At 34.5% G+C, this 65,045-nt stretch overlaps 3 protein-coding genes and 1 long non-coding RNA gene across 16 annotated transcripts; 1 reads left to right on the top strand and 3 right to left on the bottom strand.

Moving 5' to 3' along the window:
- Positions 1-6,827: 6,827 nt before the first annotated feature.
- On the bottom strand, positions 6,828-15,304 carry LOC114164107 (transcription factor MYB3R-5-like). Of its 11 annotated transcripts, none has more exons than XR_003599489.1 (10): positions 14,845-15,302; positions 12,490-12,564; positions 11,944-12,113; positions 11,476-11,710; positions 10,961-11,123; positions 10,336-10,414; positions 9,835-9,929; positions 9,647-9,750; positions 9,141-9,269; positions 7,778-8,006 (listed from the first exon to the last, which is right to left on the bottom strand). XR_003599489.1 is itself a non-coding variant. In XM_028048633.1 (9 exons), exons 4-8 carry the CDS (start codon positions 11,039-11,041, stop codon positions 9,227-9,229), a joined length of 402 nt encoding a protein of 133 aa, XP_027904434.1. In that variant the 5' UTR covers positions 11,042-11,123; positions 11,476-11,710; positions 11,944-12,123; positions 14,845-15,297; the 3' UTR covers positions 7,778-8,006; positions 9,141-9,226. The 11 variants fall into 11 exon arrangements, 2 of the variants coding, with proteins under 2 accessions (XP_027904434.1, XP_027904433.1); XR_003599485.1 differs by having other exon boundaries at positions 11,944-12,123; XR_003599486.1 differs by lacking the exon at positions 7,778-8,006 and adding an exon at positions 6,828-7,254 and having other exon boundaries at positions 11,944-12,123; positions 12,490-15,301.
- Positions 15,305-15,321: 17 nt separating this feature from the next.
- Positions 15,322-17,868, top strand: LOC114164108. The gene is made up of 4 exons (XR_003599492.1): positions 15,322-15,696; positions 15,858-16,005; positions 16,641-16,748; positions 17,763-17,868. It is a non-coding gene; the product is annotated as an uncharacterized LOC114164108 (long non-coding RNA).
- A 1,272-nt stretch (positions 17,869-19,140) lies between these two features.
- LOC114196279 (serine carboxypeptidase-like 12) lies at positions 19,141-31,317 on the bottom strand. 3 transcript variants are annotated; one of them, XM_028086873.1, is made up of 13 exons: positions 31,041-31,310; positions 30,817-30,962; positions 30,166-30,248; positions 29,954-30,056; positions 29,759-29,796; positions 28,006-28,104; positions 27,815-27,901; positions 25,463-25,612; positions 25,294-25,365; positions 25,088-25,206; positions 24,881-24,994; positions 24,646-24,691; positions 19,141-19,352 (listed from the first exon to the last, which is right to left on the bottom strand). In XM_028086873.1, the coding sequence occupies exons 1-13, from the start codon at positions 31,205-31,207 to the stop codon at positions 19,269-19,271; spliced, it is 1,308 nt and encodes a 435-aa protein (XP_027942674.1). In that variant the 5' UTR covers positions 31,208-31,310; the 3' UTR covers positions 19,141-19,268. The 3 variants fall into 3 exon arrangements, with proteins under 3 accessions (XP_027942674.1, XP_027942676.1, XP_027942675.1); XM_028086875.1 differs by having other exon boundaries at positions 30,817-30,939; positions 31,041-31,160; XM_028086874.1 differs by lacking the exon at positions 24,881-24,994 and having other exon boundaries at positions 31,041-31,317.
- Positions 31,318-39,493: 8,176 nt separating this feature from the next.
- On the bottom strand, positions 39,494-40,447 carry LOC114163447. Its single transcript, XM_028047757.1, has 3 exons — positions 40,199-40,447; positions 39,997-40,111; positions 39,494-39,831 (listed from the first exon to the last, which is right to left on the bottom strand). Exons 1-3 carry the CDS (start codon positions 40,445-40,447, stop codon positions 39,494-39,496), a joined length of 702 nt encoding a protein of 233 aa, XP_027903558.1.
- Between the last annotated feature and the right edge of the window lie 24,598 nt (positions 40,448-65,045).

The following is a 65,045-nucleotide window of genomic DNA, read 5'->3' on the forward strand; positions in this document are numbered from 1 at the left end:
AGAGAAGTGTTTTTGTGACATGAAATTGTTTCAATTGTTTTTACCGGCATATAATCAACAATCAAGAGTCTCAACTTAGAATACCATACAACATTCAAAAGGTTTGAAGATGGAAAAATGCATACCTATTTTGCAACTCTGTTTTTGATTCCAAATATTGTTGGTTTACCGATTGGTTCTCCTTTGTTGCAATTCCGAATTCAATGATTTCAATAAAACAGTTGCATAGCCATGGTGCCAAAAAAAATGCAGAGGATATTTGATGATGAATTAACGTGTGTATGTGGTAACCTCCTGGTGTTTGTGTTAACTTAATTAGCAGATGGGGTAGGCAGCAGTTGGAAGAAGTTGGGATAGAGGAAAAAAATCGTTCCCTCCAATCCACAGTTTTTATTTTCAATTTTAATTTTTAATTTTTAATTTATGAATTTATTAATTAATAAAAAACGAAAATATATTTTTTAATTATACATATATAAAAAAATTATTTTACTTAACGCTTAAAAAATTAAAAACTTTTATTATTTAATTTTATTTATTATTTTTTTAACAATTTATTATTTTTATCTTTTTTATGTAACACTTGTTTTTGAATATATATATATATATATTATTTTATTTTACTTTATTATTTTATTTTATTTTTATTATTATTACTGTTATTTTATTTTATACATTTTTTTATTTTTTATTTTTTATATTTTTATATTTTTTATTTTTAAAACAACATTATTTGCCCGGACGAAATTGGGTGTTGACATCTACCATCTCCACTACCAACAACTACTTCTGATGAAGCTCAACATGAACAATTTGTGCCTCCAAACCAGGGACCAACTTCTGATGAAGGGCAAAATATGTCCAGTCAACAATTTGTGCCTCCAAACCAGGGACCAATTTCTGATGAAGGGCAAAATCTGTCCAGTCAACAATTTGTGCCTCCATCCCAGCCATCTACTTCTGCTCAATATGTGCCTCCAACCCAGCCATCTTCTTCTGCTCAATCTATCCTTGGAACCCAAACATCCATTTCTGATGTAGGTGCAAATGTGCCACCAACCATGATTTGTACATAAGGTTCAACTTCAACTGAACCAACTCCAACACATCCCACTACAACACCAATTCCACCAATTCCACCAATTCCACCATCACGTGGCAGACCTAATATAAGGCCAAAGCTTCAGCATAGGAGAGGTCGTGTTTGGAAACCATGAAAATTTGATGTTATTTGTATTTTGTATTTTGTTAGTGGACAAGAGATAATATGAATATGATGTATTTAGTTTCTTATGGTTGTATTTTGGAGAAACAACACTTGATGTATTTTGGAGCACAATTGTGGTATTTTGGAGAAACTCTGATGTTCTATTTTGGAGAAACTTATTGTGGTTGATATAAATATATATCACAAGTTTCCTTGTTTAATTCAAATCCTTTTCTATGTGATTCATTTGCACTATGTAATAGCCAACAAAAACATATAAATGAACATGTTTATATATAAAAGGCAAATACACAAAGTTCACTAATTTTGGAACTTTATATATCATATGAAAATCAAATACAACTTTGGTGTAGTATACAAAATCACACCATACCAGAACAAAACATACTACAAACAACCCCTTCACAACAATTTAGGGGCTTTTGATCACTACTGAAACTAAGAATACATTGACTACAACAAGAACACAAACAATTCCTATTAACCTCTTTATCCATTTCTCATACAACTTATTACTTTTCTCTAAACTAACAATCTTCCTCCTCTGTCTGATGATAACACCATCTCTGTCATCAACATCATCTTCTCCACACCACTTAAATCTTCACTTCCTCTCTGTGTGCTTTAAAATATGCTTTTGTTGTTGAAGTACAAAACAATATTCCCTTTAGCTTTTGTGAAAAATACCCGAGCAAGTGCAGCTTCTACAGAGGTGGGTTTACTTTTCTTTTATTTAGTTTTTAGCTCAAGAAATTTGACTTCAGTTTCATTTCATTCATGTGGTGCTCCAAGATTTAGTTAGGTTATATCTAGTTTGGAAGTTTTCCCTCCTTAGTTTCCTTTTCATGGATCAATCCATCTCCCTCCCACAGGTTTGACAACCATTAAACAAGTGTGATTCCAATTTTTACCTTAAATTGTCTTGTTACTAAACAAAGTTACTAATACATCAGAAGTGTTGGTGATGGTTGTATGATGATTCTACAAGCAAGTGATCTACCGTATATCTCTATATCAAGATCTGGTTATATAGATGTCTGGAGATTATCAGAACTTAAGGTAAGTTGTCCTATGTCCCTTGTTTTCATTGTCTATGGTATAAATTCGTGATTTATGTAACCAATACGCTTTTTTCTAATAACACTTATTCTTATTCTAATAACACCTAGGATTCGGTAACATATTTTACATTGCTTTTGATCAAATTGGCGAATAAGTTTTGTTTTTTACTTAATTTGAGTTGGATGATCTATATGTTACATGTTTAAATGCTAATTAATCTTGAAAACTAGTTTCTCTTATGATTGTAGCATAGTGTTCCGCACGTGTGTTAGATTTCGTTGCTTTTAATTTTATTTACCTGCAAAGTTTCCCATTAATGAAAACAGGAAGGGCATGACCAAGGGACTCAATATGAAGCACAGTTTCTGAACCAATCTCATCTTCAAGATCAAGATAGTGATATAGTTGGAGGAAGAGACGAGATAGGTGGAGGAACATGGTTGGCTTGTTCAAGAGATGGAAGAGTGGCTTTTCTCACCAATGTTTTGGAACTTCGTTCCCTCCCTGAGGCTAAAACCAGAGGAGATCTACCTGCATCATTTGCACACCTTCCAAATTCGTGGTCTCTGCTAACATAAATTCTACGAAAGTAAACCTTACCAAAGTAGGTGTGTGATAATTGATAATAACTACTCCATACTTAATGAAATATAACACCTTTATTGCGTATATGAAACATATTAAACAACAACAAACTACATGTGGCATAATTCATCCACAACTCCAACATGATATTTTTGTTATCTTTAATCAAATTATATGATGACTCAAGAACAATTAAGTAGTGACCTGGTCCAAAAAATTGGACATAATAACTTTTAGATTTTTAAATGTAGATCAATCATATATTAAGTGTTGACTTGTGAACAACATCTTGCACATAATTACTGATTTGTCATCTGTGTGGTAACCAATATTACTAAATTTTGGACCACATATGTATTCGCTGTTCACCTGTTATAAAATTTAGTTGCACTCAATCAAAATTAAGATGAACAACATCCAACTATCACTTAACATAAACCACTCAGAATTCCATAAATGAATGACTAAACCAAACAAGGAAATTGTCATCAATCACGTCAACAATGTCTAAACATAAAAACCAAATTTAGCAATACAAATCCAAATTACAACAAACATAAAATCTCTAAATCAACTACTTATGGCGCTTCCTCCGACTAAATGTTGCAAAAAGAGTTCTTATTGCCATACTCCTAACACGCAATCGAGTACCATCCCTTCGTCGCATATACATGTTGCTTTGTTCAGATTCTTGTGCTTCCTGATTTGGAAAATGAACTTCTTCCACATTACCCCTGTCACCAGAATTGCCAAATTCAATGCTGCCAGTGGGGTGGTTCGAATTAGGTGTTTGCGAATGAACAACACTTGCTTCACCAAACTCAGAAAACTTCATTTTGCCCTGCTGATGCTGGCGCTGGTTCTTCCTCTCAATCATCATTGCATTCAAGTCTTCAAGTTCTTTTTGCAATTCCCCTAGCACACTTTCTTGTTGTTCAACAGCTTTAATTAAGTCAACTATTTTAGTACCCTTAGTTTGACGTCCATATACTTCAAAACCTTCTTTAACGAAGGGATTGGTCAGCTCTTCTGCAGAGGCAACAACATCTACAACAACCTGAAACAATTCACAACAAACTTCAATCAATATAGATGACAGATTTAGGAAAAAAATCAAACAGATCATCACTTGTGACCAAATAGGTCATCACTTATACATCACACAAGTGTAATCAAGTTGGCAATGAAACCATATCAATTCAGTCATACCACACGCTTCCAAGAAATTCAACACAGATCATCACTTGTGACCAAACAAGTCATCACTCATACATCACACAAGTGTAATCAAGTTGGCAATGAAACCACATCAAAGAGATAATTTCAAATGAAATCACACTATCCATACTAAATCACCCCATAATCAACTATTGAGTGCTATCACATGAAAGATCAAAAAGATTGAGTCAAACCACATGATTGCAAAAAATGCAGCACAGCTCATCACTTGGATGCACACAAGTCATCATCAATAAATCATACAACTTTAATCCACTTGGGTTTGAAACCACATCAAAGAAATAACTACAAATGAACGCATATTACCCATACTACATCACCTGCATATTACCCATACATAATCACCCCATAATCAACTATTGAGTGCTATCACATGAAAGATCACAAAAATTCAGTCATACCACACGCTTCCATAAAATTCAACACAGATCATCACTTGTGACCAAACAGGTCATCACTCATACATCACACAAGTGTAATCAAGTTGGCAATGAAACAACATCTTAGGAATAATTACAAATTAACTCACATTATCCAAACAGAATCACCCAATAATCAATTATGGAATAAAGTAGTATGGAAGATCAAAAAGATTGAGTCAAACCACATGATTGCAAAAAATGCAGCACAACTCATCACTTGGATGCATACAAGTCATCATCAATAAATCATACAAGTTTAACCCACTTGGGTATGAAATCACATCAAAGAAATAACTACAAATGAACGCATATTACCCATACTTAATCACCCCATAATCAACTATTGATTGGTATGAATTCACAAAATTGAGTCAAACCACATTATTGCACAAAATGCAGCACAGGTCATCACTTGTGAGCAAACAGGTCATCACAATAAAATAAGACAGATTTCATCAACCTAGTTAGAAAACTAGTATTCATGCACCTATCAAAGCACCAAAATCACAGAAAAGGAAAAATAACACAAACTTACCAACCACCGCCTGAATTGAACAACTGAAAGCACCAAAAACCCTAACTTCTCAAGCTTCGTCTTCGATTACAGTGTTGTGGTCATTCACTTGTACAAGATAGATGTTAAATTTGTCTTTAAACAATAACTAACTCGACTATGCCGGCGAAAACCAAAAAAAAAAAATCTCAGTTCCTTAACCAAAAAACCCACAACGACGACTTCGGAAAAAAATACCACAAACCTGTTGTCGTGGTGGAGAAATGCACAAAAATAAAACATACCTACGAACCACGAAGCTGAATCCAACAATGGAGATGAACAAAAACCCTAACTCTAGGAGGAACGTCTTCTCCCTTCGTCTTCTCTCTTCGTATGGAGTCACGTATTCTCCTTTCTTCCTTTCTCCCTTCGAGTGGGTTTTTCCTTTCTTTCTTTCTTTTCCCTTTTTTCGTTTTTGTTGTCTCTGCGCAACCCAATCTCCACACGAAAACCTAATTTTCAACCCTTTCAATTTTGACGCCCAAACCCACTCCCCAAAACGTGCTTCTGACCCGCTCAATATTCACACCCAAACCCACTCTCCAAAACCTGCCATGTCTCAAGTAAAATGCTTCAAAAAAATTATTTTTAATTTCAAAAATAAATTCCACCTCTGCATGTCACGTCAGGGAGTGAAGTGTGGAGTCAAAATAAGGGGTCAGTATATCATTTTCCTTACTAAGATCGCACTTGCCAAGAAATATGCTCTTTAAGGTATACCAATTTCTTATAGCCTTTGTGTAATAATGGTACTCTAGCAATCTGATTAATTTTCATTTCCTTGAACGTATAGTTTATTTGAAATTAAAGTAGCCTTGGAAAATTTACAAAAGGATTGTGAATGGTTTGAAATCAACTAGACTGAATCAGAAACTAGAAGAAAAACATGAAATCAACTATACCTTTTTCACCATGTTTGCTTTCCCATTATGGACTATTATATATATATATATATATATATATATATATATATATATATATATATATATATATTTGCACATATTTTCATTCATAACATTCAACATTCGCACAAAAGAAAGATTAATCAAGAAAAGTGAGTTTTCCATAGCAACTTAAATAAGCACAAGCTTATTATAATTGTACATCTACACTTATGCTAAATATACTCAGGACCACTTTTCTTATGCAAAAGTTTAACTCTTGTTTAAAAGTTAGAAGAATAAAGATTTCCAACTCAAAATTTACTTCAGGAAAATTATATTAACGTACAATTTACTTCGTGGCATGTGAAACGAACTTTGTGAGGCTGTAGCAACTAAAGTCATTTCGATAAAATGTTTTTCTCGGTTTAAGCTTTGTTTCTTCTCTTAAAACCTTGCTGAGGCAAACAACTTATTGCTGATAAAGGAAGTGGTGTTACTGAGTCAACACTACAAAAAAAGTGAACATTTGTGACAATCAAAATTACAAGTTTTAGCGGTTAAAAACCGTCACAAATGAAATATCTGACGGTTTAAAAAACCGTCAAAATTACGCATGTCAAAAACAGTTTGTGACAAGAAATATTTAATCGCTGGTATTGTTGTCAAAAATGAAAAAGAAATTACTAGCGGTCAAAAACCGCTACAAAATTTGCTTCTATTTTTTGATATTTTATCATATTTTAACGGTTAAAAACCGTCACAAAATATATTAAATTTTGACGGTTAAAAACTGTCACAAAATATATATATCACATTTTTTACCGTTAAAAATCGTCCAAATATATTACATTTTGATGGTTAAAAACCGCCACAAATCAGATACATTTAAGGTCATCTATGCATTCCTTTTTTAGAACTTTATTAATCTCTTTTCACTATGTTACTATTTTCTTCCGATAAGTCCATGCATAAAAGGATAACCAACCACATGACCATTTGAGATTCTCATTTTATAACATTGTTGATGCTATCAAATTTGGACAGATCTTTCACACATGAATCAAAATTTCCTTATATAAAACTAACTAAAAAATAAAGATAATCACACAAAGGATCGTTTTGATATATATCGTATATAATGTGTACTTTACAACTGTTCCTACAGAGAACAATTAAGATAAGTTAGGCACAAGTGTTACCTTACCCATGTAGTCTGCTATCTCCTCAGTAGGTCTCTTCTCGACTGGCATATGTATGCTTGGACCCGTGAGGGGTTACCTGCAGAAGGGACTCCGAAGCTCAAGTCAGTAAAGGCTCTTAGAAAGTCAAAACAGGTGATTAAGGAAGTAATGAATGTGTACCTTTAATTCGTGGGGTCCATGCATATTTATAGATCATTAATTATGTTTGGCCACGTCATAGGCTGGGCCCTTGCTTGGGCTATAGGTGGGCCAGGGCCTTGGGCCCAAGCCCTTAGTTCGATTGTTGAAGATTGGTGACTTGTATAAGGGTGTTCTATTTTTCACTAAGTCCTCGATTGTTTTGTATAGAGTTGTCGGCCTGATCCAGTTACCTCTTGACAGCTTAGGCCGCTATAGTTTATTTTCGGTTTGTTAGATCAACGTCGCTTCTTAGTGGTTTTAGTCCGGGTGCCTTAGTATGTACATGGTGCTTACTATTATTCGGCTTAGGCCGACCAGGTGCGGTACAACAACTATTGTAGGATAATCATGTTATCTAACCTATACAAGAGGATAAGTATAAAGTGTGATTAAAGAACTTGATATAAGCTAACGAAATGAAATGATAACTTTCTTTCCTATATATGTCTATAAACAATAGATAGTGTTTAATCAACATAAAAAGAAGGCCAAATGCATTTAAATCTGAAGTGTTTTCCTATTTACATAGTGTTGGTTCATCGATTTCGCATCTCTACAAAAGCACATCTACTATGATATTCATGAATTTCTCTGTAAAGGTACTCATTAGTGGCCTCAAGCCAAGCAATCCTTTCCTTAAGACATCATCTGCATAAATAAATTGCTTTTAGTTTTCGTTACAAATATATTATCATGCAGAGCTAACACGTATGGTATGAATACTATATGATATATAGTATAACCAATAGATATATAGTATATCGGTGACAAAACTTACACTTCAATCAATAGTCCTAAAATCTTCATCTAAGTGAAATAATTCCAAATAAAACCTCTTTGGCTCGGTAAATTACCATGCAACTTTCACTTTTCAGTAAAAATGAAACAGTCAATTACTTTGTTTTTCCATCCTATTTTTTCTTAATCTTTTCTAAGCTTGACGAGATTTTATAAATTATGGATACAGGAAAATTAACCATCACCAATTAGAATGCTCATTCAATATTAAATTATCTATTAAATAATAAATTATCATCTGTCTCATGTTCCAACGTTGCTTCCATGGGAAGCCACCAACTTTTAAATCTTACATACAAATTCTCATTCCCCCTTGTTTATAGTAAAATTGGAAAGTGCCACAACTTAAACCCAAGCTTTCTACCTATTTCTCTGCCCCATCAAACTTCACAAATAACAGAAGAACTTAATCTTTTGTATGACTTACATGTTGTTCAGTTCTTGTTAATATGGTTAAATTTGGATTATGTTCTCTAAATACTATTTGTAGGCTTGAGCCTCGTAGAGTTTAAGATTTTTGAAATGGTTTGAATCACCACTTAGTGGTGAAATAGCATACATCTTGGCATATCATTGCCACATCATCAGTAAGCATGGTGATACAGACCTTACAGAAATACTTCAAACTTACAAGAAGAAAAAGTTAAAAGGCTAAGACCAAATTTAATCATATTTATGGGGACTAAAATCATATATATAACTCTTTATATTTATTATATTCAATGGATAAAGTAGCTCCTGCCTACTATAGCATTTTTCTTCAGGACATTATTTTTTGTCCTTTGTATTGTAGGTGGGTGGGTTGAACTAAATTTCATTAAAAGGGAGTGTATGACAACAAAGAGAGAAAGAATACCCCAAAAAATCAGAACTCCACAACTAGCATAATAATAAAATAAAAACAACACTCGATGAAATTTGTTACATGTTAATTATGACTCTAATTTCCTTTATGACAGCTAAAGAATTAATTGGAAAATATACCTTCCACATAGAACCTTGGCTATTTCAGCCCATTTGTTGCCATGTATACAATGAGCTTTAATAAGAGCTAATTCCTCCTCCAAAGTCTAGGGATCCTTCTTTATGTCTGGACTAAGATGATTGCACCATCTGTAAATGTTTGAAATTAATTTCATGATAATGAACATATATATATACCAAAGCCAATGCGTATGTATTTGGTGTTCATGAAGGATTTAGTAAGCAACAGAGTATATAATAATACCAGGAAAAATGAAAAGCAAAAATAACAAAGCTAGTACAACTTAATTGTTTAGTAGCCCATATACAAAGCTATGAGTTGCCAAATCTTATAATATTCTAAAAAGAGTTATTCTTTAAGCTTAGGTATAGTTTGATGAAAGGTTTTAGATTTAAAGGCTAAACATTCTAATAAGTCATATACAATGAAGCTTAGCATTTATCAATACAAAAGAATTAATTAAAAAAAGATAGAAGAATTTCTCACAAAGTTCAGTTAACCTTACTGTTCTCTGCATTGTTTTCCTATTCGACCAGGCAAAGACTGGGATATCAAAGACCATTTTGTAGATCCATGTATAGACACCAGTTCAATTATTTTATCATCCTCCTGCATGTCAACTAAGAGAAGTTAATTATGAATAGAATTGTTAGAAAGTAACAAAAATTGAAAAGGAAAGAACTATGTTTTAACCTCCTTTGTCCAATGTCCTTTAACAAGTTCAGGATTAAGAACTTTTTTCCATCTGTGAAGACATTGAACTTCTGATTTATCCGGAAAAAACTCAGCTGCATTCCACATTTGATAAATCAGTTTCATGAAATGAGCATAATGCTTTCAGAAAGAACTCGATACAAAAGATCTTGAATATATGATGATTATGGTCACATCACACAAAATAATTCCATTGGTTCACCAATATATCAATTATCCTTCACAAAAAATAATGCATTCAAACATTAAGGAAAGATGGAAATAGAGATTTAAGGACTTTAGTTTCCCTGGTTTAGTTCTGACTTAAGCTAATAAGTTCATCCTCAACCCTTTTTAAGGTATATTCTAGCTTTTTTATGCTTCGATGAGTATGCTATGCAAATGGAAAACTGTAGAAAGGTGCTCTGCAAAACTACATTTATTGGGTCATTGTGCAATTTATTACATTGAAAATGCATGAACATAATGGGATATACTCACGAGTCATCATTCTAGCTTCAGCAACACATCCCTGATTAGTTGTAGAAAACCTTCTCATCGCAGAAACACAGCAAACCACCTAGGAAATTGAAGAAGTTGAATCTAAGTACATATATGCACTATATGGTATGAAGACGTCTAGGACTCAAAAGCACATGATCTAGCTTTCTCTCATTTCTAGAGCCCGATAATCTCAAGTGTGAGAAATGTAAGATATATATCTAAATATTTATACAAATTCATAGACAATGATAAATATATAATGTTCTTACCACATCTGCAAAAATCAACATGTTGTTAGAACAGGACAATATTGAGTCCAACCAAACAAAAATAAACATTTTTAAAATTATCACTCTCCAAACAAATGTTACTTCTTTCCCAAAAAAAAAAAAATAATTGAATTAAAGTAATGGATCAACAAGATGTAATGCAATATGAGCCTGAAAAGCAAATTATAAGAAAAGAGATTTGCAAACAATATCAGTTGTTGTCATTATTGATGAGTTACATACTCACCAACCTTGATTTCCTGCAAAATGATTTAGTCCATAAAACTAATCATGCATTTTCACTTTCATATTTACATTTAAGCTTAATGAAAACACTGGTTCAAAACCATTACCTTCTTCATGTACTTTTCTACAAGCCAAGGCACTTGTGATTGACTCTTGAAGGCCACCAAAAGTTGTTCCCTTCCATACATGCCCAGTCACCAGCTGGAAAAGCCAAGTACATACTTCCTAACCTGATGTTGCAACCTCCATAATAACTTATGTCCCCCAACCCTGTAATTTTTAAACAACCCTTGAACTTAGATCCTTAAACTTAACTTTTTTAATACTTTTTGCTATCAGTGTTCAACTAACTTTGTTAATTTTAGATGTTTTAATACTGTCACTAATTTCAGTTTGATAATCAGCACTAAAATTGTTTCACCAAGCCCAAAACATGTGTCAGAAACATCTTCACTTTTTTAATTTCGGTTAACAACTCTAAAACCAACTTTGATTGTTAGGCAACTATTAGAAGAAGTTATAATCAACAATTTTCTTGTAGTGGAAATGGGCATGCTATAAAATCTTAAAGAACTTTCAATAGAAGGGCAAATGAACAAGAAACGAGATGCTAGGGACCAACCATCCATGATACGAAACAAGAACTGAGGAATGCCAGATGTGTCCCACCCGGTTGTTCAACAAAGAGCTGTTTTTGACACAATATAGGCACCTAGATACCTAGGCCACCCTTTACTCTCTAATGAACCTTCTTTGAAATCACTTAGAAACTTCTTCACTATTTCATCCACTTTCTCTTCTGTTAGGTTATGAGCATCACTCAACACTCCTCTTGCCCATGATTCCTTAGGGAAACTCTGAATTTGACATGATTAAACAACAAGACCTTAAGAAAATTAAAGGAAAGGAGATGCAATAATAAACTAATATATGTTATAGGAAAGTTTTGAATAAACTCAAGGTTAGATTGCATAACATATGGATTGGCTATTAATTAAGTATTCAGAAGAGAGGAAGTTATTGGCACAATTAGAGAGTTTATCCAAAAAAATAGGAAAAGAATTTATTGGCACAAGAAATTGGTGCCTACCTCTGCTAACTGCCCAAGAAAGGACGATACATTCATAATTGTTGGTGAATCAGATAATTGGAGGAGGGGCATGAGCGATTCTACAGTTATTTTAGTGCCATAGTAATTTATTTGCAAGCATTCTTTAGCTAACTCGTATGTTTGAGTCACTGTCTTTGTTCCTTGCTCATCTGGTACCAGCTAAAAACATGGTAATTCAGTTTCTGTTTACAAATCTTCTAATAACACATAACTACTCAAGTTCTTCATACATCCAAAAGATCTATTGAACGTTTTGATAATAACAAGAAAAATAGCCCACTCAATAACATTCCAAAAGAAGAGCCAATTCCAAAAAACTTAACTATTGTGAAAATGCTTTCATAATTCCTTAACTGTGTTGGGCTTAACAACAAATGCAAGTTCATGATATGAGAATTTCGCAAGCCTTTATAAGCTCTGCTTTTACTATTTCAATATTTCATGAAAAGTTGCAAAACTTTAGGCCCCTTTTAGACAACCTTCCATATCTATTAATTAGATTTCACAAAACGAGTAGAGTGTTACCCCACGATTCAGGATTACTTTACTGATTAAATCACTGTCTTTAATTACAACTCCACCAATTCCCGCATTGTTAACCTGCATGGAACAACATTTCATACTAAAATATGCTAATACAAAATTTACTAGATGTGAAAAACTGATTCCCTTCAAACCATCAAAAGAAATTATCCTAACTATGAGTAGATGTAAAAGGAATCTGTCAAATTGATTCAATGGCAACGGAAGCTTACTTAATACCAAATATTAACAAAAATAGAAAGAGCATAATCATCCCTTTGCCAAATGAAGAAAAGTAAAATAAAGGAGATATATAAAATGCTCAATCTCTTTTTAACCCCAGGTGGTTGGTTCCAGTATCCTAAAACTATAGTGGATGGAGATGACACCAAAATATGCAGAATTTGGCAAAGTGTCAGTTAAAACATATGTGTATTCCTTTGGGGTGGTTCTACTACAGCTAATAACAGGAATGAGACCTATAGATAAAAGACTTGGAGAAAGAACTCTTGTGGGATGGGTAACAATCTAAAGCCTATGAAATTTCAACTTAAGTATATTAATTCTTTAGTACAACCTCAACTCATCAAGGCATTTACATGATTCAAATAAATTAGTTACTCTGTGCCCACTCAAATATTGTTTCTTCCCTGTCATTATAGTTATTCACCAAACTCAAATATAGCAGGCATGCATTTAGCAGAAGAACTAATGTTAACCATCATAAAACTATAATCACTAATGCAGAATCGTGTTTTTACATTGCCTTATAGGCCTTGGTTATTGCGGAACCGAAGCCTATAAGGACGCGGTGACATTTTTGAAATTTTTCGAACTCTTTTGCCTCGGGTCCCAATCCAACTGAAGCCTATAAGGGCTTTTATGCTTCGGTTATCACTCAACTGAGGCCTATAACATGTCAGAGTTCTCCAAATTTTCAAAATTGCCATCGACGGCAGAGGCTTTGGCCTCGGGTAGGACCGAGGCCTATTCCACTTTATGCCTCGGTTATTAATTGAACCGATGCCATATCCCTTATTTAGGGTTCCAAATTCGCGAATCCAGCACTGCTCATCTTCATCCCAAACTCGAAGCTGTTGTCCCTCTCTACGCGAACTCCACCACACTCCATCGCACCATTGCGCCACCGTCCGCCACAAACACCACTGTTCTCCGACGAAGGTTGTCACTACTCTGTGCCACTTTGTTGCGACGTTGTGGCTATACGTCAACGGTGCAGGAAGGTGGGTTCGTTCCAGCAAGTTCGTGTTCGTGGCGGAGAAGAATGAGGTCCTACGCAGTTCAGGGGTTGTTGCCGCAATGGTCTGATGCGGTTGCTCCGATGAAGGTTCGAAGGTGCTGCTGTGGAGGAACTCTGGTTCGTTCCAGCGCCTCACTCGTGCTTTGGGGTTTCATGTTGGTGGCAGATGACTCGCGTTCTTCTGTTAGGCGCGATCTGGATTGCTTTTCTGTTGAAGATGGAGGCAGCGTAGTGATCTCTCACGATTAGGGTTTCAAACGATGGTGAGGTTTGTTGCAGTGGAGTTCGTGGCGAAATGGTGGTGAGGTTCGTTTGCGGCAAACGGTAGTGAGGTTCGCTACGGTGAATCTCTAAAAATTTAGAGACTCTATGGCCTCGGTTTCTAGGATAACCGAAGCATAAACGTGGATCTATGGCTTCAGGTCACACTCGAGGCCAAAAACCTTCACCTTTTGGCCTTGTCCCAATATGTTTCGGTTCGAGAACCGGTGCAGAACATAAAAAACAACTACTACCAAAAGCCCTTCCTGCACTGGTGAATGCATGATAAACATTAAGAAAAAAATAAGTTATACAGTGTCATCGATCTAATCACAAACCACAATATGCACCAACTTTGTTCACTTTTACAATATTTGTGTTAGATATTAATTCAATGATGATCTGTGATGGAATGGTAGTGTATAATAGACTATATAACATTATAATTAAACAACTATTAAATTTAAGCAAAGCCATATTTACTCTAATTGAATATTACATTCTCTATAGAAAATAATACATTAAGACTGCAAAATGGATTAAGATAATGATATTAAAATTCTCATTTGAATATAATTGATTAAGATAATGGAACTTTACAAGCTTTCTAATCAATCTCTTAGTTCTTTGTTGTCTTCCTTCCTTCGTCAAGGCTCAAAACCATCTTCTTACACAATTTTATAATCGAGCACTAATCAAGAAGTACTATATACGTACATAATCATCAAGTTAAACAAACAAAATCGATGAAAAAGCATTCCTATGTATCCAGATTTCAGATGAAAATGTATGAGCTCGTAAAGAAGAGAAAAAAAGAATTGGATTCTTATTGTTACTTCGATGGACCCGAAGTTCATCAGAGAGTCGCTGGTGATGGTAGACCTTGACTAGATGCCTTAGAGTGGGTCCCGCCACTACCGCTCTCACTTAGACAAGTTGTTTTTCCTTGTCGTGAACTTCGACGACTTGCTCCTCTTCGACGCATTCGACCTCGACATCTCCATGATTCCCTTGTCGCTCCCTCTGCCTTCGTCGGTGAACTCCAACGCGGTGCCAATAGCAGTAGATTTTTAGGTTTCGAATCTCGACGAAAATGGTCTTCACTCTGATTGGAGATTTAGGTTTCAGGAACAGAGAAAATTTCACTTAAATTATGAAAAAATTACCTGGAGAAAAACAATGAAAGCAAATAATCGCTTATCGTAAGCAAATTTGAGTTGTTGCGATGAACATGTGATGGAGAAAGAAGATTAAAAAGCTTTAGGAAATGAAAAACATAATTTGTGAACAAAACAAAAACATATGAAATAATTTAGAGTTAAAATAATAAAAATTTTGTAGCGGTGAAGAAAGATCGTCAAAAATGAAAATATTTGTAACGGTTAATTATAACCGCTAATAAATAATGGCTAATAACAAGCGAAATTTTTGTAGTGTAATTTGCAAGTATGTGAATAAAATGGGTGTTTAATTGGAATAGAAATTATGGCTAATTAATGCAGCATTTTGGTTTTGGCAAGGCCTGATATCTGGCTGAATCTTATGTTTGAATTAAAGTGTAAAGATGTATATGCATGCAGCAGAGAGAGCTATAAAAAACAGGGATTTGCGACACCAATTATTTAGGAAGCACCATAGAAGGCACAACAGAAGCAGAAGTCCATGAAAAGCAAGTTGTCCAATGGTTGGTAAGTTATAGATTTCAGCTCATTTCTTTGCTTTTAGCTCATTAAGTTATAGATTTTAACATATGTACAATTCACCGTAAATAATACTTTAATTGAATATTTGAATGCCTCTACTTTGTTTTTAATAACCTTTTCCTACTATTTGTTTATTTACGTTTTAGGTTACCAGGCTTTATAAAGACAAAGACCATGTTGAATTCGAATTCACTATAAATTGCCTGTAAAGATTGTTTTTCCAAGAAATTTCTTGGGCGGTGTTGTTCCTGGAGAGAATGCGACAGACTTATGATGCTTGGTTTAGGTGACATGGTATGACATTCTTACCCTCGATCTCTAACGATATGTGGATTTGTACGTAACTGTTTCTGAGTTTTAGACTCTCTTTTCAATTGTTTACTGTCATATGAAGTACTACTGTGTTGTTTTGGATTTACTGCGCTTAATATTGAACTATAGAAAGCTTCATGTTGTTTGATTTAAATCGGTTGTGCAAATTTTATATGTCGTGCACTTCTTTGTCTTATTTTCTTCATGCATCCTACCTTGCTAGGTTTTATGTATGTTATGTGGATTAACATGTATTATCATTATGATTTTGAACCCCTTTTCAGGGAAATATTATGTCATATCATATGCAAGAGCAATAAAATTGAAAAAAAAAGATATGGCTATTGTTCACTTTGTTGTATTGTACATGTTGTTGTAACCTCCTTCCCCTGAACCAATTTATATTGGACTAAAATTTGAAAGGGTGTTTAACTTCTCATGCTACAAGGTGGTTTGATTTCATTGACATTTATGTTGTAAGATTGCATTGAATGTGATATGTTAAATGCTTATGCTTTCTTTGTGCTCTAGTGCTTGTATTGTTAAACTATCAATTATTTGTTTACAATATCACCGTAGGCTGACCATGTTTTATAAATTTTTGTCTACTTTTATAGGCTATCCTATGAATGCTCCTGGCTTTAGTCCTCTACTTTGATTATCGCAAGAGCAGGGACATTGTAAATCTCTGAGTTACATTCCTCAAAGGGGCACAAGTACATATGGTATGCACTACCTGGGTATGCCATTGGTTTAGTAACTGCTTTGGCTACTGGTGTCTTGACTCACTCATCTCAACCTGCACTTCTTTATCATGTACTTCTGTTTTTCTTTTTATTCTTGTCATATACTGGTTTCATAGATACCTTTACTTTTTTTACATCATTTATTCTAGAACTTATGTTCTTGTCATATTTATTATGTTTGTGTGCTCATGAGTAGGGAAGACATTAAATACATCTTATTAAACACTTTAAGTTACTCAAGATCGTTTGGTTCAACTCACGCATGTTTTTCTTTATTATCAATCAGTTTGGCACTAGTTCTCTGCTCTAGCGTGTTCTATTCTTGATTTAGTTTTTTTGTTTGCTTTGGATTAGCTTGTTCCTGAGTAGATTATTGTATTTTAGTGCATTTCACTCTTCTTCCCTATTTGAATTGGTTTTATTTTTTCTTTTGCCTATTGTAGTTCTTCTGCAAGCCAATATATGATAGATTCTCTCATTTTCTGGACACTTTACTGTAATCTTTCAAGTTCCACATGTTATTATTGTTGATTCATTTTTTGAATCACCCTTCAATTACCATGTTGGCGTGAATGAATGGGTGAGAAAGTTAATGCTAGGTTGTTGCTTGAAAGCATATAGGAAACTAAGAAATCACCAATGAGACTCATTACTGTTGGTGGAGTAAGACTCATTGTTTCAACAAATTTCATCTAATAGTGAATAATATGTTTCAAAGAGTATTAGAAAGTATATTACTAATGTTTCAGTAAATTATTTTTATATTGACTTTCTTATCTCCCTAATGAAAGAAGCACTTTTAATTTATAAACAAACAAGGACAATTTATATGATTTTGTTGTTTGGAATTCGTCAAGTTTAGCTTAGTGCAAAGATGTTATGGCAATGATATACCTGCATGAACTATGAGTCATGGCATTGTCGTCTATATCTGGCTTCCTACTTGTACTTTTACATTCTGACAAGAACTGAATTATCTTAAATTGATGACAGATGACAAATTCATCAATGGAGTTTGATCCACAATATGATGCAGACAAGGGTCATCATGTTGTTTAGTGATGAATTTTGATAAACCTATGATGGTAAAAGAATGACATTTGGTATGTCTATTTTGGGTTGTAATACATTATAACATATGTTTACATTCTTTTTCTTGAAATCTTGTTGATGTAAGTGTAATGATACTTCTCTTTTTTTGCCTTAATTATATATTTGACTTTTTCTTGAAATCTTGTTGATGTAAGTGTAATGATACTTCTCTTTTTTTGCCTTAATTATATATTTGATTGAATTTCATTTGAAATAAGATTTAGAATTTTGGTTACAAAATTTTGGAAATTACAAAGACTTAGTAATCTTGGAAATTAATCAAATAATGAAAAAGATTGAGAAATTTAATGAAAATAGAGACCTACTACCTTTTTGACAGTTTTAATTGACAAAATCTATATTTTGTGGCGATTTTTAACCGTTAAAATATAATATATTTTGTAGTGATTTTTAACTGTTAAAATACGATATTTTTTGTAGCGGTTTTTAATTGTCAAAAAATGATATATTTTGTGTTGATTTTTAACCGTTAAAATATGATATATTTTGTGGCAGTTTTCAACCGTCAAAATATTATAAAATATAAAAAAATAAAGATAAATTTTGTAGCGATTTTTAACTACTAGTAATGTTTATTCTTTTTTGATAGTAATATCAGCGGTTAGATTTTTTTGTCACAAACCGTTTTTGAAATATGTAATTTTAATGATTTTTTAAACCGTCAGAAATTTTATTTGTAACGGTTTTTAACCGCTACAACTTGTAATTTTAACCGTCACAAATGTTTATTTTTTTTGTAGTATATCAACACCTTCCAAATGGTGTTAATGTCAAATTAACAGAAGGAATTACATTGAATTCTTTTAAATAAAATCAAGACCGAATTGAAGAGAAAAAAAAATTAAAAAATCACATTGAATAAATTTTGAAAAAATGTTAAAACCAAAATACAAATTAAATTTAAATTATAATACATTATTGAGTTGTATTTATATTGAGATGTAAAAATATCGAGATGTAAAAAATAAGAAGTAGCAAACTTAGTATTCACATGATTATTCATTAAATATATATTATAATTAATCTTAATTCAAACAAAGTTTTTTAATTAGATCATGAAATAAAAGTTAATATATTTAATGAATAATAACTTTTATTTAATGACATACATTTATTAGGTTATTTACCAATAAAAATTGCCTATCAACTCATCTCGATTTTACATAAATACTTATTTATAATTAACTCGTAACTAAATAGAATAATAGAAAGAAATATGATATTATTTCATGTGATTATTCAAAATAAAAACATTACATAAAAGAACTATTGAATCCCTCCTTTTATATTAGAAGGTATAAAATTATTTTTGGATTCATAAACACATTTATTAGGAAAAGGGTAAATTTGATACTTGGCATGATAACAAATGGCCTTAATGTTTTCCTATAACGCCTTCTTAGATATCCATCTACTGAGCATGTCAAAACATTCTTCGGGTTTGTACAATGGAGCTGTGTGGCCTGCAGCCTGAAATTATCAAAGCAAAAAATAATAGAACATTAAACTAGAAAAAATTTACACACAAAAATTTACATCATTCTCAAGTGCATGTTGTTGGATAAACTTTATGCTAGTAGTTGCATTTAATGGTGTTGGTAGAAGTGTCCTAAAAAGTGCAACGGTCAGGAGTGTATCTTGTAATGATTGTCACATGAACTATAGTTCATTAATTATGGTTTAAGTAGAGGTTATTGAATGCATGTAGTTGAAGGGCTATGTCTAGAGGCTTATAAGTAGACCATGTACTGCTCATTGTAAAACACAACAAGTTATAATATACAAAAGTGTTTTTCCATAAACTTGTTTGTCAACAAATTGGCATCAAAGCTTGAGAGCCTGAGTGCCTTAGTGAGTTAGAGAGAGTCTTTGAGAGTTAGAGTCTTTGATCGTGATGGCCAACTTAGCTAACAACATCTCCTTACTAAACTTATCGAAAGGCGTCAGTTATGATAACTGAAGTCTACAGATGAAGGCTCTCTTTGGTTCCTAGGAAGTATGGGATGTGTTCGAAAATGGGCACCAAGAACCAGAGGATATTGAAGAACAGATGATTTCCTAGCTTGCTACATTGAGAGCAGTGCTGGTAAAAGATAAAACAAATTTGTATGTGTTGTACCGAGCTAGAGGTCGTGAAGGTAGATGCCACGGAAGTCAGTCAAGCAACTCAGGATTTGAATGCTTCAAATGTCGAAAGTACAGTCATTTTGCTAAGGATTGCAACTCATGAATCAAATATTATAATTGTGGGAAGGTCAAACATTTCATAAAGGACTTTCGATCTAAGAGCAAGAAGGGAACAAACTTCCTCTCTAAGGACACTAAGGAAGAGGGGGCATTGATGATGTTGAGGAGTTCGGGTTTCGAGCCAAGTCCGAGTTGTTTTGAAAACATGCTTTGGTACTTTGATACAAGAGTAAGTAGTCACATGTTTAGGGATGAAAATATTTTTAAGGAGCTCACTAAAGTTGAGGCTAGACACGTAACGTTTGAGATGCATCCAAGGTAACGATAAAAGCCTAAGGTACAATCTAGTACCTACAGAAGAATAGCCTAATTGGAGAAATTAGATATGTGTTCTATGTACCCGATCTCAAGAGCAACATATTGAGCATGAGCCAACTTATTGAGAAAGGCTACTCAGTTATGATGAAAGACCGAGTACTATACTTGAAGGACAAGTCGAATCGTTTGATTGCCCAAGTTGAAATGAAGAAGAACAAGATGTACAAGCTGGACTTGAAGATAGTTGAAGAGCTGTGCTTGAAACTTGACATGGGGAAGAAGCTATGATGTGGCATTTTCAGTTTGGCCATTTGCATTTTGGTGGGCTAACCGAGTTGGTTAAGAAAGGGATGGTGTGGGTACTCCCAAGTATGAAGTTTATAAAAAATGTTTTATGAGGAATGCGTGCTCGGGAAACATCTGAGGACCTCATACCAGGGACTGTCGAGTACCACACAAAGGAACAACTTGGATTGGTTCAAAAAAATCTTTGTGGACCGATTACTGTTGAGTCTTTCAGTGGGAAAAGGTATTTTATTTCCTTCATAAATGATTTTTTAAGAAAAGCCTGAGTGCATTTTTTCAAGGAGAAATCTTAGTTGTTCGAAGTGTTTAAATGTTCAAAGCAATGATTTAGAAAGAGATGGACATGCGTATCAAATTCTTTAGGTCTGACCGAGGAGGCAAATTCATTTCATCTAAGCTTATGAAGTATTCTGAGGAACGATGGATAAAGAGATTTCTAACAGCACCATACTAGTCCCAACAAAATGGAGTTATTGAAAGGAAGAATCAAACCATCCTTGATATGGTTCGAACAATGTTGAGAAGAGAGAACATGCTTAAGGAGTTAGGGGCAGAAGCAACGTAATGTGTAAGACCCGAGAAAATTAATTAATTAAATAATTAATTAATTAATTAATACATGCGGGTAGTGGGAGCCTTTATGGCAATTAATGCTAGCTTATATGACATTGAATAGTGCTAGCTCAAATGTTTGAGAGTACTTGATTGTGTTGAGAGGACTTGGGTTTGAGTCTTGTGTATGCAAATTTTTTTGTTATTTTAATTGTTTTATTTTGATAAAATGTTGAATCATGATGAGTGATAATATAATCCTAGATTTATAGGAATCATCACAAAACATAAATTGGTGGAATTGGTTGTGCACTTACTTTGGAAATTGAATGGTTGTGTCATCGAACCTTGGCCTACGCAAAATAACTTTCCTTTTTGCCAAATTTCATTTTGGCATGAATGTGAAGGAATAGAGAAACCCTGCCCGTCTTAGAGGATAGATAAGAGGGTTGAGAAACCATTGATTAATGGTTATTGAATAGCCATTAATCATTTTTGTTAATCAATTTCGATTTTGTGGAGTAGAAGGTAATTAAGGGGTAGTAATGGTGAGAAAGAAGGGAATTGGAGGAGAGTAAAACACTGCATTTTTGGGTGGGTCTTGGGCAGAAGATTTCTAGAGCACTAGAGTTGCATTGCAGAAGGGATTGAGAGCTATTGATTGGAGAGGCAAGGGGAGGCTATTGGAGATCACAAAAGAACTCTTGAATTGTCAATTTTAAGCAAGGAATCCAAGTTCGGGGAGCTCGAACTCATTGATTTTTATGTTTTGGATATTGTATTTGAGTTTTATAAAGTATGGATTTGAGTTATTTTACGATGAAATAAATGTTTAATTTTCCTGCGTTTTGGGAAAGGACAATATAATAAATGAGGATTATTTATTATTTCTGTTTTATTTTATTAAAATTCGTAACATCCGCCGAGATGTTACACAATGTGTCATCTATGTGCAAATTAGGTGCCAACATGGTAAGTTAAACAACAAGACACCACAATAAGTCTTGAGTAGGAGGAAGTCAGATGTGTCTTATCTTAAAGTGTTTAGGAGCATTGCTTATGTCCGTGTTCCAACTTAACAAAGGACCAACCTTGAACATAAGAGCAAGAAGTATGTGTTTATTGGGTATAATGAAAAAACTAAAGCGTACAGGTTGTTCAACCCAATAACAAAGAAGTTCATGATGAACCGAGATGTTCAAACTGATTAAGAGAGTGAGTGAAACTAGAACATCTCGGAGGAGGAGTCTACTAGAAGTAGAAGCTCGAAAGTTGATACACCACCTACCGTGAGATATCATGAAATTTTTGATGAAAAGGATGAACCTCAAACACCTATAGCAAGAAGTTTGCAAGACATATACAACTCCACTAACGGAGTGCACATTGTATGTTTCTTAGCATATTCATAAGACATGAGCTTTGAGAAGGTCGTGCAAGACAAGAAGTGGCAAAAGGCAATGGATGAGGATATTGGGGCAATTGAACGCAACAACACATGGGAGCTAACCAATTTTCCTAAAGGAGCTTAGTCTATTGGCATAAAGTGGGTGTACAAGAAGAAGACGAATGTGGAAGGAGAAGTTGAGTGATATAAAGCTCGATTCTTAGTGAAGGGATACGAATAGAAGGAAGGGATAGACTATGACGAAGTATTCGCCCTAGTGACAAGGACGAAAACAATTAGACTGCTGATTTTCTTAATATCTTAACATAGATGGACGATCTTGCAAATGGATGTGAAGTCAGCATTTCTAGATGGAGTCTTGGAGGAGGAAGTATATACATAGAGCAACCATTCAGATACATGCGAAGAGGCAAAGAGAAGAAAATGTTGAGATTGAATAAGCCACTTTATTGTTTGAAGCAAGCTCTACGAGCATGGAATGAAAGAATTGACACTTACAAAAAGAATGGGTATAAGTAGAGTCCTTATGAACATGCTCTAGCTAATTGAAGGTTTTAAAAAAGTGATGAAGAAGGAGTTAAAGATGAATGGCTGGGGACTTATGAAGTATTTTCTTGGTTTGAAACTTGTTCAAGGAGAGGCAGGCATCTTTATGTCCCAGGAAAGGTATGATGTGGAGGTCTTTAAGAAGTTTAAGATGATAAGTTGTAACCCGGTTTCCACCCCTATGGAATTTGGTACAAAACTTTCTAAGTATGCAAATAGAGACCTAGTTGATGTGAGCAAATACTGAAGTCTGATTTGAAGTCTCATGTATCTTACAAATACTAGACCATATTTAATGCTAAGTGTTAGAATAACAAGTCGATATATGAAGGAATCGAGGTATAGTCATTGGAAGGCACTAAAGCGAATTTTAAGGTATGTGAGAGGAATAATGTCTTTTGGCCTAATGTATACTAGGACAGATAATTACTAACTAGTTAGTTACTTGGACAATGATTGGTATGGAGATGTTGATGATCGGAAAAGCACCTCTGGATATATATTCTTCATGGGAAACAAAGTGTTCACCTGCCTTTCGAAGAAATAAACCATTTTAACATTGTCAACTTATGAAGTCGAGCACGTTGCAACATCCTAGAGAGTTTGCCATACAATTTACCTTAGAACCTTCTAAGCAAACTAGAGATGAAGTAAGAAAAGGGGATTGTCATTCAAGTTGATAACAAGTAGGCCATTGAATTGGTGAAAAACCCGGTCAATCATGAGAGAAGCAAGCATATTGATGTTCGATTTCACTTCATCGGAGAACAAGTAAAAGAAGGAAATGTGGAATTAGAGATATCGCAAGCCGAGAACAAGTTGTAAATATGTCCATGAAGCCACTACTAACCATTCTGTTCGAGAATAACAAGAGGATGCTTGGAATGAAGGATAAGAAAAACATTTAAGTTTATGGGGGTTTATTGTGTAAACTTAAATGTTAGTAGTTGCATTTAATGGTTTTAGTAGAAGTGTCTTAGAAAGTGCAGAGGTCAAGAGTGCATCTAGTAATGATTGTGGAATGCACTGGGAGTTCATTGATTATAGTTTAGGTAGTGGTTGTATTGAATGCATGTAGTTGAAGGACCTGTCTAAAGGCGTATAAATTGACCATGTACTGCTCATTGTAAAACACAACAAGTTATAGTATACAAAAGTCTTTTTCTAGACACTTGTTTGTCAACACATGTAATAATGAATTAGAACTTCGTACTGAAATTGGGGTAAGATGTTTGTATCAATGACTATCAATGACAAGTGGACTTAACCATTCAAAATTACCTAGCTCAAATAAGATATAATAAATTTAAGATCAAATTCAACTATATTATATTATTTATATGAGTGTACCATTGAAAGTTACCTAGATCAAATAAGATATGATAAATTTAATATTAAAACTAAGTTATACTACATTATTTGTGTGAAAGAGAATGAGATACTTGCCTTCACAGTTGTAAATGTCATGCGATTAGAGTAAGTCCTTGTGTATCTACATGTAGGAAACACAAACATTAAGTGTATAACTCAATTTTTTTTAATATAAATTAAGCATGGTTACGTATAACTACATTAGTGGAATATCGCCCACATTCTTGGTCTATAGGATATTGTTGGAAGACAACAACCTAATAGACAAGGTTCAAATTATTGTAAGAAAAAGATAAAGTTAGCAAACTACCCTGCAACTTGGCCATTTGAATTCCATGGCCTCCAATCGTCAACAATAGAGTAGTTTAAAGATCTTATCCATTCTTGAGTTCCCAAGAAAGGAGATGCCATGTCATGATCGCCACTATTATTTATCATAAGAAATTTGAGTTATAGTTAATTTATTGTATAGTCTTACCTTATGCAATACATAAGAGCGTAGAGAAGGAACATTGACCTGTATATTAGTGAACGATAGCCATTTCTACTAAGATTTGCGTGATATTCAACACTACTTAAGATATCGTACTTGAAACGTGAATCACGATGACAACGAATCCATGTTCCTATACTTCCCTGCAACATATGCATTTGTAATTTTTTTATAATGTAGCATTGTTAGGTGCTAACAAAGTGTGTAAAGGAAAACCACTATGAAATCACCTTGTGAATATGAAGTGCAGTTTGAACATTATCATCATTTGCCCAATAAGCAGATAAGAATTCCGTATAAGTCTAATGGTGGAAAGGAAGCAAACATCAGTGTGTAAATACATAGAAAAGAAACAATAATTAGAGAACATTTATCATTCAATGAAGGCATGGACACTACCAGACATGTTACGGCTGGCAATTTGAGATCAGTTTTCAAGAAATGCTTTCTAGGAAATTTCTCAATTAAGGATCTTCTCAAAGGAGATACGATATGATCACTCTCACACCATGGCTCCAAAATATTGTAGATAGAAATTCTTGATACAAGCTGTGGCAGTGGAATTGTTAAATTGGATACAATTTTCTAAGATTTACAAGAAAACAAAAATTTAGAAACATAGATTCTACTCAAACCATAAGTAAAAGATAAATTTAGAAATTGCAACTATATGTCTAGATAGTTTTGAAAGTTAAGAAAACCTAACATAATCTTGAAAAATGTAAAAGTGACTCATCCATCATACATAAAATAGTAAAAGATGTGAAAAGTAATATAAATTTCTCCATACTTCAATATTTGAAGTTGCTACCTATATCCTACATTTAGTAAATTGTTACTGAAACAATCACTTAAATTATCATAACAAAACAATTTGCCTTTTCTATTTCCTCGAAAATTCTAAGTATGGTACCAAAGTTCCATTTGGTCACTAATAGGATATAGGTATCTTGCCCAACTACCTCAAAATTCCTAATGTTTCATAGTATTTTCAAAATGTTTCCTTAACCATGATCAATACAAATTTTCCTTCATCGATACCTGTTGATATTTTTACTCAAAAATTATATTTATTAAAACATTAAATGGAGACATTTTTTGTTCTCAAACTTATGGGAGATTATTGAACATGGTTTCATTACTAATACAAATATTTTTACACTAATAACTACTTAGAGGAACGAGTTGAAGAAAAATAACCATAAATACTTAAAAATCTTTTATTTTTACAAAAAAGAAGTGATTGATGGAGAAATAATCTCTTGAGCATTATCCAATGATGGAGAAATCGTACACTTTTCGCTTTAATGAAGATACATGTGTAAGATATGATAATAGAAGATGAGGGATAGGTGAAGTTAAAATGGAGAAAAGAAACATAAGCTTTTGTTGATATTTTCATGAAAGTCAAAGTTGATGATTCATAATTTGTCATCAACATTTGGTCATGTCTAACACCTAAATTTTGAAGTTATTAGACATGAAGAGAGGTTTACCATACAAATTTCCTGATCTAGTACAAACCTCAAGATGAACTTTAAGGATAGATGGAAGATATTGTTACACCTCCTTTACCAACACAACTAGATTCTTCACCTAGTTCTAAATGAATATGATCCCTTAGTGAATACATATAAAAAAATATGGCATTGCTTGAGCCAAAATGTTATCAAGAAGCAACAAAGCAAGAAAAGTGGATCAAGGAAATGATGAAAAAATGATGAAAACATTTAAGATGATCGACCTTGGCTAGTTGAATTACTTCCTCGACATAGAGAGGTAAGACAATAAAAAGAAGAAATCTTTACCTCTCAAAAGAAATATATTAAGACTTCCCTAAAGTAGTTTAAGATGTATGGTGAAAAATTGTTGTTACTCCACTAGTGACAAATGAAAAGATGCAAAACGATGATGGAGCACAAGAAGTTGATGCATCATGATAATGGTTACACTAATAGTAATTGGTTAACATGAATATTAGTTCAAGTTATAGCTTCTCACTTGGATTGGGATTTTTTTTCATAGGGATAAAAAAATATCAACAACTGAAGTAGATACATGACAACTGTAAAAACTACAAGTGAAGCAACAAGACGTAGAAGAATATACTTGATGAAATGGAAGAACAACCAGATGAATTTACTATAATATATTGTGATAAGAGGCCAACTATGACAATGAAAAATAATTCATTCCATCATGAAGAAATAAATCACATACTTATTAAATATCACTTCATCAAAGAGGTATAACCAAACATGCAAATTCAACTTGAGTACTACACGATAAAAGATCAAGTTGAAAACATATTCACCAAGACCCAATGTCAATTTAAACAACTAAGATATATACTTGAAATTATGCTGGAAACACAAGTAATATATAAAATCAAAAATTGTAACAATAAGATAATTATAAAAGTTAAGGAAATCTAGAATCATCTAGAAAATTGTAGAATTAGTGGTTGAAGCATATAAATAGGAAAAACCACTTAGTGTAACATACATGAAAGATCAATATATACACCTCCACATTATTCATTATTTCCAAAATTACCCTCTATAACTTATATCTCCTAAATTACTACTCACTCAACTAAAGATGTCTAACATAACAACTACCTTTTTTGTTTCTCTTAAAATTCTAACAAAAATAACAATTGACCTTATGGTTTCTTATTATTTCACTAGAAATTCTAGTCACCAAAATTTCATAAGAAAATAAGGAGAAGAAAAAATAGGGAATGCATACCTTATTGAATGATTCCATATCTCTGTAGCATAATATATTTTCGGAGTCCACATCGATGAAGTTTCCTTTACAATTCTTTTGTAATGACTATTCATAAATTAAGAGACTTCCTTAGTCTTTGATTTTTTTTTTGTTTATTAAATAAAATCCTTAAAAATAGAAATTCATGAATTAAAATAAAATAAAATCACCTCATATAATTCATCAGAAATAAGTGCCATTCCATGAGCAAAGGGGATTGCATAATTTGGCTCCGTTCTCGTTGTTATTGGATTCCCCAAAATGTATCCCTAAAGAAAAAACACTTCATTATTAGTAAAAGAGTTGTTATATAAAAATTCATTTGATGTCAACTTTTATTATTACAATCTAAACAAAAAGGTTTTTCATTTGTTATGCTATTATATTTCTAGCTTTTGCTAAGAATCTTATTTCGAGCTTCTTCATGTTGCATTTTATTATATTACCACAAAGAATACCATATTAAATAGGTCGTGCATAGAATTTTGTTATTATAAAAAATAAGTTAATAAGAATATATATATATAAACAAACAAAAATGTTCAAAATTTGTACTTTCTTAAAAATATTGACATTGATAAGATTTGGAGATTCTTCGTTACATTTAGTTGATTTGACATATTATATAAAAATGGAGTAATATTAATTTCTTTTTACCGATATTTTCTCTTTATGGATAACATTATACTTGAGTTAACCCATGCTTTTTGTCATTCATTTTTTTATAACATTTGTTGTCCTAATATTATTGATTCTATGAATTGTTTATTTTAATCTCAAACTTGTTTCATTTAAGTAAATTGTCATATTCCAGTAATCTCAGAGTGAGAAAAAAAGTTGTTTTAATTTATTTCTCCACTTTTGTAACTACCAGATATAGTATATTTTTCTTTTGAAATGATGTGTCTCTTCCAAGCAAACTTTGACTTATTGAATTTGGTTTATTTTTGTGATCACTAAAGTTAAAATTAAAACTTTCTCGTAATATGTGACTATTCAAAATATTCTACCATTAATCATGGTAATTTTAATATAGATATTTAATTGTAATAAAGATATTTTACATTGTGTATTTTAATATTTTAAGTTCTTTGTCTTATAGTATTTTAAAAAAATATTATACTAAAATTAATGTTAAATTATGATAGACACTTAAATTCAAATATCAGTATATTAAATAATATTTAAATAGATATTCTTGTTAAAGAATGATTGAATTTATCATTTGAAAACATCGTTTATTACATAAGGAAAAAACATACTACCGCTTTTATAATGAAAGTGTTTTCTTTCTAAAGTCATTCTTTTTAATATTTTTTATATCTTTATTGTTGATTATGAAGATATTGTAAATTTAAGTTTGAATCTTTATCATTTGAATCTTCATTTAAGTTTAAATTTTCCTAGTTAATTGTAATTGAGATAAGTTCTTAACTTTCTCATGACACTAAAAAAATTATCAAATAGAAATCCATTTTAGATACAAAACATAATTAATCACTGTATTAACTAACATAAATACCATTTTATAAATTAAACTATTAATATCTAAAATAGTTTCTATAAATAAAAAATTATAATTGGTTTGTGAATTAAAAATTTAAATTAATTCTAATTACTTATCCAAGTTTTAATTACTAAGAAATTAGTGTTTAAATTAATCTGTAATTTTAAATTATAGATAATTTAAAATCAATAATAGTGAATAGCTAAAATATTGGTAACTAGTATTAGATATCAATTTAAACTCTGAACTTAGTTAATGTAGTAACTAATTATTTTGATTTCTAAAATAATCATTATTTAATTATTCAACAACTCCATACAAAATACATACATTTTCTTTTCATTAATTATGAACGCACTTACATTAAAACTTTAATTTAAAACATATAGCATAAAACAATACTTTAAAATGCTAACCTGGAGATTTATACTTGGTTGAAACCCCTTTTCATTTCCTGAAAGTAATGAAATTTGCTAATAGATATACTTTCAACGAAACTATAGGAATTAAGGTGATGATATGATTTACATTCCAGCCCTCACCAACTGTAACGGTCTAATGATTGTTAATATGTGGTTCTATTTTTTTTTAATCATTTCGAAACTTTTTACCTTGTGCAATTTCTTGAACAATTGCTGGAAGTGGAATGCCAGCATATGAGTCACCAGCAATGTAAACTTCATTTGACAAAAAATTTGGATGATCAATTAACCACTACAAAAAATAAGCATGTCATTGACTAACAAATGTAGATGCAAACACAGCTAAAAACAAAAGAAAAATAAAGTATTTTGAAATAAAGAAATAAAATTTAGATGAATACCTTTCTTAAAAATTGATGGCCTTGACTAGCTAACAACGTGTCACTACTTTGAGCAGCAAGTTCCGTTCGGGCATAAGTAAAGCCTGTGAAAACAGGCAAGTCTACATATGTAATGCTACTAACCTACCAAGAAGACCAAAAAGTATATTAAAAACTGTATTTTAAAGCAGTATATATATATATATATATATATATATATATATATATATATATATATATATATATAATATATATATATATATATATATATATATATATATATATATATATATATATATATATATATATATATATATATATATATTGGGAATAGTCTAAGTGTGAGTCAAATATATATAGTCTAAGTGTGAGTCAAAGTCCCACATTGGATAGAAAAGACAAAGTTGAACACTATATAAGAATAAAGACCCATAATAGCATTGCCTTAAGGTTTTGGTGTAAAAGTGGTGTCTAAAGTTTTATATGTTTAAGACTAATGTCATATAACCATATAGCCAACCATGACTATAACTCATATGTATGAAAGAATATATAACCAACAGTGGTATCAGAGTCGATGGTTCGGAGTGATTGACCTGCATCACCCAAACTGATTAAACCTAGCTTTGCCTCTTTCTAAGTCAAAACTGAAAACAAATGAAATGCTGTTACCCATTTCAAGAAAAAGCCCAGTCAGAGCTGAGCAACCAGGACCACCGTTAAGCCAAAGCATGAGAGGATCTTCCTTGGGGTTGTTTTCTGATTGAATGAAGTAGTAAAATGTCTGCACATCCTCTGATTCTCCCACTCCCACGTACCTTTCATATCAATTGCTTTCAATCTCATAATTAAAACCATATTGGGTTGGTAGATAGCAAAAAGAGTTTAAAACTTACCCAGTTTCAAGAACAAAAGGAAGAGGTCCCTCGAATCCTGGAAGGAACTTCACTCTGGAGGCAGAAGATGCAGGTTGAAAGGAATAGTGCGATAAAAGAAGTAGGGAAAGTAGAAGTCCATAGTGAACCAGATCTGAAGAAATGAAACGTAAATTCAACTTTCCCATTTTGATGCTCTTATCTCAGCCTTTTCTCTTCACTTTTATAACTGGAACTAGCTTCTTCTATTTTCCTGGTGACCCGTACGTGGATTGAATTAGGCAGACAATAAATTAGGTGTCCATTAATTTCCATCGGTATCTTCTTCTATCATTGCAGGTGCATAAGCAGGTCCACGTGATAAATCTAATTAATTCCTAAAAGTTGGATTCTTCAAAATGTTAGTCCACAAGATTTTTTTATTTAGGGTTAAATATGTTTTTGGTCCCTTAACTTTCAGTGAATTTTGGAATTAGTCCATTTTGAAACTTTGGACCAATTTAGTCCTCCATCTTTTGAAATGCGTGAATTTAGTCCTTTTAATCAAATTTTGTTAAGTTTATTTGACATTTCAAGCGCGTTTCATAATAGTATTTGACTTAACATTAAAGCAAAAATGTGTCAAACAGTATAAACAACTCAAATACAATTCTGAAATGCGTACAAAACATCCAATAAACCTACCAAAATTTGATTAAAAGGACTAAATCCACGTATTTCGAAAGATCAAGGACTAAATTGGTCCAAAGTTTCAAAATGGACTAATTCCAAAATTTACTAAAAGTTAAGGGACCAAAAACATATTTAACCCTTTTATTTATCCAGTTTTCAGGTTTTTGATTTGATTTGATGTGTAGTTATTGAATTCGAAGACTTTAATAATTTTGACTTTGGTCCCTTCTATAAAAGGAGGTGGCACGTTTGGTAGTGGCACGTTTGGTAATTGTGGACAAAATCAGTCACTTCAGATATTAATTGAACATTTATATCGACTTCTATTACAAGATTTATTATTCGATATTTTGATTCAGCTGTGGATTTATTTTTAATTCATTATTTCAATAAATTTTTAATTATTTATTTTAATTTTTTATAATGATATAATATGATGATGGAAATAGTAAAATAAAAAAGTGTATCATGTAATGTGAAATTCTATTTAAATAGAATAATCTACTAAATAAAACATTGCATAATTATAGGAGCAAAAGAGTCATCAGATGAACAGTACCTAAAAGGATTTACCATTACAGTAATTCAGAAGTACTTAAAAGAAATTGAATCAAAAGGGGTTCAGCAGTTATACAAAAGTAAAACTCTTAGAGCAAGGAATGACAAAAGGCATTAAGGCCATAAAACTGCTCCTAAATGCCAAAGATAACAGGACCCACTACACCGCACCACTGCTACCATCAGGTCCACCTATAACATTTTTCCCATCTGCTCCCACCAACAAGGTGATCATCGCAAAAGAGAAAACAAGACAAGCACAACACGAAATAAAAGGGTAAGCTAGTGTAAAATATCTTTAACATATTATAGAGCATGTACAAGACAAGGCAAGTTATTAACAATTAAATAGTAAACACTCAGATCATGTGAGAGCAAACAAATGCAAGTTACTACGACTCGATATCCGGATCATACACTTGATATAGAATTCTAAAGGAAGTATGCACCTGTGTTGGTTTCTAAACTCTGCAAAGTCTAGACGCAAGGGGTTATCACCCAACCACACACAGGGTTAATCCTCTATTGTCTTGGGCCCAATATGTCCCAAGACTAGGACTTCCTACCACTCTCACCACATTAATCATTTTGCTCTATGTGAGCGTGAACAATTGTTAGAGTTCAGGATACCCTCCTTTATCTAGACATCTCTTATATCAAGGTATACACTAGGCATATATATATATATATATATATATATATATATATATATATATATATATATATATATATATATATATATATATATATATATATATATATATATATATCACCAAGAGTTTCCCATGAAACTCCCTTGCCAACACATTCCACATTCCAACAAATATATCATGTTTCTCATTTCATGCTCTCCACATGCACACAAATATTCAATCCAACAAAATCATAACTTATTTCATAATAATACTTCCATTCTAGTCTCATTCAAACATACATGTCAAGCATAGCCACATACTATGAGCAAGGAAGAGGATTAACACAAGCATGGAGCCACATCAACCAACACAACAACCTTTGTCAAGGATTCTCGCTTAAGCTAAAGGTCCTCGCCCAGGCAAAAGGGTTCCTTTCGCTCAAGCAACCCCTTCTCACCTAGGTGAGAGCTCAACAGTGGCCACTGTAAGGTTCCAGCGGGTTCTCGCTCAAGCAATAGCGTCTCGCCTAAGCGAGACTGCGCATCGCTCAAAAATTAAAACCAGTCGCCTAGGTGACAACTCGAGCTGGAATCCAAGGGTGAATCCCTGATACTCTCGCTTAGGCAAGGGTCACTCGCTTGGGCGAGATTAGCAGGTTTCTCACCTATTCGCACATACAGCTTCTTGTTCAATCAAACATACACACACAACAACCATTTTCATACAACCAATGACAACATTCAAGACCCAAAGACACAAGAACAGTCCAGAAATAATCAAAATACTTAAAAGAAACGTAAACCCTAGCTTCCCTTACCTTTTTGGATACTAACACAAAGAGCGGTAACCCAAGCAAGAGCAAGAGCAATAGAGTACTAGAGCAAGCTACAGAGCTGAAAACAAACATTCAGGTAATTGAGAATGAGCTATTAGAGAGAACCTACGACAAAGCTAGAGCCTTTAAACTGGAAAAGATGAAGAATGAAGTTGAATTTCAACTTAACGAAGAGGACGAAGCAGTTTAGCTAGCTGGAACGAAGGGGAACTTATGCCCTAGCAGAACCCTTTTTGGAGACAAGAGTGTTGGAGAGAAGGGAACAATTTTGCGAAAAGAGATAAGTGAAAATGAGAAGGTTGGGTAGGGTATTGGGGTCCTACAAGGGGGTTTGGCTTTGGGCCTACGAAAAGGCTAGGCCCAAGCACATACAAGCTGGAAAAAAAATGGGGCTTACAATATCTCCCCAACAACAAAAATTTTTCGTCCTCGAAAAATAAAACTTACCAGAAAAGATGTGGATATGAATTCCTCATGTCCTTCTCTAGCTCCCAAGTAGAATCACCCGTCCTTCGGTCCTAGATGACCTTAACAAGACTAGTGGTTCTTGTAACATCCCTAAGGAATATTACTTGATAATAAATAAATAAAAACAGAATTACAATAAAGTCCACATTTAATATAAACCATTTCCCAAAAACACGGGAAATTTAAAACTTTAATAGATAATAAGTAGTAAACCAAGAATCCAAAATTTCATGAAATGGAATTAAAAGCAATGGCTCTCGCCAAATTTACATGAGATCCTCAAAACAAAATCATCAACATATACTATATATATATACAAAATATCCCCTGCTAGCCCTCGCTCCGAGTCTATGCATCTCCTGACCCACCTGTCACATCATTTGCTCCCGGATAACAAGATATCCGATCATCGCTACACACACAGATAGGTGAGCTATGCACAATAAAATATAAACAGATGTATGTGAAATAAACATGCTTCCCAACCCAAAATAACATAATTAAGTTCATAATTCCCAAATCACCCAACCATGACCTCATAGTCCTTCATGAGTCATATGCATGAACTAGGTCTTGGGACTTTCCTGTGCTCCCATGAAATTAACTCATTCGTGGTCCAACCCTATGAGCCTATCCCGCTTATAGTCCTGCCCTACAAACTCCTCGCCTGTAGTATAAACATCCAAGTCTCACACTTGGACCCTGACACGCACGCAATGACCATACTATGGACTCCTCGCCCAATAGTAGCTGACGGGAACATAACAGTTCCTTGCCCATCGTGCGCCCGACACATGCAATCACCATACTAAGGACTCCTCGCCCAATAGTAGCCGACGGGAACTCAACCAGTTCCATGCCCATCATGTGTCCAACCACCGAGCACATCCCAGACCCCTTAATGGACTTAGTCCTTCAAGCCCAAACATCACACCACATGCATATACAGTCCATCCTTAAGATAAAGTAGTCAAATCACACCCACAAGCAATTACAACATGTCAAAATCACATAAACTCGCTTAAGCTAGGGACACTCGCCCAAGCTAAGCCCTCAGTCTCGCTTGGGCTAGCTCCCCTCGCCTAAGCGAGCCTAAAACAATAGCATCAACTCGTCATCTCGCTTAGGCGAGATCCTCCCGCCTGGGCGAGCCACACATTTGCCCAAAACCATGCCAACACCTCGCCTAGACGAGTCTTCAACAAAACACACAAGAAAACACTTCGAGGACTCACTTAGGCGAGCCACTCTCGCCTAGGTGAGAATGTCAGTCGCTCAAAACTTAAAACATCTCGCCTGGGCGAGATATCACGCTCAAAACTTCCAAGTTCTCCTCGCGACCTCGCTTAGGCGAGTGCCTCTCGCCTGAGCGAGAGACCATGTCGCTCAAACCTCTCCTGGGTCGCCTAGGCGAGAACCACGAATTAGAGCTCAACGTGAGACTCTACAATTCTCGCTTAGGCGAGGTGGACCCGCTTGGGCGAGATTTGCGAGTTTTTCGAGTCTGATCACGCACCCACTTCGCCAAAACCATACCAAAATACTCACCAAACGTTACCAACACAATGTAATGGAAAAAAACATTAGAACAAGCATTATCTCCAATTAAGCTACCAAAACACCATACTTAGGCTTCCACAACCATTCCATACCTAAAACCCTCATTCCCAAATCATATAATGCATTACAGGAGTATGTGCACAACATCAATTAATTAAGCTTTCTATCACCACACATAATGTACGAATTTCATGCCAACATGAATCAATTGAAAACTGAATTGACCTAAACCCATAACACATGTCAATCAATTTACGCGCATAAGGACAACTCCCCTAACCTGGATTGATTGCTCAACAATTGTGAAGGCAGAACCCCCCCTTGATTCCAAATCCTTTCTTGCTTCAACCCTTGCACCCCAAAACTCAGTTCACCCTCTCAAACTCGTGCTCCTCTCACAAGCCAATTCCCAGCACTGCCAAAACTCTTCCCTTTACCTAATTTTTGTTTTTATAGGTGCCTTTAAGATGGGTATTAAAAATAAGACGAAATTGGGCTTAGGGTGGGTTTTAATTCCTCTTAATATTAATTATTTGATAGTTTTCCAACCCTCTTGACTGCCCCCATTCTGCTAGGTTCTCTACCTTTTCACATTCACTCCAAACCAAGGTTACTTTTCACATTCACTCCAAACCAAGGTTAATAAAAATAAAGGTTAAGTTCTGTCTACCAAGGTTTGAACCCGTGACCTTCCACTCACAAAGCCAAGTACAACCACTATGCCAATTCACATTTGTTGATATACACAATCAACATAAGTTTACAATCCCAATCACCTACTCATACATATTGTTAAAAATCAATAACAAAACAATCACAGATAATTGGCATACATAGGACTCGAACCCAAGTCCTCTCACACAAACCAAAGTACTCTCAACCATTTGAGCTAACACTTTTCCACGTCACATTACACAACAATTAATGTCATAAAGACACCTTCTTCCTGCATTTATTAATTAATTAATTATTAAATTAATTAATTTTCCCAGGTCTTACAGTTCTTCCCTTCCGTTCCTTGACTTGGCGATCTTCTATTGCCACTGGTTGTTCCTCTAATTTGAGATTCTCCCTGACTTGCACATCCTCCGCCTCCAACACATGTGATGGGTCAAAAACATACTTTCGCAGTTGGGAGACATGGAACACGGAATGGAGGTTAGCCAACTAGGGTGGCAATGCAATCTCATAAGCTACAGGCCCCTCAAGATCTGATATGGACCTAAGAACTTAGGAGACAGCTTCCTTGAGCGGATAGCCCTCCCCACACCAGTGGCTCGGGTCACCCTCAAGAACACATGTTCCCCAGCCTCAAACTCTAAGGGTCTTCTCCTCCGGTCTGCATATGCCTTCTGCCGGCTCTGGGATGCTTGCAACGGTCTCTCACCAACTGCACCTTCTCTGTAGTTAGTTACAACAACTCAGGTCCTACCAAAACCGATTCACCATCCTGGTACCAACATAAGGGAGTCCTACACCTCCTCTCATACAAAGCCTCATAAGGCACCATCCCTATACTCGTCTGGTAACTGTTGTTATAGGTGAACTCCACCAGTGGTAACACTTCATCCCAACTGCCGAGATGGTCCAGAATACATGTCCTCAACAAGTCCTCCAAGGACTGAATCACCCTCTCAGACTGCCCATCCGTTTGAGGATGATAGGCAAAACTCATCCTCAGCCTGCTACCTAAAGCATCCCTCAGCGTCTGCCAGAACCTCAAAGTAAACTGAGGATCTCTACCAGACACTATGCTACAAGGCACCCCATGAAGTCTCATTATCTCTCTGATGTAGAGCTGAGCCAGCTTGGCCATAAATATGTTGAGATTCACTGCCAAAAAGTGAGCACTCTTCGTCAACTGGTCCACCATAACCCATATAGCATCATGTCCTCTCACAGTGCGAGGCAAGTGGGTAACAAAATCCATGGCTATGCTATCCCACTTCCACAATGGAATATCCAAGGGTTGGAGTGTTCCACTGAGTTTCTGATGTTCCACCTTCGACTTTTGACAAGTCAAACAAGCCCATACGAACTATGCAACTTCCTTCTTCATGCCTTGCCACCAAAAGTTTTCCTTGAGGTCTTGGTACATCTTAGTCATGCCAGGATGCAGACTAAGACGACTTTTGTGACCCTCCTCTAGAACCAACCTTCTTACCTCTGCATCATTAGGCACGCAAACTATGCCTTTGAATCTCAACATGCCATCACCACCTAAGGCAAACTCCTTTACCTGATCAGATCCAAGCAGCTCTTTTACCCTCTACAAGCTAGCATCCTCTGCGTGCTTCTCCTTAATCAAGCTTAGGAAGCCACTAAATATAGCTAAGGTGCTACACCTAATGAATTTTGGTTCCAACTCAACTTGTATCCTCATATCTCTGAAGCTCTCAAGCAATTCCAACTCTTTTATCATTAAGTGTGCCACATGCACCGTCTTCCTACTCAATGCGTCTGCCACCACATTCGCCTTCCCTGGGTGATAAAGGAGTTCAAAGTCGTAGGCCTTCAGAAACTCTATCCACCGCCCCTACCTCATGTTTAACTACTCTTGATCAAAGAGATACTTTAGGCTCTTGTGGTCACTAAACACACGGAACTGCGCACCATACAGGTAGTGCCTCCAAATCTTCAAAGCAAAGACCACCGCTGCTAGCTCTAGATCATGAGTAGGGTAGTTCTTCTCATGAACCTTCAACTGCCTTGAAGCATAAGCCACCACCTTCCTCTCTTGCATCAAGACACACCCAAGACCCTAATGAGAGGCATCGCAGTAAACCTCAAAGGGTTTACTCATATCCAGAATCACCAACACCGGAGCACTCGTTAATCTCTGTTTAAGCTCCTTGAAGCTCTCTTCACACCTATCAGTCCATGCAAATGGTTGGTCCTTCCTGGTTAGTTATGTTAGGTGTGCTACTATCTTGGAGAACCCCTCTATAAATCTCCTGTAGTAGCTAGCTAGACCCACGAAACTCTGAATCTCTGACACTGACTTGGGACACTCCCACTGTATCACGGCTTCCACCTTAGTTGGATCTACAACTATACCTTGAGCTGATATCACGTGCCTCAAGAACTGTACCTACCTCATCCAGAAGTCACACTTTGACAACTTAGCAAACAGTTGCTTCTCCCTCAGGATACCAAGCATTATCCTCAGATGCTCGGCATGCTCCTCATGCGTCTTGGAGTATATGAGAATGTCGTCTATGAAGACCACAACAAACTTATCTAAAAACGGCCAGAAGATCCGGTTCACATAGTCCATGAACAAGGCTGGAGCATTGCTCACACCAAACAACATAACCACATACTCGTAGTGCCCATACCTGGATCTAAAAGCAATCTTCTCCACATCCTCTACTTTCACCAAAATCTGATGATAACCCGATCGAAGGTCAATCTTGGAGAACATCGATGCCCCATGTTGCTGATCCATCAAATCATTTATTCTTGGCAAGGGGTACTTGTTTTTGATAGTCAACTTGTTCAGCTGCCTGTTGTCCACACACAACCTTGAGCTACCATCTTTCTTCTTTACTAACAAAACAGGTGCTCCCCACGGCGAAACACTCGGCCGTATAAACTGCTTCTCCAGTAGCTCCTCAATCTGCTTCTTTAACTCCACCAACTCCGTAGGAGCCATGCGGTAAGGAGATATCAACATAGGACCAACCCCTGGTACCAAGTCTATGGAGAACTCGACTTCACTCCTCGGGGGCAAACCTGGTACCTCTTCAGGGAACACATCCTTTGAGTTTTGCGCCGTCCCGGATTTCCTTCACAACCCTATTGGAAGACAACAACTTAGACTCCTCTGAGTTAGAGAATATCAGCTTCTTCTCCCAATAGTCGATGAGAACGCGATTGGCGGAGAGCCAATCCATTCCCAAGATTACATCTAGCCCTTGCAGAGGGAGGCATATGACATTGACTTTATACATGCGTCTCTCCACCTCCACTGGACATCTAGTGCACATGGTAGATGTCCTAACCAACCCAGATGTCGGAGTAGACACCACAAAATCGAATTGTAACTCACTAACCGACAGACCCAACTCTTGTACACAAGACTCTAACACAAAAGAGTGTGTCGCTCCATAATCATATAGCACATATCAGGTTTTACCCACAATCAAACAACATCCAACAACTAGATTACCTGAGCCTGTCGCCTCCGCTCCGGTCACAGTATACACTCTACCTGTTGCTTGGGGTCTGTTGCCCCCTCTTCCCTAACGAGTCTGAACTAGGGTCTGAGCCGAGGGCCTCACCGTAGTCCCTCTAGAAGAGGGGCAATCCTTAACCAAATGCCCCGTCTTCCCACAACCATGACATCTTTGCGTACTAGCCAACTACGGACATGCACTCCTCAAGTGTGGTCCATGACACTGATAACATCTAGGCACTGACGATTGTTGAGAAGTGAAACCCCTAGCCACCTGAGGTTGCGGCCTAGAATAGGATTTCTTCCTCTCTTCCCCTCTAGGTTTGGACCCAGATGATCCGTTGGCCCTCTGCTGCTGCTGAACTTGCTGAGCTTCTACCTCAGCCTTCATCCGCTCCATAACACGAGCTCTTTCCACCAAAGCTACAAAATCCTTGATGGAGAGCGGCGCCACCATCAACTTGATGTCTCCCCGTGGTCCATTCTCAAACTTTTTGCATCGCCAGTCCTCATCCAGTGGCATGGTATAGAAGCGCCCTAAGTGCTTGAATCTCTTTGCATATTCAGCCACTGATTTGTTTCCTTGCGTCAACTAGAGGAATTCTACCTCCTTTGCGTATCTCACGCGATTTGGGAAGTACTCTGAAAGAAACTTTCTCTTGAAGGCTTCCCATGTGATATCCTCATGCTGGGTCACCAATGCTCAACATCCCCTGTGAGCATGTAGACTGTGAAAGCAAGCATGCTCTCACCCGGGCATCTCTTGGCATCAAAGATGCGCTCCATATCCTTCATCCATTGGTGCACCTAATCGAGACTGACTTTGCCATCAAACTTGGCAGGTTGGTGCTTCAAGAAATTTTCCAAACTCCATTCAGGGGGTGGAGGTTGGGGATGAGGACCATACACCGGAGCACCAGTCGCATTCTCCCCTAACTGGCGGAGAGCATGCATATGCTACCTTTAGGCAACCTCAGAAGCCTGTCTCGCAACCTTCATTTGTTGCATCATTAGGTGTTGTTGCTCAAGGGAGGCCTCTTGGCGTTGCATCGCCGCCTCCTATTGTTGCAACATGGCATTGCTTTGTTATGTCAAAGCTGCAGCCACAGCCTCGATTGCCCTTACAGGATCTTGCCCGTCGCCTTGAGGGGGTAGATGAGGAGCTATGCGTGGAGGTGCCATACCACTGGACACACAGAAAGAACCAGTAGAGAACTTAGTCAGACTAGAAACTCATCTAAACATGATAAGAAAGGCATGACGAAAGCTAAGTAAGCACACAGCCCACAGAAACTAAGGAACGATGGCTCTGATGCCATAAAAATGTGACATCCCATTTAAATAGAATAATCTACTAAATAAAACATCACATAATTATAGGAATAAAAGAGTCATCAAATGAACAGTACCCATAAGGATTTACCATTACAGTCACACAAAAAGTACTTAAAAGAAATTGAGGCATATCAAACATACATGTCTCTAACAAAACATAATCAAAAGGGGTTCAGCAATTATACAAAAGCAAAACTCCTAGAGCAAGGAATGACAAAAGGCATTAAGGCCATACAACTGCTCCTAAATGCCAAAGATAACAGGACCCACTACACCGCACCGCTGCTACCATCAGGTCCACCTTCAACAATTATCCCATCTGCTCCCACCAACAAGGTGATCATCGCAAAAGAGAAAACAAGACAAGCACAACATGAAAATAAAAGGGTAAGCTAGTATAAAATATCTTTAACATATTATAGAGCATGTACAAGGCAAGGCAAGTTATTAATAATTAAATAGTAAACACTCAGATCATGTGAGAGCAAACAAATGCAAGTTACTACGACTCGATATCCGAATCATACACTTGATATAGAATTCTAAAGGAAATATGCACCTGTGTTGGTTTTTAAACTCTGCAGAGTCTAGACGCAAGGGGTTATCACCCAACCACACACAGGGTTAATCCTCTATTGTCTTGGGCCCAATATGTCTCAAGACTAGGACCTTCTGCCACTCTCACCACATTAATCATTCTGCTCTATGTTAGCGTGAACAATTATTAGAGTTCAGGATAACCTCCTTTATCTAGACATCTCCTACATCAAGGTATACATTAGGCATATATATATATATATATATATATATATATATATATATATATATATATATATATATATATATATATATATATATATATATATATATATATATATATATATATATATATATATATATATATATATATATATATATATATATATATATATATATCACCAAGTGTTTCCCATGAAACTCCCTTACCAACACATTCCACATGCCTTGTAAATCACCCAATTCTCATGTAATTCCTCCAACAAATATATCATGTTTCTCATTTCATGCTCTCCACATGCATACCAATATTCAAGCCAACAAAATCATAACTTATTTCATAATAATACTTTCATTCCAGTCCCATTCAAACATACATGTCAAGCATAGCCACATACTATGAGTAAGGAAGAGAATTAACACAAGCATAGAGCCACATCAACCAACACAACAACCCCTGTCAAGGATTCTCGCCCAAGCTAAAGGTCCTCAGCTAGGCGAATGGGTTCTTTTCGCTCAGGCGACCCCTTCTCGCCTAGGCGAGAGCTATGCCTCGCTCAGGCGACAACGTTTCGCCTAAGCGAGACTACGCCTCGCTCAAAATTAAAATCAGTCGCCTAGGCGACAACTCGAGTTGGAATCCAGGGGTAAGTCCCTACTACTCTCGTTTAGGCGAAGGTCAGTCGCTTGGGTGAGATTAGTAGGTTTCTCACCTGTTCGCACATGCAGCTTCTCGTTCAATCAAACATACACATGCAACAACCATTTTCATACAACGAACAACAACATTCAAGACCCAAAGACACAAGAACAGTCCAAAAATAATCAAAATACTTAAAAGAAACGTAAACCATATCTTCCCTTACCTTTTTGGATATTAACATAGAGAGTGGTAACCCAAGCAAGAATAAGAGCAATAGAGTACTGAAGCAAGCTACAAAGCTCAAAACAAACATTCACAGAGTTGAGAATGAGGTACTAGAGAGAAACAATTTTTGGAGCAGAACCCTTTTTGGAGACAAGAGTGCTAGAGAGAGGGGAACAATTTTCTGAAAAGAGATAAGTGAAAATGAGAAGGTTGGGCAGGGTATTGGGGTCCTACAGGGGGGTTTGGCCTTGGGCCTACAAAAAGGCCAGGCCCAAGCACATACAAGCTGGAAAAAAAATAGGGCTTAGTGTAACATCCCATTTAATAAAATAATTTAATTAAATTAAACATTACGATGGATAATACAAGACATAGTCATGGAGTATAAATGCTACTCCTTACAGGTATCCAATGTACTTAAAATGAAAACACTAAGGCACACCACGATGCGAATAACAAGACAGAGTAAAAGATTGACAATATTCAAAATAAATGATACAAGAGTAAGACAATACAGCGGCTACAGCCCTAAAGGAAAACTTAGAGAAACAAGATCTGATCCAAGACGAGCTAAGCAGCGGAACCTCCATCACCTTGTTGACTACGAGGAGTTCTCGCATGTGCTCGTATCAATAAATTGATGATCATCGCAAAAAGAGAAAGCCACACACAGAGAACATACAACAAGCAAAAAGGGTAAGTTAGAGTGGAAAAATGTTTTATCATACAATGGCATACCATTTTAAAGTAAGAGATACATACATCAACAAATCATGTAATAACTCGCAAACAATACACTAAGACTCAAGACATGACTTATCTGAATACATATAATTAGTCGGATTCAGCAAATGCTTGCACTTGTGGTGGCCTCTACTGCTCTACCGAGCTAATTGTCAACTGGTCACCCACCAAAGCTTCAAAAAATGAAAAAATGGAGTATGGAGAAGATGATGGTGGTTGAAAAACCTAAAATTTGCCTCCTATACGTGGTCACATCAAATCTGCCACACAAAATTACAAAAATGTCATTCTGCCACTTAGAATTACAAAAATGCCACTATGGGCTGAAAATGTTGGCCCAATGACGTGGACGGGCTGACTGACATGGCACAGTCATGGCAATGATGTGGAAATCACGTGGCAACTCTCTCTTGACCTTAAGATAAATTTCCAAGCTCCAAAGTTGCTTCACCCAACTACCTAAAAATAATTAAAAATGAAAATTAGGCCAAATAAGGTGAAATTAACCCAAATTCGAAATAGTGGCCCAATAAAGCCCAATGGATGAAAACACATTAAAGATAAACAATTGAGCACTAAACAACTATCAAATGGGTACACAAAAGTTAGTGGAATGGAGGAAAATAAGGACTCATCACCAACTGTTTCCATAAAGTGGACCATAGTCATAGTGACCTTGATCTTTAGGTATTAGGGAACTATCCTTGTTACCGCATATACTTTTCCTTAGAACTTTAACTGTCAAATCTCTGTTATGACATCTCCTTAGGGATATCGACCCTTTGCTAGGCAATGATCGAATCTGGGGTTCTCCTAGGGATATTGACCCTCTACTGAGCAATGGTCGAATTTAGGTTCTCCTTAAGGTTATTGGCACTTTGTTAGGCAATGGTCGAATCTAGGTTCTCCTTTTGGATAACAACTTTGTCCTTGTAAATGACAGAATCCATGTTTTCTCTTTTGGATAGGGACCTTCTACATGGTAATGGGCGTTGAGTTCTTTCCGATAAAGACTCTCTCCTTGGGAATGGTCAAGTTTATCTTTAAATCCGTTTAATTATTTTTTCTTGCTTTTTTCTATATTTCCTTTTGAAACTCGGACGACATTAATGTTTCTATCTATACTTATCCTTTACTACGATAATATGAAAATGTCAAACTTTTATATTATCTAGTAAAATCTAAATAAAGAGGGGGCAGATATCAACACCCAATTTCATTCAGGTAAATAAATTTGTTTTCAAAAAATAAAAAATATAAAAACAAATTTGAACATGCTTTTAAGTAATGGTAAAAATTTGTTTCTAATTATTAGAAGAAATATTCTTCATAATAATTAGAATAAGTATGCTTGATATTATGTTTGATTTGATTCCTGTAATATGCTGCTATCATGACAAATTTCTTTATATTGTTCAATATAATTAAGGTCAGGATTACATTGGGATTGCAATGTGTGTATATAAATACATAGTCTATCATAAGAAAGGAGATTGAAATAAGAAAAAAGATTCATTACACTTGTCTGTTTTTTTCTTCTCACAACTAACACAAACACACATCCTTTTTACCTCATTTGAGAGAGAAAAAAAATCATGGAGAATAAGGCAGAAAAAAAAGAGAGGAGAAAAGATAGTAGTAATGTAGTGAATGAAAGAGTAAGATTGATAAAGAAGAATTTAAAAGGTATGGCATTGCCAGTTTTTTTCTTTTGATTTATGCATCCCCTATTTTCACTATATTTTGTTTTAATATTCCATGCATTGTTTTTACACTTAACTTTGGCCTTCTCTTTATGGACATTAGTTCTACTATTCACAAACATCTTATTCCAAAAATCATAAAAAAATAATTTTCCTCATTTCTTTTAGTGTTTGTCCAGCCGCTCATGTTGCGTGACATCTATTTTCAAATATCTTTTTCTATAAAATATAAAAAACAATATAAAGAACTAAAAAAAATAGTTTTCTCTATTTACTTTTAGTGTCTGTTAAGTCGCTCCCATCGTGTGACACTCATTTTCAAATAATTAAGAATACCTAAAAAACGTAAAAGGATTTTCAAAATTATAAAAAAAATCAAATTAACTTTTTTTAAAGGTTCATTTAGAACTACATGATGCCTGATTCTTTATTGAGAATAGAGAAACATATGAATGATGTCAATCCTTATCAAGTTCACCAAACAAAAATTAAAGCATTTCTCAAATAATTTTTTCATAAAGAACTTCGTAACCTTTATTATCCATTGTGAATGAAGATACGTAAGAGTGAACATGCCAAAAATAAATAAAAAAAATTGTTTCTCTTCGAACAATGTTTTATTATTTTTGAGGAAATTAAATATTTTGAAAATCATACAAATTTTTGCACATTTAATGAAAGGTACTATCTTATAAGAGTTGGATTCTTCAAAATTTTATTGCACAATATTTTTTACTTACAAAGTTTTTAGCTTTTTGACTGGATTTTTAGTTGTTGTTATTGAATTGGAAGCATTCAATACCTTTGTGACTTTATTCTCAAAGCTAATGTTGATTTATTATAACTTGAATCTACTCGATCGGAAACATTTGAGTCTGATATATTCAAAGAAAATATTTAAAATATTTGAAACTAACGACATTCTTAAAGATATTGCTATTACTAGTTCAAATATAATGATATAATAATTTATTATTTCTAAAAAAACATTTGAGTAATTTTTTTAACATATTTATATTTATTTATCCATTAGTTCAAGAAGTCTATAAATACAATCTACTACCATAAGAAGTACTTATTCAAGTCCTTTTATCACTCATCATACAATTATATGTAATACTTTCTAAATTCTTGCACACTTGAGTGTCAAATCATCTCCTACAGATGAATTATCTTTTTCCTCTTCAGAACTTAGAGCTATCTCACTACAAGGCAATAATTTAACTCTTGAGAGTCTTATATATTCAGTGCAAGATTGAGGTTGATATTCTCTAGCAAAGTGTTGTAATTGCTGAGTGAATTGTACAAATTCTTATTGTTTAGAGTGGAACCAATTTTTCTTGAAGGAAAGTTGACATTGGATGTAGGATCAGTTGGTGATCTGAACCAATACAAATTCAATTTAAATTATAGTATATTATTATGTTGTATTTAGATTGAGATGTAGAAAATAAGAAGTAGAAAAATTAGTATTCACATGATTCATCATTAAATCTATATTATCATTAATCTTAATTCAAACAAGTTTTTTAATTAGATCATAAAATAAAAGTTAATAACTTTTCTTTAATGACAAATACATTTATTAGGTTATTTATGAATAAAAATTCTCTATCAAGTCATCTCGATTTTATACAATACTCATTTATAATTAACTCGTAACTAAATATAATAATGGAAAGAAATATCTGTTGACATGAGAAGCCAAGGTGATTTGCTTCTTGAAGATTTGATGAAGATTAAATGAAGCACTTTTTGAACTATCTTGAAGCCATTACCATTGGAATGAAGCCTACATTGATGAAGGAAATGAGATTTGATGTTAACCATGTTGATCAAGGCTAGAACGTGTGCTCTCCATTTAGTTACATCTTTTAGAAAGTGTATTTTAAAGTTGTAATTCATGTTGTAGACCTTATAGCATTAATTAGATGTTTTTGGTCTTAGGTGTGTCTTTTAATCTGTTGAATGGTTTTTCAACAGGTTAAAATGTCTCTTTTAATCTATTGAATGTTTTTTAATAGGTTAAAAGGTTGTCTGTAGTACTCTTAAACTGCAACAAATTCAATCAGTTGATTTAGTTTTTTAATCAACTGATTTCATTTAAGTCAAGTGAAATCAACCGATTGATTTGAAAATCAACATGTTGAATTTCGTAACAGTTTGACTATAAAAGCTGTGATTTTTGAAAGAGAGGTTTGTTGATCATTTTAGAGTGTGATTTTGTTCTGCACTATTTCAAGGCAAACCAAGCTAAAAGCTTCAAGAATTGATCCAAGATCAATCTTTAACAGCTGCAACACCTATGATCACTAAGGAGAGAGTTTCCACAAGTTTCCAGAACCAAATCGTGCTCTAAAATGATCAGACCTCTCTTTCGAAAATCACAGCTTTTATAGTCAAACTAGTACGAAATTGAACAAGTTGATTTTCAAATCAATCGGTTGATTTCACTTGACTTAAGTGAAATCAGTCGATTAAAAACTAAATCAACTGATTGAATTTGTTGCATTTAAGACTATTGCAGCCAACCTTTCAACTTGTTAAAAAGCCATTCAACAGATTAAAAGAGACATTTTAACCTGTTGAAAAACCATTCAACAGATTAAAAACACAACAAAGACCAAACTACATCTAATTAATGCTTTAAGGTCTACAACATGAATTACAAACTACAAGTACACTTTCTTAATGATGTAACTACATGGAGAGCACACATTCTAGCCTTGATCACCATGGATATCATCAAATCTTCTTTCCTTCATCAATGTAGGCTTCATTCCAATGGTTATGGCTTCAAGATAGTTCAAAAGAGCTTCATTCAATCTTCATCAAATCTTCAAGAAGCAAACCACCTTGGCTTCTCATGTCAACAATCTCCCCCTAATTTGATGAAGCCAACCTCTATTCCATCTATCTTCTTCTATCTTCCATTGCAAAAATGCTTCTTCTATTTGTTGGAGACCAATTAATGAAGTAACACCTTAGCTTGAAGCTTGAGAACCTAAAAAACATTTTACAGTAGCAATACACACAAGCTAGCAAGTATACAACTGTGATCATGCTCCCCCTATCAATTATATGGGTTCAAATTCAGATTTGATTATTGATTCCAATTTTAATTCTTACTTTAATGTGATCAATTATCCATTTTCCAATTTTTTCAATTTTTCTCCCCCTTCGGATTCATCAAACAGAACAAATGCATAAAGATAACAAGCATTGCATTTCAATTTATTAATACTGGAAGGGAATACAGCCAACAAAAACTGAAAACAAAAAACAGATGCATAAAGCTGATAGAATCAGCTGACTAAAATGAAAAACAACCAACTGAAACAGATAGAACTCAAACTGAAAAATCATAAACATAAGGATGCAATGCATGATCCTAAACAATCACCACACTCAGTCATCCTGAGGGTCATTTCTGGTCTGGAATGAGTGGAGCCTATCATGGATATCATGGATTTGGCCATCCAATGCATTGAACCTCTCATTGCAATAGTTGTGATATTCATGTTGAGACACATTAAGCTCATGCAGCTGGTTCAACACCATCCTTTCAAAATGTGAGTACACAGGGCCTCTATCCTCTGGAGGGTTGTAGGGAATCAAGTCCATAGGTCCTGGTTCTTCCTCTTGATTTGCACCACTTGGACTAGCTTCATGGTCATGTGCACCACCAACAACACTTCAGCAGTTGTCCATCCATTTCCCACTTTGATAAACCCCATTTTGTGCAGATTTTGGTTGGAGGTATGGTTCAATAGTCCAGTTGACTCCTCTAGCTCATCCTCTACATCAATACCAAAGTATTCAATGAATTTAGACACCAAAACCACATATGGAAGCCTAAAATTGGTGAGCCTCTTGGCCTTGAGCATGTGATCACGAAACACATAGATCCAATCCACTTGAATGTTGTGTTGGATGCAGTACATGAGTATCAAATCTCCCTCATGCAATGTTGAATGGTTGCTACCACATGGAACAAGGATTTTTGTGACAATCATACCAAGTAACCTTTGATCCACCTTGAGACCACCAACATGGAAGTGTTTGATTTCAGCATTAGGATTTCTCAAGCATTGGCCATAGTATTGCATCTTGTTGAATTCTGGAATAGCCCCAGTTTCACCTTTTCTCACTTGCACACCCCTTGGTTTGAGTCCAACCACATCTTTCCAAGCTCTCTTGTTGATCTCCATTTGAACACCCTTGATGCTGGACAGTAAGACATCATTTTTGAACTCCAAGTTGGTGAAAAACACCTTCACCAAGTCTGGATATATTTTCCCTGAAAGTTCAAGGAAGAACTTCAGCTTTTGATGCTTTAGTTGTTAGAATAGGCTCTCAAAGCCTTCAACCCTTAGCCAAGAGAACCTCAACACCTTAGGGATGTTGATTTGCTTCCTATTCATTTCAATGAGGAACACCTAAATGTTGTCCTCATGATCCTCAAACCATGCTTCAATTCTCCCATGGCTTTTATGATTTGGAGACCTTGGAGTAGGAGGAGTGAAGTGCTCATCATCAGATTGGGTAGCTCTTTGGGAACGATGAGGCATGATGAGTGTTGGTGTGGCTGTTTCTAAGAGATGTATGATGCAAATGCAGCAATACAAGTGCAGTATTTATAATTCAACAAACTGATTTTCAAAAACAGTTGATTAAATGGTGCAAATTTTTCTAATTAATTCGTTTTATGTTACCCTAATCAATTTAATGTAGTCTAAAACAATATCTCGTGCATTCATGATGTTTTCAATGTGTTTTTATGAGAGAATCAATCAGTTCAGATCATTGAGCTACATGCACATTGGAATTGTACACTAGAATGCTTTTTGGTCAAATAATTCAGTAAAAGTAACACATGGCTGATGAAATGGGCAGTTAAGAGCAGATAGTACTTGACAAAAAGATGCTTTCTTTGACTGAGTTAGCTTAACAATTCAATTCGTGAGTAAAAGCATAGTTTAAGTAAAATCAACACATTGAAAAACAGAATGAGTCGACTAAAACAACATCAGAGCATTAGAGATTAAAAACAAAATCTGGTTAAGTGAAATCAGCTGACTGATTTTGAAAATCAATCGATATCGTGAAATTGAACTTCATTTTTCAAGATTCAGTTTTAATGAAACCAACATATTGAATTATGAAAATAGTAGATTAAAAATCATAGCAGATCAATTTTTCATCATCTAGTGGCAGTTTAAGTGAAATAAACATGTTGAAATACAGAAACAACAGGTTGACAGATCATGAATTATGCAAACAGAGGCAGATTTAAGTGAAATCAACACGTTGAAATGCAAAATCAACAGGTTGACTATGACAGTTTTTTAATTTTTGCATACTGCAGCAGATTTTTATGAAACCAATGCATAAGTACATAAGATTAAGATGCTACAAACACATTAGACCACATTCTTGATGTCTAAAATGCCTAGTTCAGTTCTTAGCTTGTTAAACCTATCTCTAGCCAATGGTTTTGTAAAGAAATCCGCCAATTGATTTTCAGTTTTAACAAATTTGATTTCACAATCTCCCTTTTGAACATGATCACGAATGAAATGAAGCCTAATCTTTATATGCTTGGTTTTAGAATGTTGTATTGGATTCTTGGTTAAGTTGATTGCACTAGTATTATCACAATACAAAGGTACCTTGCTTAGCCTTATAACATAGTCCAAAAGTTGATGTTTCAACCATATGATTTGTGCACAGCCATGTCCAGCAGCAATATATTCAACTTCAGTTGTGGAAAGTGTCACACAAGCTTGCTTTTTGCTATTCCATGAGATTATACTTGATCCAAGCAAATGGCAAGTACCACTTGTGCTTTTCCTATCCAATTTTCACCCTGCATGGTCTGAATCTGAAAAGTCACTAAGAGATATGTTAGAATCACATGGATACCATAAACCAACATTGGTTGTTCCTTTAAGGTACTTTAGAATCCTTTTTGCAGCCTTAAAGTGTGATTCCTTAGGATTTGCTTGAAATCTAGCACATAAGCATACTCCAAATTGAATATCTGGCCTACTTGCTGTAAGATAGAGCCAAGACCCAATCAACCCTCTATATTTGGTTAAATCTACTGGTTGGCTAGCCTCATCTGCATCCATAAGGCAATTTGTTGCAATTGGAGTGGTAGCTTCCTTACAATCCTCCATTTTGAACTTTTTCAACAAGTCAAAACAATATTTTGATTGATTTAAAAATGTTCCATGCTTGAGTTGCTTGACTTGTAGCCCTAGAAAGTAGGCAAGCTTACCCATCATGGACATCTCAAATTCTCCCTACATAGTTGCAACAAACTCTTCACACAATGTGTCATTATTTGAACCAAAGATGATATCATCAACATACACTTGAACAAGTATAACATCATTATCATGTTTTCTAATGAAGAGTGTTTTATCTACTGGACCTCTAGCATAACCTTTTGATAAGATAAAATTGCTTAGTCTTTCATACCATTGCCTTGGTGCTTGTTTCAAACCATATAAGGCCTTTTTCAATTTAAAAACATGGTTAGGATAGAGATGATCCTCAAATCCAGGAGGTTGGAGGTTGTAATACATACACTTCTTCATTTAGAAAACCATTCAAGAATGCACTTTTCACATCCATTTGATGCAATTTAAAGTTACACATGCAAACATATGCTAAGAGTAATCTCACAGCTTCTAGCCTAGCTACAAGTACATAAGTTTCATCAAAATCAATGCCTTCTTCTTGATTATAACCTTTAGCAACTAGTCTAGCTTTGTTTCTTACTATATTACCATCTTCATCCATTTTGTTTCTAAAAACCCATTTGGTTCCAATTATATTCATATCATTAGTTTTAGGCACTAGAAACCACACATCATTTCTTGTGAATTGATTGAGTTCATCTTGCATAACCACAATCGAATTACTATCATTCAAAGCATCATTCACATTCTTAGGTTCAATTTGAGATACAAATGCAACATGTTCACAAAATACAATCCTACGTCTAGTAGATACTCCCTATTTGATATCACCTATGATGTTGTCCTTTGATAAACCTCTAGGCTGGATCTAATCCTTGGGCAATTTGTTGTCTGCAGCTTTTTTAGTCGACTGTTTTTCCTTTTCAGCCAACTGATTTCCTGCAGCAATGGACTTTTCTGCAGCAGAAATCTGCTCTTGTAGTTGATATTCTTCATCTGCATTCTTTGACACTTGGTCTTGCAATTTTGGGTTAGTTTCATCAAATACAACATGCATAGACTCTTCAATACTCATCAGTCTCTCATTATAGACTCTATATGCATGACTTTGTGTAGCATAGCCTATAAAAACACCTTCATCCACTTTTGTATCAAATTTGCCAAGACTTTTTTTGCCATTATTTAAGATGAAGCACTTACATCCAAATACTCTAAGGTGACTTAAAACTGGCCTTCTCCCTTTGAAAAGCTCATAAAGGGTTTTCTTCAAAATTGGCGTAATCAACACTCTATTTAAGACATAGCAAACAATGTTGACTGCATCAGCCCAAAAGTACTTAGGTAGTGAGTTTTCATTCAACATAGTTCTAGCTAATTCCTCAAGTGATATGTTTTTCCTCTCAACAACACCATTTTGTTGTGGGGTTCTTGGTGCAGAAAAATTATGGTTGATACCATGCTTTTCACAAAAGTGTTCAAACTTTTCATTTTGAAATTCCCCACCATGATCACTTCGAATAGACACTATTTTGGAACTCTTTTTCATTTTCAAGCATCTTGACAAGTCTTTTGAAAGCTTGAAAAGTGTCATTTTTGGCAGCTAAAAACAAAGTCCATGTGTACCTAGAGAAATCATCAACAATGACTACTGCATAAAGATTGCCACCAAGACTCATGGTTCGAGATGGACCAAATAGATCCATGTGAAGCATTTCTAAAGGTCTTTCAGCTGAAACAACATTTTTGGATTTAAAAGAGGCCTTAGTTTGTTTTCCTTTTTGACATGCTTCACACACTCTATCCTTCTCAAACTTGAGTTTTGGTAGTCCTTCAACCAGCTGTTTTCTATTCAGCCGATTGAAATGCTGCATGTGTATGTGACAAAGTCTTCTATGCCATAACCAAGTATCATACTCTTTTGTAAGCAAACAATGGATGCTAAATGATGCATGATGCAAGTCAAGTAGATATATATATTATTGACTCTTTTGCCTATCAAAACAATACTACCATGTGCATCATATATCAAACAACTATTTGGTTCAAACATGACTTTAAAGCCTTTATCACATAGTTGACTTATACTTACCAAATTGTGTTTGAGTCCTTCAACCAGCAACACATTCTTGATGTTGAAACAGGATCCATTGCCTATGACTCCATTTGTAAGGATTCTTCCTTTGTTGTTGTCTCCATAGGTTACAAACCCTTCCTCCTTCAACTCCAACTTTGCAAATTTGGTTTTATCTCCTGTCATATGTCTTGAACAACCACTATCAAGGTACCACAAATGTTTCTTATCACCTTTCATGACTTGGCTTGAGGAAGATGACTCATAACTAGCCATGAGACATAAGTTGGCTTCTTCACTCTCATCTTGTGAGGAACTACTTGTTGTTGAATCATCATTGTCCTCCGATGCAATGTATGCACGTTTCTCCTTTACCTTCTTCTCCTTTTTCCTATCAACACTCTTCTCCTTTCCTTTGTTAGCATTTGGACATTCAATTTTGATATGTCCTTATTTTCCACAGTTATAACATGTAAAATTAGAAGAGTTTGATTCATTGTGTTTGGAAGTATACCTTTTGGGATTACCTTTGATACCTTTGCTTTTGAGATACTTACCAAACCTTTTAACAAGGAGATTCAAGTTCTCACTTTCACTTGATTAAGCCATCTCATCCTCGAGTTCATCATTTTTCTTGGTGCTACTCTTCAAGGCTATGTTCTTGACCTTTTTCTCACTTGACTCAAGCTCATTAAGCCTTTGCATCTCAATCTCATGCTCCCTAAGCTTTCCAACCAATGCAGCTATAGTCAAAGTGGATAGATCTCTTGTTTTTGAGATAGTCGTGACCTTTGGTTGCCAAGATCTATCAAGACACTTTAACACCTTGATGTTTAACTCTTCCTTGTCAAATTCCTTACCCAAGCCTGTGAGATGGTTGACTATGTGAGTGAATCTCTTTTGCACATCCGCTATGGATTCTCCTTGTTTCATCTTGAATAACTCATATTCTTGAATCAAGGCATGCTTTCTTGCTCTTTTAACATCATTGGTTCCTTCATGAGTCACTTCAAGAACCTCCCACATTTCCTTGGCACTCTTGCATTTTAAAACACGAAAAAACTCATCCATGTTGAGAGATGAACTGAGGATATTCTTTGCATTGGAATCATATTGGGCTTTCCTCCTTTCTTCCTCATTCCATTGAGTCCATGGCTTATTAACCTGCACATCATCAACAATATGCTTATGAGTATATGGTCCATTTATGATTGCATCCCATATCCCTTGATCTATTGACTCAATAAATATTTTCCTCATAATTTTCCAAAACTGGTAATTAATGCCACTAAACATAGGGGGTCTATGAATTGAGGCACCTTCACCAAAGGGTAACTTGTTTTCAGCCATTTCAAGTAGTTCAAAACAGATTTAGGACCTTACTTAATCAAATTTCAAGTACCTTGCTCTAGATACCAATTGTTAGTTTTGAAATGGTTGAAAAGCCAAGAAGGGGGGGTTGAATTGGCTAGTTAAAAATTTAGGCTATCTTTGCAAGCTAAAAATCACCTTTAATTGAATCAAATAGATCAGCAAGTTAGGATGCAAACAGTACTGAACTATACACTTTCAATTTATCAAAAAAAATAGTTAACAAATTGATTTTACTAAACAGATTCTGTTTTGGTATAATCAATCGATTGAAACTGAAAAATAGTCGACTGAAATATTGGGAAAAATGCAGAAATGTGAATTTGAATTTTAAATCAGAAACAATGCTCAAGAATGATCAAGACCAGTTCCAAATGATTATACAAACATGCTCACTGCTTCTGATGCTATGAAAACATGCAAGAACATGAAAAAGATGATTAAAGCACAAGTTCTTAAAACTTTAAAATGAAAATGCAAGAGAGAAAGGTTAGAGAAGAGAGGACACCACAAATTTTTATACTGGTTCACTCAAACCTGAGCTACATCCAGTTTGTCAAGGCAACCTTAGCTTGACTTTGAACTATTTCAAAAGTTTTACAAAGTATTCCACCCTTACACTTCCAAAATATGCAAAACACCACAAAAGACTCTTGAATCACACAAGAATCACACCAGCACAACAAGAACCCTCTTGCAGACCTGGAAAACCACCAGGCACACACACAAAGCTTGAGAAAGATCAAACCTCAGTGGTAGTACAGCCTTGTCTACCACAAACCACTTTCTCCAAGCTTCAAACCAAGCCAAAAGCTTCAAGAATTGATCCAAGATCAATCTTCAACAACTACAACACCTATGATCACGAAGAAGAGAGTTTCCACAAGTTTCCATAACCAAATCGTGCTCTAAAATGATCAAAAGACCTCTCTTTCGAAAATCACAGCTTTTATAGTCAAACTATTACGAAATTCAACAGGTTGATTTTCAAATCAATCGGTTGATTTCACTTGACTTAAGGTCATGGCTATCTTCAAAACAAGAGATCTATCCACTTTGACTATAACTGCATTATTTGGAAAGCTTAGGGAGCATGAGATTGAGATGCAAAGGCTTAATGAGCTTGAGTCAAGTGAGAAAAAGGTAAAGAACATAGCCTTGAAGACAAGCACCAAGAAGAATGAGGAACCCGAGGATGAGGTGGTTGAATCAAGTGAAAGTGAGAACTTGAATCTCCTTGTCAAGAGGTTTGGTAAGTATCTCAAAAGGAAAGGTATCAAAGGTAATCCCAAGAGGTATACTTCCAAACACAATGAATCAAACTCTTCTAATTTTACATGTTATAACTGTGGAAAACAAGGGCATATCAAAATTGAATGTCCAAATGCTAACAAAGAAAATGAGAAGAATGTTGATAGAAAAAAGGAGAAGAAGCCAAAGGAGAAACGTGTATACATTGCATAGGAGGACAATGATGATTCAACAACAAGTAGTTCCTCACAAGATGAGAGTGAAGAAGCCAACTTATGCCTCATGGCTGGTTATGAGTCATCCTCCTCAAGCCAAGTAAGTTCTCCAGACATAAATAACTATAATCAATTGTTGCATGATTTTGAAGAGTTGCAAAATAAAGCAAACAAGATTTCTGCATTAAACAATCGATTGAAAGGCTTAAACAACTGGTTGGAAAACAGAGTTAGCCAACTGGAAAAAGAAACAGCTAATTTAAAAACTGATTTTGAGCATTTAGAAATGATTTACAGTAATACAACAGATTGTTTTAGAAATCAACCGGCTGAAAAACCCTGTGAAAACTGCACAGTTTTGAAAAATCAAGTGAAATACCTTATAAAGACATGTGCAAGGTTCACAAGAGGGGAAGAAAAATCAAGTGAAATACCTTATAAAGACATGTGTTTGGCAAAGTTGGACTTGGTTTTAATCCTTCTTTTCAAAAGAAAACCAAGAAGTTTTCTAGTTTCTTTTCAACAAGTATGCCAAGTGACATGCCATTCATTTCATGCGACTACTATATGCAAATAGGCTATGTTATTAAGAACTGTCATGCTAGAAAATATGATGTTCCTAAAGGAATTATGAAATGGATCCCAAAAGGATCTAGAAAGGCATAACGATGATGGACCTAATCTATCAAAGGGTACCAAGTAATCCAAATCTGTTTTGCAGGTCATGGAAGGTTATAAGAAAGATTTGTGGTACCTTGATAGTGGTTGTTTGAGACATATGATAGGAGATAAAACCAAATTTGCAAAGTTGGAGTTGAAGGAGGAAAGGTTTGTAACCTATGGAGACAACAACAAAGGAAGAATCCTTAGAAATGGAGTCATAGGCAATGGATCCTCTTTCAACATCAAGAATGTGCTGCTGGTAGAAGGACTCAAACACAATTTGATAAGTATAAGTCAACTATGTGATAAAGGCTTTAAAGTCATGTTTGAACCAAATAGTTATTTGATATATGATGCACATGGTAGTATTGTTTTGATAGGGAAAATGTTGTTTCATCTGAAAGACCTTTAGAGATGCTTCACATGGATCTATTTAGTCCATCTCGAAGCATGAGCCTTGGTGGCAATATTTATGCATTAGTCATTGTTGATGATTTCTCTAGGTACACATGGACTTTGTTCTTAGCTGCCAAAAATGACACTTTTCATGCCTTTAAAAGACTTGCCAAGATGCTTGAAAATGAAAAGAGTTCCAAGATAATGTCTATTTGAAGTGACCATGGTGGGGAATTCCAAAATGAAAAGTTTGAACACTTTTTGTGAAAAGCATGGCATTAACCATAATTTTTCTGCACCAAGAACCCCACAACAAAATGTTGTTGTTGAAAGGAAAAACAGGTCACTTGAGGAACTAACTAGAACTATGTTGAATGAAAACTCACTACCTAAGTATTTTTGGGCTGATGCAATCAACACTGCTAGCTATGTTTTAAATAGAGTGTTGATTAGGCCAATTTTGAAGAAAACCCCCTATGAGAGAGAAGGCCTGTTTTAAGTCACCTAAAAGTATTTGGATGTAAGTGCTTCATCTTAAATAATGGCAAAAGAAAGTCTTGGCAAATTTGATCAAAAGCGGATGAAGGTGTTTTTCTAGGCTATGCTACACAAAGTCATGCATATAGAGTTTATAATAAGAGATTGATGACTGTTGAAGAGTCTATGCATGTTGTATTTGATGAAACTAACCCAAAGGTGCAAGATGAAGTGTCAAAGAATGCAGATGAGGAAGATCTACTGTAGGAGCATATTTATGCTGCAGAAAAGTCCACTGCTGTAGGAAATCAAACAGCTGAAAAGGAAAAGTAGTCGACTGAAAAAGCTAAAGATAACAACTTGCCCAAGGATTGGATCTAGCCTAGAGGTTTATCAAAGGATAACATCATAATGATATCAAACAGAGAGTATCTACTAGACGTAGGATTGTATTTTGTGAACATGTTGCTTTTGTATCTCAAATTAAACCTAAGAATGTGAATGGTGCTTTGAATGATAGTAATTGGATTATGGCTATGCAATATGAACTCAATCAATTCACAAGAAGTGATGTGTGATTTCTAGTGCATAAAATTGATGATATGAATATAATTGGAACTAAATGGGTTTTTAGAAACAAAATGGATGAAGATGGTAATATTGTAAGAAACAAAGCTAGACTAGTTACTAAAGGTTATAATAAAGAAGAAGGCATTGATTTTGATGAAATTTATGCACCTTCAGCTAGGCTAGAAGTTGTGAGATTACTCTTAGCATATGCTTGCATGTGTAACTTTAAATTGCATCAAATGGATGTGAAAAGTGCATTCTTGAATGGTTTCCTAAATGAAGAAATGTATGTATCACAACCTCCTAAATTTGAGGATCATCTCTATCCTAACCATGTTTTCAAATTGAAAAAGGCCTTATATGGTTTGATACAAGCACCAAGACAATGGTATGAAAGGCTAAACAATTTTCTCTTATCAAAAGGTTATGCTAGAGGTGCAGTGGATAAAACACTTGTCATTAGAAAATATGATAATGATGTTATACTTGCTCAAGTGTGTGTTGATGATATCATCTTTGGTTCAAATAATAACACATTATGTGAAGAGTTTATTGCAGCTATGCAGGGAGAATTTGAGATGTCCATGATGGGTGAGCTTACGTACTTTCTTGGTCTGCAACTCAAGCAACTCAAGCATGGAACATTTTTAAACCAATCAAAATATTGTTTTAACTTGTTGAAAAAGTTCAAAATGAAGGATTGCAAGGAAGTTGCCACTCCAATTACAATAAATTGACTTATGGATGCATATGAGGCTGGCCAACCAGTGGATTCAACCAAATATAGAGGGTTGATTGGGTCTTTGCTCTATCTTATAGCAAGTAGACCAGATATTCAATTTGGAGTATGCTTATGTGCTAGGTTTCAAGCAAATCCAAAGGAATCACACTTTAAGGCTGCAAAAAGGATTCTAAAGTACCTCAAAGGAACAACCAATGTTGGTTTATGGTATCCATGTGATTCTAACATATCTCTTAGTGGCTTTTCAGATTCAGACCATGCAGGGTGAAAATTGGATAGGAAAAGCACAAGTGGTACTTGCCATTTGCTTGGATCAAGTATAATCTCATGGAATAGCAAAAAGCAAGCTTGTGTGGCACTTTCCACAGCTGAAGCTGAATATATTGCTATTGGACATGGTTATGCATAAATCATATGGTTGAAACATCAACTTTTGGACTATGGTGTAAGGCTAAGCAAGGTACCTTTGTATTGTGATAACACTAGTGCCATCAACTTAACCAAGAATCCAATACAAGATTCTAAAACCAAGCATATAGAGATTAGGCATCATTTCATATGTGATCATGGAAAGAACAAATTAGTAAGGGTAAAGTAAGGGTAAAGTATAGAGATTAGTCAACAAAATAGTAAGGGTAAAGTAACCCAAAGTCGTTTCCCAACGAACATGGAATTGATTTTTAACAAATTAGTTCTTATAAAACTATACAAAGCGGTTAGTCAAACAAAATAAAAAATATAGGGGATTCAGATAAACAAAGATAGAAACAAAATTTAAAAGATAAAAAGAAATAAAAACAATAGAAAAGAAAATAGATTGATTCCATTGCCTTTTCAAAATAGATTCATCATCGGTTATCTAAAGATTATTGCTCAATTAATTATTGTTGTAGATTTCCAAATTAATCAATGTAAAGTCTCAATTAATTTGTTGGCGTTCTCACTTTTAACCAAAGTACATTCTCAATTAAAAGTGAGAACTTTTAGATTATCCATAGTAAATTTAATCAAAGTACAGTCTCAATCAAATTTTACTATGCCTAATCATGTCTATTCTTTTATCTCCTCACCAAATAAAAAGCTTAATTAATCAAAGTAAAGTCTCGATTAATTTTCATTAGAGTAAATACCTTTAACCAAAGTAAAGTCTCAATTATTGGTAAAAACTCATTTAATCACATGAAAGTTTCTAAATAAAATCAAAGTAAAGTCTCAATTAAATTTAAAAACCTTTGACTCATATGATCAATATGCATATAGATTTAAAATCATTATTTTTTATGTGATTCAAAGATAAAAGACATAGATAAATTAAAACCTCAACAATAATAAAAAGAACAAAGAAATTAATTCATTCTAACCTCAGAATCCATAATGAAATTACAATGGAATCAACCCAAGAAGTTTAGCAATTCATGGAATACAAAATAAAAAGAAGAATAGAGAGAAGAAAAGAGAGAGAAAGGAAACGAAATTAGGCACCCCTAAGGGTTCCAAAACTCTGAAATCCCGAGCTTTTCTTCTACTTCTCCCTTGGTCTCTTTATATAGGAATTGGACTGGGCTTTTTTGTTGCTAAAATCTCTCAAATATCTTTTGAAATAAAGATAAATATAAATATTTAAAAATACTTGGAGAGATATAGACTATTTGACAAATATAATTGGTTGATAATATCAATATCTAATATAATTAAATTAATTAATTACTTAAAGATATATGATAAATTATCACCAATTAATATTTGTATTAATTTTCCAAATCAACCCTTTGCAATCTCCTTAAATTATCTTCTAAATAATCCAATATCTTCAAGATATATTTGTTTGTTGTGGAACTAAAAAGATTCAAGAAGATCTTGTCATATTTAAAAAGATTTGGTAGTTATTATCTTTTAATATTTTATGATATAATTAAATAAGATAATTATTTAAAAATATCAAATAAAATATCTAAAGATATATTTTCCCAAATTATCTTCTATCATAAAGATAAAGAAAACCGCAAGGTCCAATTTTTCTTTCCTCTCTTCTTGGTTTAGCCAAACTTCTTCACTTTTTCAAGCTTTTCTTGCCGTCTTCATGTAATGCTTGGCCTAAATTTTTGTGTTTTTGATAATTTCTTATTCTTTGATTTATCTTTAAGGTGTCATGAAGCTTTAATCAATTTATTTCCACACCTCTAAATGAGCTTAAAACTTAACTTCAGCTGCATCAACAAACGTTAAAATATCCAAAAATAATTTATGCAGCTAAAAATCACTTTTTAAGACATTTTTATCACACAAGCTCAAACAACCTAATTATCAGAATTATCAATTAGATCACTCTTTAGGCACACAAATTCAATTAAATACCCATAATTAAACATTAAATGAGGGCAAAAATACGCACTCATCATACCCACACACTTATCCTTTTGCACTCCTGGGCAAAATCAAACAATTTCAAAACTTAATCTGAGGTATTTTATTTCACATCAACATTGGATCAAAGGAATGAACATCACTGGAGACAAATCAATACTCTAGAGATCAAATTATCATGTATATACAAACAGAAAGGTTCTATTTTTCACACATGAGTTAATCTTTTGAATTCACAAGACAATCAATTATGAAAGAAAGCACTCAAGTTAAATGTGTATTTTCTCACCAAAATTCTCTCAAGTGTTTTGGCTTGTGTTTTCACTCAAAATACTCATGTAAGTAAACTCTCATGATACTTAACAAGACTCTAATATTCACAAACTTTCAGAAAATATGCATTCAAAGATCATGAGGACTTTTCACAGGTTATAATGGGGCTAAGGCAAAGGTAGGAAAAATTTTAAGATTTTTGGGTTTTTGAAATTAAAATATAGAAAGAATAATGGAGCATAATTTCAAAAACAACTCTTTTTCGTTTTTGCTCTTTGTTGCTCTCTCTCTCTTTTTTTTTTAGAAAGCAATTATTTTTTTCATTTCAACACTTTTTCATCAACAATTTTTCCTTTTGCCATTTTTATTAATTTGTGGGTGAGGTACTCACCCACACACTTTATTCCTCAACCATTTCTGAACACAATCCATTAGCTCCTTCTTTCTTCCTAAGGTAGAATATAGTCTTTTTCTTTTCAAGGTTATGCAATAGGCTTAAAACAAGAAAAAGAGGTTTAAAGCTCAAAGGGGCTACCAATGGATTAATATCAAGGTGGGCTTATTTGGCCAAGTAGCTAAAAACAAGAAATGCCTCAGTCATATCAAATCATGCATATTCACCTAAGATGCAAAACAAAAGACTCAAGCTAAACATTTGAGTATAAACAAACATGAGCAAGTCACTCAAGAAAAAAATAGGAATGACATATGGCAATTCATCCTTTACATTAAGGCTCAAGACTCATAAGGTCAAATTCTTTCACAAAAGATTTAATCAAGAAATTCTCAAATGAACTCAATTAGCAAATCATAGAAACAATCCACTCATATCAACATGACTTTTATTTTTCTAGAATTATGATCATCCCTATTACTGAATCAAATCCTAAAAATCCAATATGTTTTATTGAAAATAGGGAAATATTTTTTGTGGATTTCTTATGAGACATATTGTTTAAAAGTTTCACTTAGTAAAAAGTTAATACTTTCACAATTTTCTCAAAAAGAAATCACAATTTTTTTTTCTTTTTAAATGAAAACAAAAACAAAAAATTGAAAAACATAAAAAAGAAAAAAAAAATCCTAGCTACAGTTTGTCTCCCCCTCACTTATTTCAAAAAAAAAACTGTCCTTGATGGACTTATTTTGGGGAGGAAACGAAATTTTTTTTGATTTCTGGCTCAATCTGGCCATATGTCAAAATTTATTTTCTTTAATTTTATAAAGTACAAGTCAGCTTGTACCATTTTTTTAATTTTTACTTTTTGAAGTTTATGAAAACTAAAAACAAAAAAACATATTTTTGAAATTTTTTTATATTTTTTATTAAAATCAAAAACAAAAAACAAATATGCATGCAATTTAAATTTTTTATCAACAATGCTTTCAAAAGAATTTGAATCTAACCTGTTTACCTGTTGCAGCAACCTTTCTTCTTTTTCTGCAGCCATGTCAACAAAGATAACCACTGAAAACTTATTTGCATCATTCACATCAATAAACTTGATGTGTGGAGTGTGTGGCTTCAACTCAACTTGAGCATCATCAGGTGCATTCGGATGGTTAAGTGGATCATCAGTAATCCTCATAATCTCATCTTCTGAGCAAAAATTGTCACCTAGTGTTGTTGACTCTACTGCTTCATCATTAACCAAGCCAGTTGCAATAGTAGATGCTTCAGCTGCATCTTCGAATATTGTTGGCTCTTCAACTGCACTTGGTTCCTCCATTGTATTGTTCTCACAACTTTGCTCTTGAAAATGATCACTTGTACTCATATCCTCATCAATGGGTACAACTTTATACTCACATTGAGCAGCATCAACATATCCATCAGTAGATATATTAGTGTGAGAATCTTCAATTTCTTCATCAGCAACATCTTTAGCAAAATTGATATGTCCATCAGTAGACATATTACTATGAAAATCATTATATCCATCAGTAGATATATCAATGTGATGTGATTCCGCTATTGGTTTTTCAGACTGATTCTGTAGGCTTTGTGTGGCGGCATTCATCATCTCTTTCTGATCTGTCTGATTCATCTTCATCATTTCAGTCATCATTTTCATCATATCTTCCAAAGTGACCTTTCTCACTGCCTCATTCATTATCTGACTCAAATCTTCAGACATTTGTTCAGCTCTGATGGCCAACTTCAGAAGCACATCTTTGATTTCATGACGAAGTTCGTTAAAATCTGGATTTTCAGGAAATCTCTGATGGGGTTGAGGGGTGGTATTAACAGTTACAAGTAATTCTATGAAGTTGTTCTTACTTGCATCCCTCAACATATCAGATAGTATTTGCTTATTTTCGTACCACTCTTGCTCAATATTTCTGCATCTTTGATCAACTCGCAACCTTTCATCCATGGACTCTAATTTCTCTATAACTTCACCCATTAGTATCATAACTTCTTTGTAGGATGGTCCATTGGTTGCTTCAACTTGTTGTGGCGGTATATATTGTTGCTGAACACTATTTGGAACATATGGTTGCTGAGGTGGACACTTAGAATACGGTTGTTGCTCATATCCCAAAAAAGATGATCTAGGATATAGATCATTAAATTGTCGTAAAGTTAACCCACTTATATCAGGTGCAGAAGTAGGTGTGACAATTTGTTGTTGATAATCATATGAATCACGTGGTTGTTGTGGATAGTAATCATAATTCACTTGAAAATCACACTGTTGATTATTTTCATATGAAAAATTATTTTGCATTTTTAAAAGAGGTTTTCTGAAAAGAGATAAGTTAAAAGCTTGTTGAGTAGACTTCCAGGAAAGAGAGGTGCGTCTCAATGGACAACTTAAGTATCTTATCTTTCCTTAGCCAAAGTTTTTCCCAACTAGTTTCACAAATTTCCCAACAAAATTCCTCAAACAAAAATTATGCATAAAAAAAAACTAAATAAAATAAAATAAAATAACTAAAGAAAATAAAAAAAAATGTTAGAAAAAAAAATTGAGAAAAGAAAATGTTAGTGATAAACAAAAAAATAAAATAAAAATTAAAAATAGAATTAAAAAATAAAATCAAAAGAATAAAAATAAAAATAAGAACTAAAATGATAAAAATTCTAACCGTGTTCCCCGGCAGCGGCG

This window comes from Vigna unguiculata, chromosome 9 (assembly GCF_004118075.2).
Source record: "Vigna unguiculata cultivar IT97K-499-35 chromosome 9, ASM411807v1, whole genome shotgun sequence".
In the NCBI taxonomy this organism is placed as follows: Eukaryota; Viridiplantae; Streptophyta; class Magnoliopsida; order Fabales; family Fabaceae; genus Vigna; species Vigna unguiculata.

Excerpts from the sequence above, each read along its gene's own strand:
- LOC114196279 (XM_028086873.1), bottom strand. The coding sequence starts at position 31,207 with ATGGGAAAGTTGAATTTACGTTTCATTTCTTCAGATCTGGTTCACTAT. Across the intron at positions 27,902-28,005 it reads TTTCTGATGAATTATATGAG|TCATTACAAAAGAATTGTAA; the intron begins GTGATTTTATTT and ends ATTTATGAATAG. Across the intron at positions 25,613-27,814 it reads ATATGGAATCATTCAATAAG|CTTGTATCAAGAATTTCTAT; the intron begins GTATGCATTCCC and ends CCACTGCCACAG.
- LOC114163447 (XM_028047757.1), bottom strand. The coding sequence starts at position 40,447 with ATGCCACTGGATGAGGACTGGCGATGCAAAAAGTTTGAGAATGGACCA. Across the intron at positions 40,112-40,198 it reads ATTCTAGGCCGCAACCTCAG|TTGGCTAGTACGCAAAGATG; the intron begins GTGGCTAGGGGT and ends GCATGTCCGTAG. Across the intron at positions 39,832-39,996 it reads TCAGACCCTAGTTCAGACTC|AGTCTTGTGTACAAGAGTTG; the intron begins GTTAGGGAAGAG and ends CTTTTGTGTTAG.
- LOC114164107 (XM_028048633.1), bottom strand. The coding sequence starts at position 11,041 with ATGTATGGAAGGGAACAACTTTTGGTGGCCTTCAAGAGTCAATCACAA. Across the intron at positions 9,751-9,834 it reads AAGGACATTGGACAAAGGAG|GAGGATGATAAAATAATTGA; the intron begins GTTAAAACATAG and ends GTTGACATGCAG. Across the intron at positions 9,270-9,646 it reads GGAAAACAATGCAGAGAACA|ATGGTGCAATCATCTTAGTC; the intron begins GTAAGGTTAACT and ends AAACATTTACAG.